General features: G+C 31.7%; 2 protein-coding genes, 1 long non-coding RNA gene and 1 pseudogene across 9 annotated transcripts in view; 1 reads left to right on the forward strand and 3 right to left on the reverse strand.

Moving 5' to 3' along the window:
* Positions 1-1235: 1235 nt before the first annotated feature.
* LOC131651027 (cellulose synthase-like protein H1) lies at positions 1236-10384 on the reverse strand (annotated as a pseudogene).
* Positions 10385-20171: 9787 nt separating this feature from the next.
* On the reverse strand, positions 20172-28615 carry LOC131653498 (cellulose synthase-like protein B4). 3 transcript variants are annotated; one of them, XM_058923657.1, is made up of 9 exons: positions 28245-28615; positions 27602-27935; positions 24220-24339; positions 22694-22810; positions 22233-22445; positions 21671-21797; positions 21257-21420; positions 20808-21158; positions 20172-20721 (listed from the first exon to the last, which is right to left on the reverse strand). In XM_058923657.1, the coding sequence occupies exons 1-9, from the start codon at positions 28505-28507 to the stop codon at positions 20200-20202; spliced, it is 2211 nt and encodes a 736-aa protein (XP_058779640.1). In that variant the 5' UTR covers positions 28508-28615; the 3' UTR covers positions 20172-20199. The 3 variants fall into 3 exon arrangements, with proteins under 3 accessions (XP_058779640.1, XP_058779638.1, XP_058779641.1); XM_058923655.1 differs by having other exon boundaries at positions 21656-21797; positions 28245-28613; XM_058923658.1 differs by lacking the exon at positions 22233-22445 and having other exon boundaries at positions 21656-21797; positions 28245-28614.
* A 28989-nt stretch (positions 28616-57604) lies between these two features.
* Positions 57605-60917, reverse strand: LOC131653499 (cellulose synthase-like protein B4). 2 transcript variants are annotated; one of them, XM_058923660.1, is made up of 8 exons: positions 60562-60917; positions 60139-60460; positions 59906-60031; positions 59678-59794; positions 59391-59603; positions 59188-59305; positions 58640-58827; positions 57605-58552 (listed from the first exon to the last, which is right to left on the reverse strand). In XM_058923660.1, exons 1-8 carry the CDS (start codon positions 60822-60824, stop codon positions 57653-57655), a joined length of 2247 nt encoding a protein of 748 aa, XP_058779643.1. In that variant the 5' UTR covers positions 60825-60917; the 3' UTR covers positions 57605-57652. The 2 variants fall into 2 exon arrangements, with proteins under 2 accessions (XP_058779643.1, XP_058779642.1); XM_058923659.1 differs by having other exon boundaries at positions 60139-60463.
* A 10649-nt stretch (positions 60918-71566) lies between these two features.
* Positions 71567-72089, forward strand: part of LOC131653501 (uncharacterized) — an 8849-nt gene continuing 8326 nt past the window's right edge. For 2 of the 4 annotated variants that reach the window (XR_009299093.1, XR_009299091.1), the window contains exon 1: positions 71567-72089. This exon is cut by the window's right edge and continues 187 nt beyond it. This is a non-coding gene — a long non-coding RNA (uncharacterized LOC131653501). The other 2 variants (XR_009299092.1, XR_009299094.1) reach the window with 2 other exon arrangements.

The following is a 72089-nucleotide window of genomic DNA, read 5'->3' on the forward strand; positions in this document are numbered from 1 at the left end:
GAGATCCTTAAGAAGGTATATGGGTGTATAAGAGATTATCAAACTATTTGCACTGTATGATTTGGTATCTCTCAGAGTTGGTTTTGGGCCTGTACAACTTGGCCTGTTGCACAGAGCCTAAAAACATAGGGCCTCAATGTTAACTAATAACCTACAACTTACAACCTTGTTGCATAGGGCCTAAAAAAATAGGGCCTCAATGTTGAGTAATAACCTACAACTTACAACCTTTCCTTCCTTCAACACTCGTCCGTGTTGAAGTACACACTCGTCTGTGTCACTCAACCAAAACAATTTACAAAGAACTACATAAGCTATGACTTTCCCATTGCACGAGGGAATACGCAGGTACAAGGTTCTAAATATTGTTGAGCCCATTAATAAAATACCAAAAACATTTCCTTTCTTTCTCTTTTTCTCATCACGCAACATTTAATCACAAGGCTAACTAAATGGGTACTGTTTAGTACAATAGATATGAGGGTGTTAATACATTCTCCTTGCATAATCGATTCCGAATCATAATTTGGTTGTGATACACCATCTCATCCTTTATTTCGCAGGGTTTATCGATATTTTCTCTTTCGTTTTGGAATAAATAAAGTTCGGTGGCGACTCTGTTGTATTTCGGACGTGCAATGCGCTCAGTTATTTTTTGTGTCGCGACAACATCCAGAGATTATACCTTGGTATTTTGATATGTGAGGTTAAATCGTTGTCATAAAAAACAATTTTTCTAGTAATGTTTATATAATTTGTTATTATCAAAATCAAAATTAGAGATTATTGTTATTGAAACCAACTTGATTATAATAAAGATAAGCTTCCATTCATAGGAAAGAAATTAAGATTTCTATGATGAAAAACATAATTGGAAAGTTATCTTGGGTGAAAGTTATAAACAAATCATGATGTGATCTTCATCATATTATAACATAATTTCTAGACCTTATAGGGCATGCTTTTAGGACATGATAATATCATGATTTGGGTGGATTTAATCATTAAGATCGATCCATTATTATGTTGTATTATGCTTGATTCAGTGTGAAACACAAACCTCAGAGTATTGTAATAATTGTGGGGGAATAATCAAACAGTCAAGGATAGAAAGTAATGTTTACCCCCCATATTGTACATATTATTTAAAGAAATATTTTATAATTCGTTTAAATGTTCTTTCATTTTCTAAAAATTTATTTCTAATACTTAAGCTTAATGCAAAGAAACACACCTACACGAGTTTGGTCACACTATAATAGCAAGTTTACATAAATACACAAAAGTTAAAGATAACATCATTGATTTGAATAATGTAGATAAGGGGATACCATGATTTCCAATTCCAAACAACCCTTTCAAAATGGCCAATAACATGCAATCAAATAAGCACTAGAAAACACTTCTCCATAGCCATATCCAAGCCCACTTCCAATATTTGAGCTCCATCCAAATACGATAGTAACTAATGTTGTAATTTGGACAAACAATATAGTTGTACTAGGTAGAAATATTGGAGACTCGTTGAAACTAAACCTACCATCACAAGGAGATGATTCATTTTTCTTTGTTATTTCAAAGACAGGTTCAGATATACGTAGTCGCTTAAGTATGATGGCCAAAAATCCAAAAAACCAAGAACTCGTGGTTGTAATTCTTATCATCCTCTGATTATTCCACATGTTCTAATTGTCAACCCCTGTTTTTAAGCTTTCTGATAAGGTAGATATGTTGTAAATCATAAACAAAGAAGCTGGGGTAGCCAAAGTTTCTACACGATATTAGTAAAAAGGTAAAATAAATTAGTTATTGAATTTAGAAAGAAAAAATAATAATAAAAATCTCATTAAAATATGTCCAGACTTCAATATATGTTAGGTCAAACTTGTAGATAACATGAATCATAAATGTATTGTTCTCACCTGAGGCAAGAAAGCAGAGTTAGTGAGGATGCAATAGGCAGGTAGAGAAGTGTAACAAATTTCAGGAACTGATCTTAAGGCCCAACTCCAAGATCCAAACATACCCCAAAGCCTGTCTAAATTGAAGCTTACCATAGAAAAAATCCCAAAATTGGGTTGTATTTACTGACTAGAATATCAAACATTCCTGAAGCCATCTTTTTTGTTGGATCATATTTGTTATGTTATCTTGAGGCGAACAACCCTTAAAGGAAATTGGGTCTGGTGAACATAATTCAGATCTCCAACCTTTTATATGAATGTTCAGTCCAGTAAGCACATCTTCTGATGTCGATCCATATAACCATCCCACCTAAATAATGTTTTCAAAACACTAGAATATTAATTGAATTCATGCTTTAAGTTGTACCTATTTTTAATTCACGTTGTCTATGTTGGTCACCTGTTTACCCCAGGTAGTGTTATGTTCAAATCTGCAACTAGCAACCTCTGTTGCATCCTCGAGTGAATTGCAAAGTTTATAATTGAGATTTGATACTTTTCCTTCCAAAGCATGAGTAGTTGATTCTAGAAATCTCTTTGAAGTTCCAAATGTCACCTTCCATTTCTAAAAAAGTAAATAAAAATATGCATCTCATGATTAACACACGTTTCTGTCTAAACACTTTCTTTTTTAAGAAAAATGACCTAAAAACTCAATAAAGAACTTCAAATGTTAATTTTGACTCATCTCAATTACATATCAAAACACTTTAGGTTTTATTAATTTATATAAAAAATATATATGATATAAAATTTTTATTTTATAGTAAATTTTCATAAAATATGAATCTGAATTAAAGTTATTGATTGGATAATATCACACAAGTTTGAATGTAGAATAATAAGTATACATACAATTTAATATGAATTACCTTTGATAACACCACCATATTCTTTCCATTTTGAATATCATGATTAGGAGAAAGGCCATAATTACTTTTCTTCTATGAAAGCAATTTGTTCCAGCGTATAGAGTCCCTTGAAGTCCTCCAAATCCTCCTCCCACATACTATATTGGACAAAATAATAAAATTAGCTTGACAATTGTATTTCCCTCACTAAAACTTATAAACATAATTAAATATCATTTTTTTAAATATTGAAATATATTAAATAAGTAAAATTTTAAAATATTTTTATTGCACAAAAAATTTGGAATACTTCGCATGTGAATTTTTTGCTAAAGAGATTTTTGCATGGATCAAAAGTGATTTTTTTTACTTAAATGAATGGATCGCATAAGAGATTTTCACATGAAATTCACCTCTTTAAAATGAGTCACCTCCATTTCTGCTCGGATTGCAGATCAACGGTAAGATGAATTTACAGATTTTTACTTTGCTTCATTTAAAAAGATAAATTTATAGATTTGTAAGAATATATGTGTGAGGATGAAAATTCATAGATTTTCCATTTAAAAAATATCACGCACCAGAAACAATGTCACAAGTTGATTTCCAAAAGGATCGTCTTTTAGCCCATCATAGAATTGTTGGGGAAATTGAACAAATGCAACTTCTTTTTCTTCTTTTGAATCTAACAAAATGCACATTGCATGTAGAGCAATATTTGGATTGTTCACATGCATGTCACAGTCTAAGTTTAAGATGAAAGGAGCATTTGTCATCAATCCAGAAACTCTTGTCTGTTCAAAATACAAATGATAAAAAAAATCCAGCTATATAAGAATGCATTCAACAAATTAATTAAGAGGAAAACATAAACTTACTAGCACATTCATAGCACCAGCCTTGTATTGGTGTGGATGTTGAGGCCTTTTCTCTCTAGATATGTAGATTAAGTGAGGCAAACCATCTTCAAGATTTTCTTTATTTTCCCATATCACCTACAAAAATGAGGGGAAAACATGTGTTTTGATTCATGCACACTTTAAAGAAAGATGATAATGCTTGATGGTTTGTGTATTAAGTTTTTCAAGCAAATATATCAATATTATGAATACTCTTACTCCAATAATAATTAGAAGTTCCAAAAAGAAAAATTTATCAACATGAAGTATATTTCAGTTAGTTGAATTTTTCTAGATTTATACTTATTAGGTTTAGGTTCAATGCTAAGTGGAGATCCTGCTTGCGTACTTTCTAAGAATATTGCGGTTTTGTTCAATTGTTGTCCGACCCAAAAATTAGTATCCAAAGGGGCTTGAAGCAATGTGACCCCTTAACTCCTCTCATTTTCCTTCTTGTGGCGGAAGGCCTTAATGGATTATTTTCTAGGGCAATGGGTATTGACCTTTTTTCTGGGTTCTAAGTGAGTTCCTTGGATCTGAGTGTCTCCCATCTTCAGCATGCAGATGACATGGTTATTCTTGAAGAGGATTCGTTTGAGAGCGTTAGTCGATTAAGGATATTCTTCCGAGTTTTGAGTTGACTTTGGATTTTAAGTGAACTTTGTGAAGAGCAGTCTCATAGAAATTAATGTGGATCCATCCTTTTATGGATATAATTGGTGAATTTATTTAATCCAAGCTAAAGGACCATTGCCTTAAAATACCTAGGGTTACCGATGAGGGCTAATCCTCGCTTTATGTCTACGTGACAACCTTTAGTGAGTGTAATTATATACGGTTACAATTGTGGAGACATGGGTATGTTAGCCTAAAGGGCTTAGATGATGGTACTTAACATAATCCTTCAACTATAATGCTTAACTATTTTTCCTCACCTGTATGTAGTAGGGTTGTTAGTTTTCATTTTTCTTCTTCATAATTAAAATGAGTTTCTTATTTAGGTTCTGGAGTGGTGGATTCGTTCGATTGATTTATGAATAACCATAGTAAGAAAGTAGGATAATGTATTCTTACCTCCTTCTAGAAGGATCTGTAGGCTTAGTGCACTCTTGTGTGTGTTACGTTACTTGAGCTTTTAGTATATGTGATCAACAAGAGTGGTATGTTGGTCATATGGTATTCTTTGAGATGGGAGTTTACTTTGGATTTGAAGTGGAAGAGAATACTATATGCCTATCGGTAGGAAATGGTCTCTAATCAGATGTTAGTTATCATGGATGTAACCCTCTCTTTGGATTCTAATAGGTATTATTAGTGCCTCTCTAAGGATAGTGTATTTTTTTTGTCTCAGCGTAATTAGGGTTCTTGAGTGTGACTTGTCTAGTGGTCTTTTGGAAAACCTAATGAATTCAATCTTCCTCTTATTTGAGACAACTGAGCACCCTCTAACGTGATTGTTTTCTCTTAGATTCTTCTCTAATAGAAGGTTCATACTATGAACAACCTATTTAAGTGTATGGGATTAATGTATCTTGAAGGTGTTTTGTGCCTATTATGTAGAGGGTCCTCTGCGTCGATTCTTCATCTATTTATGATTTGTTTTGTAAAAAAATTTAGATGGTTATGGGGTGGTGTTTTGTTCTTCCTAGGAATCTTACTACTATTTTTTGGTCGTTAGATCGTTGAGTGGGAAGTTTAGGGTGAGGGGTGGTATGTCAATTCGAGAATTTGATCGACATGGAGAATAAGGAAAACAAGAGCATATTCATAGTTTAGAAATATATATTGATAGACATTAACCTAAACCCTAAAGGGTGAAGTGGCATTAACCTTGTGGTAGATATTTCTTGAAGATGCTTTGGAGAATAACTTTATTTTGTTGATGATGGTTACTTTAGATTAAGATTTAGCCTTTTCCATATTAGGGTTGTATCTTGCTTTGGTTTTCTTCTTTTGGTCCAAATATTTTACTTTGTCAATGAATTTTGGCTTTTGTTGTAGTAATTTTTGTTCATTCTGTATGTACTTTTTGGAATCTTGTTTATATATATATATATATATTGTGTGTGTGTGTGTGTGTGTGTGTGTGTGTGAATTTTTCGTGTGAGTAAAATCATGTATTTTTTGGTTAAAGAAAGTGTTCAAGAAAACTATATTTCTATAACTATAGGTGAATAAATGGTATGTGGTATGTTACTTACTTGGTCCACAAAAGGTATGACACTGTTTAGTTGTAGAATTTTAAAATAAAATTTACAAAATTTTGCAATGATAAATGTATAAAGCATGAAGTCATTGCACCCTATACATCAGACATAATGGTATAGCTAAGAGGAAAAATATAAGTATACTAAGCATGACTAAGAGCATGTTGAAAGCTAAAGATATGCAAGACATTTTAGGGTGAAGTAGCTTCGAAAACAATATACATTTTAAACATATGTCCAATAAAAAAGATAGTCGAGAAGACATGTTATGAGGCTTGGACAAGACATAGGCCAAATGTCAGTCATCTTAGATTTTTTGGATCAATGTGTTCCAGGCATGTTATTGAACAATTGAGGACGAAGCTAGATGATCGAAGTCAGACCATGGAGCTTGTAGGATATCATTTGAATGGGGCATACAAGTTGTATTTGCCAAACGATGAAAAATTAGTGATCGGTAGAGATGTTCTAGTGGAAGAAAGCAAATGGTGGAACTTGAGTCATGGACTAGTTCGACATGAGTCAAATATAGTCACAACTGTGTTTGAAGAAAACCAACAAGCTGAAGCCACGACCACTCGGAACAAAGAACCACTGGTGCAAAATGTTATAAGATTTGTTAGAATTGAGTCGACAAGGATAACTAGATATGAAAGATTTCAAGATCAAGCAATTGATGCATATGGTGAGCTCATAGAAGAAGCAATGATGATGACTGAATCAGAACCAATTAAATTGGATCAAGACATAAATGATTTGAATTGTTAGCAACCATGTAAGAAGAACTCGGGATTGATGTGAACTAGGTCTACAAGTTTAAAGAAGGCCAAACGGTGAAATTTCCAAGCATAAGGCAAGACTAGTGGCGAGAGGTTCTTTTCAAAAACTTGGTATTGATGTCGGCGAATTCTATGCACCTATTATAAGGTTGGAGACAATCAGAATTATTGTGTTGACAACAACATATGGAGGGTGGAAAATACATTAGTTGGATGTCATATCAGCATTTCTGAATGGACCTTTGGAAGAAGACGTATATGTTAGTTAACCACCAGGATTTGAAATCAAAGGGCAAAATTCGAAGGTGTCCATATTAAGGAAAGCTCTATATTGCTTGAAACAAGCCTCGGGGTTTGGAATAAGAGAATGGATAACTTCCTGATCGAATCAGGTTTCACAAAGTGTGTCTCTGAACATGGAGAATATGTCAATGATGCAGATAATATTAGCCAAATCATTTTATGCTTGTATCTAGATGATTTGCTGATCACAAGTGCAGATGAAATAGAGATAAGAAAATCACGTCAAAGTTGATGGATGAGTTTAAAATGTGCGACCTAGGGAAATTGTCATATTTTCTTAGGGATGAAGTTTAAAGACACGAGTGAAGGAGTGTTCTCGCACAAAAATAAATATGCTTAATATATCTTCAAAAGGTTCAAGATGAGCAACTGTAATACAACTGCCATGCCATTAGAGTCTGGAGCAAAGTTGAGAAAGGATACAAATGATGAGTTTGTAAATGCAACATTATACAAATAAATCATTGGATCCTTGAGGTATCTTTGCAATACCATACCAGATATATCTCAATGCAGTTAATAGGGTGTTGAGATACATAAAGGGTATGATTGATCATAGTGTAATGATGCCAAGACAAAAGAAAACCAATAGAGATACATAGGTATATGGCTACACTGATTCAGATTTCAGTGGTGATCAATATGAGAAGAAGAGTATTGCAGCTACATATTCATGATAAGAGGAACTCCAATCTCTTGGAGCTCAACAAAGTAGAGCATGATGGCTTGCTCATCGTGTGAAGTTGAGTACGTGGAGGCATCATATGCAACTTGTCAAGAGGTATGTATAGAGATGCTGCTAGAAGAGATCAAGATCATGGAACCAAAAAAATGAAGTTGTTTGTCGATAATAAGTCAACTATCGATTTACGCAATCATCCTATGTGTCATGGTTGGAGTAAACACATAGAGATGAGGTATCATTTTCTGAATCAAGTAAATAACGAAAAATTTGAACTTGAGTATTGCAGGTCAGAATTACAGCTAGTTGATATACTCACCAAGCCCTTGAAGAAAGTCAAGTTTGATAAGCTAAAGAGAAGCATCAGGATGAGAAGTCTTGAAAACATGAATTAATAGTCGTGTTAGAAGATGTAATTCATGTTTTCTCTAAGTAGTTTGTGTTCAACAATATTATGTTCGACATAGTCGAAGCAATCAGAGTCGACATAGTTAAGATAGCTAAATAGAGTTATTAGTTGTATTTGAGAAGTTAAATACAACATATATATGTTAATTTGAAATGTAATTTGTATGTTTTGAATTTGGACTGTACGTTTTGAGTTTGGGCAGGATCTTCCCTGATAATTTGGAGGCATTGTGTCAATTTTAAAAATTGACCCCAATAAAAAAAAGATAGATAAATAATATATAGAAATTAATACAAATTAATACATTTATATACAATTTTAAAAATTTTAACATTTTTTTATAAAATAATACATTTAAATAATAAAAGTTTAGGCATCATGGATGAATTGAATCATTAACCTCTGAAAAAAAAAGTCTTCTTTATCATTATACTAATTAACTTACATTACATATTAAATTGAACAACTAATATTTATTTATTTATTTATTTTAAATATATAATTTATAAAATGTAATTTTGAAGCTTTTTTTAAAGGTCGTGGATGTGGTTGCCCGGACCCAAAATCAGTCCTGAGCACGAGCCTTAATTAATTAATGTTGTAATTCAATATAGTTATAAAGTTTTAACATAAGTTTTACTCTCTCCGTGCTAAAATATAAGAAGAAAAAAAGTATTTTTGTTGTCCCAAAATATAAGAGAAAAGATTATCTTTCATTTTTTTCAAGATAAAATTATATGCAAATTGCATTTAACTTACATTCTCTCTCATCATTTCTATAACTAACAACTAATTAGAATTTTTTTACATCTTCCAAAACATTTTATTTCAAGAAAAATATAAGTCAAATGATTGTATTTTTACTTTTTATCTTAATAATCGTGTGATTTTTTTTCTTAGAATTTGGTATGAAGGGAGTACTTAATAAAATTCTCTCTTTGTGAATGCAGTTTTATCTCGTCTCTCATTTCATTTTCTTCAATCTTGGTATTCCAACATGATTGATATATTTTTAGCATCATTTAAGTACTTTTCTTGGATTATATTTTTGTGGCTTATTTTGCTTCTGTTGTTTTCTTGGTTTGCATGCCTTGTTTGTTGTCTCCTCTATTTGTCTCAAAGTATATATTGTATTAGATTCGTGTACGTAAACACTTTTTTTCAATATATAGGTATGTTTTTCCATTTCGGTAAAGAACAGAAACTCACCTTTGTCTTATGTCGGTGATTTTTGTCGTCATATTGTGGCTTATTATGTTACGTATTAACTGTGCATATCCTTATTTTCTTGAATTAATATGTACCTTAATTATGGCTGAATGATTTCTCTGCTCTGTGTTTGAGAAAATAGCTAACTCTCCTACTAGAGGGATTGAATTTTGTGTTGCACTCTCTATTTTACCCTTCAGGTAACCATATTCTTCCTGCAAATAAAAACCAAAAAAAATAAAAACTAATTATATCTATTAATTATTTAAGTTGAAAAAAATTATTAAAGCGAAGTTGATGAGTTAGAAAAGCAGCATAATATGATAACCTTCATTTTTAACCAATCTTGATGAAATTCTGATGAGTCTTCTCTATCATCTTCATCTAAGAAATATCTAAAAGGTGCTCTAACTTGAATATCATATTTCTTACAAAATGGTACCCAAAGTTGAGCAAATTTAGTAGCTTCTTGAAGTGCATAAAAGGTAAGAGGTGAACAAGCATCATCAGAAACATAGCAAGCTAGTTTATTAGCTGGATAATCAAGTGCCAATAGTGACAAGACTGTGTTCACTGTGATTATTGGTGGTTCAAGAACCGGATCTGCTGTTGTCACAAACATATCCAATTCTGGAAGCTCAGATTCAGATACCCTTTGAAAAAATAAAAATAATAGATATTAATTATCGTAGTTGATTATTATTAAGGCTTATAACTATGAATTTAGAGTAGAAAAAGAAGAGAAGAAGCAATATACCGAAGCATGAGACGGTCTAGGTGAGTTATGGTACGTGCAGGAGACCATTTGGTGTTCATGGTGAGAATCCATGTGAAGGTGAACCATGATTCACAAAGTAGAGCAAGGACACAAGGGATGCTATAGTTTTTGTCATAGAAAATACGGTAACCAAGAAGCAAGAAGAGCAACAACAGAGTGAAGGAATCTATGACTCTTGAAAATGTGTACTTTATCCATATTTTATCATAGAGAGGGAGAGTGTTTTGATTCTCCATGTTTGTTCAACTCAAACAGGGGAGGGAGTGTTGGTTTATTTATTATTGTGACAAATTTGTCTTCTTTAATTATTGTTATCTGATTATGTGGTCCTTGTTGAAACTCTTACTCATATAATTATTAAGGCCTAACTTTTTACAATAGGAGAGAAATTATCCGGTACCTATGACTTCTTTTCACACCCCATCTTTAAAAAAAATAAATTTTATGTGAATTTTTATCTACCCAACTTAAAAAGTAGGGTAAAGTTATCTCCTTTATAAAATGCTTTAAAAAAAACAAATATTTATAATATTTTAATTAATAATTAAATGTGTTAAATGAGATGAAATTATGTGATTGATTGAAGGTACACTACCCAATTTTTTTAGATGTGGAGAGAAGTTGTCCCTAAATTTTAATCTTCTTATTATGTTTATCTTTCTAATTTTTTTTAACTTTTTGAAAAAGTGTAGGAGTACTCCATAAACCTCTAGAAATCTAAATAAGAGAAACATTATTTTTATGCGTTTTTGTGACACTTACACAGTAAAAAGCCACGGTTTTGCTTTTTCCATTATTATAATAATTATTCTTTTCATTTTTTTTGACATAAACAATACAAAATCATACCGTATTTTGGATGGTGTAACATATTATGTATGTTTTCTTGGGTGTCAAAAAATAACAATCGTCTGGAGGAAAATACCGATAGCAATAAAAGAGAAATTCATCATTATAATGAATAATAAATATATTTGGTCTTTTATGTATTGTTTAATGAATTAAAAAGAGAATTTTTATTTATAATAATGATCGGAAATAGTACCTCACATCCCCACACCTAGAGGTGTACAATCGGGTGGATAGAGTTGGATTCAGATTCAAAACTCAAATCCGTTCAAACCGACCGTTAGAGTAAAACAATCCGATTTCGTCCGACTCAGATTTCGGTTTTGGCAGTTGGCGGTTTTTGAGGTTAAAAATATTGATAAATAAAATTTCATTAAATCATGATTTTTTGCACATAAAAACTACAAAGTAATTGAAATAAAAATAGTCTCAGAATATCAGATTAACACCAAAATAAATAAAAAAACAAATTCAGAATAAAATACAAAATAATATATACTCAACAAAAAGCAAATCACTAATATTCTCATATAAAATCATCCGAATCAGGACACATGGTAATCTCAAAATGATGAACTAACCATTCTTGTATAGATCTATAGATATATCACTTGAAGATGAATCGAAAGAAAAATAAGGAATTATAATAATGAACAACTGTTTGAAGAGACCCTTAATTCAAGTAGAGAATAGAGTTCAAATATTGCAAAGAAGAAATACAAAGGTAGAAGATGAGAACATTGAATGAGAGATTGATATTTGAGAGGATGTTGCACAATAATAAGTTGGGTTTGTTTTTTTCAAGTGGGAGAGAAAATAGAGTATGTAAACAAAACTTTTATGTTAAAGTAAAATAAATATTTGAGAAAGTGGAAACGTAGAGAAATCACACTCTTTAAGAAAATATAAATATAATAAAAGAACGAGTTGTGATTTCAACTTTTCAAAGCAAATGAAAATAAGTAATTGCTCTGTAAAAAGTAAAGGCATTAAAAGTTATTGTAAGTTCACATTGAAAAGTTTGAATCTCAAAGTAACCACATCCATCATAATCAATTTGGTGGTATAAATGGAACCTATTTAATATATTATATTTCTTCACACTTAAAATATATTTTTCAAATATTTATAACACTCTTTTAAAATGGTGAATTCTTATCTACCCAACTTAAAAAATTGGGTAGAGTTATCTTCTTTGTAAAATATATTGGGAATAACAAAAAATTGTACTATTTTGATAAACATTAAATATGCTAAAATTAAGTGGCATTTTGTGATTGGATGAATGTACACTACCCAACTATTTATGATGAGTAGAAAAGTAGATCCTATTAATCTTACAATATCCTCCATATCACTTTATTATTGATTAAAAGAGAAGAAGAAAAAAATCAAAATCTGCCAAAGCACCGTGGCTGCAGAATGCAACGGTGCTATATTAAAAGCATTACAAATGCATTAAAGTATTAATATTTTCTAACATGCGTGGCTTTTTAAATTTAAACCACCACCGATAATGATGCTCTCAATCTTTTTTATTCATATCAATATAAAAATTGAATGGAAGAGTTGTCAAATATAAACACGCTCGATTTTCAATTTATGAAGGATTCAAGTTTGAGATTCGATTTCGACCGTAATAAACCATTAAAAATCAGAAAGTGTGAACCGCGGTTATATCGGTTTATTTTTGGTTATCCATTTCCTTTATTTATCGGTTATATCGGTTTGAGTTGGATTCGGTTTTTTGTCCACCTCTAGTATTAATACATATTCTTATATACATGGTTGGAAATATATAAATATTAGCTAGACCGCCAATGTTAGCATGGGTAGCCGTACTTTGTGGATATATAAATATCTAGACTTAATATTTGTTACTCGCATTTTTAGTAAAATTAAATAGATTAATTATAAATTATTATTATATCATTTTAAATTTTTAAGAACATTAAAAAAGTTTTCAAAAAATTTATGGTTGAATTATGAAATAAACAAATATCTATAATAATTATATAATGATTTAATATAGTTTTATTTTAAAATTGATAGTGTTCTGTACTAGACAAAGGTCTAAAGAGCGAATGCCTAAATTGATATCAATCCACTTCATATGATCCAAGCTATAACGAATATCTCTTGGGTTTCAACCAGCTAATCATATTATTGTTAATATTAAAAATATTGTTCTTGCAGGTTTGAGAGATAACCAGTTTGATGGAAGTGCTATTAGAGATCCTTGGGAGCATCTGACTCGGTTCTATGAAACATCTTCTTTGTGCAACCCATATGGAGTAACTGAGAGTCATATCAAGTTGAAGTTGTTTGAGTTTTCTTTAACAGGAAGGGCAAAAGACTGGCTACATTGTTTACCAAGTTGAACCATTCAAACATGGATTGAGTTAGAAGACAAGTTTTTGGAAAGATTTTTCACTACTTCGTAGTTTGTGGAAAGAAAGGTCGAAATCTCCGATTTTGAGCAGGATGATACAAAATTTATGCATGACTCATGGGAAGGATTTAAATTGTTAGTAAGGAGTTGCCCCAATCACAATATTGATAACACGGAGCAGATGCAAGTTTTACTAGAGGTTGAAAGTTCAGACAAGCCAAACTATGTTGGAAATCGTGTAACTGAGGGATTTACAGAAGGGGCATACTATGTTGGAAATTTTCAAAGAGGTAACATTTATTATAGTACTTATAATGTAGGTTTTAATGATAACTTGAACACCAAGTGGAGTAACAACCAAGGAGCTCCTCGAGTCCCCTCAAGCACCACAACAAATGAAACCATCACCACTTGAAGAGGCCTTAACCAACTTCATGAAAGTAACTCAAACAACTTTTGAACAAGTTAGCAAAACACAAGAAGACATGTTAAAGACTCAACAAAAGATGGCAACAAGAAGCAGGTGATTAATATTCAGATGCTAATGTAGGTGGAGGAACAAAAGCAAATGATGTACAACCTTAACTAGGACCATGGAGAAAGCTCGAACAACAACAATCAAAAGTAAAAGGGAAAGTCGAATCAAAATAAATATAACAATGAGTAGAAGGAGATTATGAGGATTGAATGAAAAAGAAGAGGAAAATACCTCTAAGGAGGGGAACAACCAAGGGTGTGAGAAGCTCAAAGACAATAATCAAAAGATTTAGAATTAAAAACACAAAAGAAACAATGATGAAAATCAATTCCTATAACCTGAAGAAGGATACAAACATGCTTAGAGCGTTTCGTATTCCACTTTATTTGTGGGATACGATTTCATTTCCGATTGCGACTTACTCGATTCTCGTTCTATGGGATGTACATATTATTGCTTGCGTATTTGTCTAGACTTGATTTTTCTTACAGGTGTATTGTTTTATTGTGTGGACGTGTCTGACACACACCACACTTCGAATGTGATTTATTTTCTCTGGGTTTCTTTGCTGCTTAGTTTGCTTTATTACAGATTGCTATTCGTTCAGTATACTTTCTTGAACCGATTTACTATTTCCGCGATTTTTCCTTTTGATGCCATGAGAAGTAGGAATGGAAGTCCTTGCCACTTGGCGGGCATACTGGAATTCCTCAAAGGAGGCTTTGTTTGTGTTTGTTTACTTTTGTGCTTGCAGGAATCATGATGCAATAAGACCTCATCGAAGGCCCCATCATTAAGTCCTCAGAGAAGGCAAGTGGGAAGGGTCTGTAATCGACCCCCACCAGTTCATCGAATCGGATTTCCACACTTTGTATAGCTCGCGTTGACTGACACTGATGCTTTGTGCATGCACGCACCAGTGTTTGAGTCCTTTTTTTGTCATTTCCCGGTGACATGATACCATGGTATAGACACCCCAATCCTCACAACTAGCTTATTTTCTTTGGTTGATATAACCCCTTGGCTAAAGTTCCCCTTTTACTATTTCAGCTTGTTTGCCTCGGTTGACATGAACCCTTGGCTAAAGCTTCCGTGTGTCACTACCTTGGCATGACCTTGGTTAGGTGTTTGCTTCTCGAGCGATGCTCGAATTGTTTGCTTTTATGTGATGTTTTCCCTGTAGGATTTCTAGGCTTAGCATAGAGTCCCCTTTTTGTATGCCAACTTAGGTAGAGATTTCCCTTTCGCTTTAAATTATCTTTTCATGCATATTAAAACACAAACCAACTCTTTATTTTTCTTTTTCCTCACGACGCATAAGAGCATGTTATTTCCTTCCTACCTCCCTTGCGTGAGTCTCTAAAGCTCGAGCTGCAGTAGGATGCGAATGTAATTATTCACCTAAAAAACCCAAAACAAACAAAACTAGTTAGCTGAACTATGGTAACTCTGATTCCTCAAAAAGGATACGTAGGCATTAGGGTAGGGCCCAGGAGAGCACAACTCTTTATTTTCCCTACATTTTGCATGCATTTTATTTCTTAACTTTAGATGTAGACCTTTACACCCATAGATTAGACAATAAGCATGGATCCCATCGAGTACGATGGACGTGAGGGGTGCTAACACCTTCCCCTTGCGTAACCGACTCCCTTGTCCGTTTCTATTGGTTCACGTTGATCATGCTTATCCTTCTTTCAGGTTTATTTTGTGTTTCATTTCGCTCTCTTGGAATAAATATACACGAACGGAGACTCTATTTCCACGCCACTTTCGTGTTTGTACTTGGACGGAAATCCCGGGAGCGACACCTACTCCTTCTTATACAACAATCAACGAAATATTGTCAGAACTCCAACATTGAAAAAGGTCTCATCTCTCATACAATATCATGTATCTCTTATAAAGGTACTGATTTAATCATTTCTTCTATATGGAATCTTGATTCAGGGGCGTCTGACCATGTATGCCCCTATATCAAATGCTTTTCTAACATCAAACTTATTGATCCCATCTAAATTCAATTTCCCAATGGGAGTCTGTCAACTTTTCAGTCACCATCACTCTTGATCCCTAGTTAATATTACACAATGTATTTTATATTTATGAAGTTAGGTTTAGCCTTATTTCTATTTCTAAATTATGTCAAAATTTTCATTATCATTTATCATTCTCACATAACTCATGTCACATTCAGGATGTGTCTACAAAGAGGATGATTGGCCAAGTGGTACAACATAAGAATCTCTACATTATGCCCAAAGTTCCTATACATCATTTTGTTCATAATGGCACACACTCTAGTCCCACTTTTACTTCTAATTATGATAACTCAAATAATACTATATTTCCTAGTATTCTATATATATGGCACCATAGGTTAGGCCATGCTTCTAATGAGGTCTTGCAACACATGTCTCAATCTTTTCCATATATCAAATAACATAAAATATTTCTTTTTTTTCCATTTAGCTAAATAATGTAGACAACCCTTTCCAATTAATAGTTCCATAACATCTACTTGTTTTGAATTAGTGCATATGAATATATGGGGACCTATATCTTTGTGGATTTTTCGACGACTTTTCAGTATTTTCTCACTATTGTGGATGACTTTACAAGATATACATGGACATTTTTAATGCATAATAAATCTGAAACTAGGACTCATATTCAGAACTTTGTTGCATATTGCCAAAATCAATTTCCTGTCACAAAAAAAAACCATTAGAAGTGACAATGGTAGCGAGTTCATCATGTCATCTTATTATGCATCCTTAGGCATTTTGCATCAAAGAACTTGCATAGAAACCCCTCAACAGAACTCTACAGTTGAAAGAAAACATAGGCACTTACTTAATGTTACTATATCCCTCATGTACCAAGCTAATTTACCTATTTTTTTGGGTATATTATTCTTTGTCATGCCACATATATCATTAATAGATTATGTAGTTCTACCAGTCAAAACAAAACAACCCTACCCTCAAGTAAAAATGAAATAGGATGCAAATGGGTTTACAAGAAAAAATTTCACGTTGATGGATCCATTGAAATACATAAGGCAAACTTAGTCGCCAAAGGCTTCACACATGTTGCAGGTATTTATTTCTTTGACACTTTCTCACATGATGCAAAGTTGACCACTGTAAGACTCCTTCTTGTCTTAACTTCATCATTAAATCTTCATCTGCATTAACTTAATGTTCATAATGCGTTTCTTCATGGAGACTTTGATGAGGAAATGTATACGTCCTTGCCCAAATACATCACACCTTCTTATCCAAGTAAATTTTGTCATCTCCTAAAATCAATTTATGATCTAAAACAATCTAGTAGCCAATGGTTTGGAAATTTTTCTATCGTTCTATTATCTGATGGATTCGAACAAGGCCCTATTGATCATTATATATTTATTCATCAATCTCCTAACACTTTTACCTCTCTACTGATTTATGTTGATGGCCTTGTTCTTGCAGGCAATAACTTGGAAATCATTAACAAGATCAAGACAACATTGCAATAACATTTCCTCATCAAAGATCTTGAAGAATTAAAATACTTACTATGCTTAGAAGTAGCAAGGAACAGCTCCGGAATCAACATTTGTCAGAGAAAGTAAACACTTGACATCCTCTCCAATGCTGGCCTCTTGGGATGGAAACCCGCTACCATTCCCATGTCAAGAGAAACAAGTCTGACATCCAATGCAGGAACACCTTTAGTATACCATACACCATGCAAAAGGCTTGTTGGAAAATTGATTTATCTTCTTAACACACCCCCTTATTTGGCTTGTTTTGTCCAGCAACTCAGTCAACATATGAGTAATCTAACAAACCAGCACCATAATGCTGCTATTAGAGCTGTCAAAATGGGCTATCCGGCCCTAAACGGGCCGGTCATGCGGGCCTCGGGATTTTCAGGGCGGGGCCCCAAAAGCCCATTTTTAAATGGGCTCCATTTTTACTACCCAGGCCCAGCCCTGTCTGGGCTGCGGGCTACCCGGCTCTAAATGGGCCTCGGCTCTAAACGGGCCTATTTTTAAAAAAATAAAATTTTCTCCTTATTTTTCTAATAACCATACAATTGCATGCAATAATACTTATATGTGTGTGTGTGTGTGTGTGTGTGTGTGTGTGTGTGTGTGTGTGTGTGTGTGTGTGTGTGTGTGTGTGTGTGTGTGTGTGTGTGTCAATTCTCATATTTAAATCACGATTTATAAATAATCTATATAAGTTACAATTATAATGTAAAACAACATATTAACTTAATTTCATCTATTCAAAATACATTAGAAATTATATTTAATTTTGCACACAAAATTAAATAACTTGTTCCAACAAATTTTAAGATATAAATATTCATGACAATTATAATTTTATAACAATCATAACAACAAACTGTTATAAAATTTTATAACAATTATAATTAGATTGATGAGATATTATTTTATAGCAAATTGTTATATATATGATTTGTACTAACTCTATCCTACCATAAAAAATTACATCATAACTTTTTAAATCTCATTTCAACCTTATTTTTAATTAGAATATATCATGGTGTCTTTTCTATACTATCTACATAATTATATTAGGATGAAACCTTTTAGTTTGAAATTAAGTCAAACCATCAACTTTTGTTTGATATTTATACCTTTATAATACTAAAAATAAATTAAAATACATAATATCCAAATTGTTTATAGCATACCTTTATGAATTAGGAAAGAATAATTTCTAGTTATATTAAAAATTTTAATTTTTTTCGAGCTGACGGGCTACCCATGGCCCATACGGGCCGGCCCATATTTTTTAGGGCTTTTTAGGGCCTGGCTTAAAAAGGCCCGGATGTAAATGGGCTCAAAAAATAAGGCCCAAACCCTAATTATTTTCTGGCCTAATGGACCGGCCCATGGGCTTCGGCCCATTTTGACAGCTCTAGCTGCTATTCGTGTATTCTGGTATCTGAAGCACTCTCTAGCTCAAGGAATGTTCTTTCCATCCACCTTTACTCTGCAACTCAAGGCCTTTTCAGATTCTGACTGGACCACGTGCCTAGAAACACGCAATTCGATCACGGGTTACTACATCTACTCAGGATACTTTTTGATTTCATGGAAATATAAAAAAAAAAACCAACGGTTTCACGTAACTCAATTGAAGTAGAGTACCGTTCCATGGCATCAATAGTTTGTGAACTTCAATGGCTCACCAACATCTTAAAAGATTTACATGTTGCCTTCATCCAACCTTTTCTCCTCTATTATAACAACGCCTCTACCGCCACATCACCAATATCTTTACATAGTCTTTGGACCTCAAACCATTCTCGATAAACCTCTTTAAGCTTGGTGTTCATTCCATTTACCCCCAAGCTTACGGGGGCTATTAGATGTATAACTAACTCCATTTGTATTTAGTTAGTTAGTTAGTTAATTTTAGGCTTGAGGTAGTTAGACTTTTAAGGCTTTAGTTATCTTTAGTTCTGGCCCAATTGCTTATATAAAGCAATTGGTCTCTTTCACTTTGTAACACATTATGCATAATATTTCATATTGAAACTTAGCCTAATGGGACTTTCGCTCATTTCTAATTCGATAATATATATATTTGTATAGTTCAAAAATTATACTATAGTGAAAATAATATATTGAGGAAACGACACAAAACAATATATTTGGACAATTTTAAATTTGAATTGCTAATATATAAAAGAATTAAATAAACAATTTGATCCAAACTAGATATGGAGATGATTGAGTATTTGAGGATGTTTACTTCTCAATAGATAAGATAGTGTACATGAAAATACTCATACGGTCAAAATAATCAATAGTTTAAGTGTGGGGTTTTAAAATCTAGAAAATTTGTATTTGAAACTTAGTCCTAAATTGACATTTATAATAAGAGGATAAGTTTGTAGGATGAAAACCATAATTAGAAAGTTGTCTAAGGAAAACCTGTAACCAATCATGTGATGTAATATTTATCATAGATTTTGATTGAATCCTTGAAATTTCTTGGACGTGCCTCTAAGGGATGTCCATGTCACAATCTTGAAGGATTTAATTCTTTGGAATGACTGTATATTATGTTGGGTTGGGTTTTACCCAATACATAACACAAATCTTAGATAACTGAAATAATGGGGTTTAAAGAGTAATCGCGTAGGAAATGAGTTTAAGTAACACACCCCCTAATACATTTCTTCACATAAGAAATGAGTTCAAGTAACTAAAATCCCCGTAATATATATCTTTCTCAAATAAACATTTTATAAGTTGTTTCATTATTCTTAATAAATTTAACAATGGTGTATAATAATTTAAAGAAAAATATTGCAAAGAAACAATCCTATATAATACATTCAAGACAACTAATTAAATGAATATTATCACACCATAATAGTAAGTTTACATAAGTGCACAAAAATAAAAGACAATATCGCCGATTTGAATATTGTAGATAAGGGAATTCCATGCTTTCCCGTTCTAAATAACCCTTTCAAAAATGGCAAATAACATACAACCAAGTAAGCACTACATAGTACTTCTCCATAACCATATTCAAGCTCACTTCTAATACGGGAGGCATATTCAAAAAAGCTAGTAACCAGTGATGTGAGTTGAACAAACAATATAGTTGTACTAAGTAGAAAAATTGAGGACTCGTTGAAACTAAACCTATCATCACCAGAAGATGATTCATTTTTCTTTGTTATTTCAAAGACAGGTTCAGATATTCGTAAGAGTTTTAGTAGGACGGTCAAAAATCCAAAAAACCAAGAACTCATGGTATTAATTCTCATCATCCTCTGATTGTTCCACCATGTTGTAATTGACAATCCTGTTTTTAAACTCTCTGATAGAGTAGATATGTTGTAAGTCACAAACAAAAAAGTATGAATCCAAAGTTTCTGCGTGAAATTAGCATAAAAGAAACCTCAGTATTTAATGGGGGAAAACTTATTGATAATATGCATTATAAATATTTTATTCTTACCTTTGGCAAGAAACTGGAGTTGGTAAGAATACAGTAGGCTGGTAGAGCAGCATAGCAAATTTCTGGGATTGATCTTACAGCCCAACTCAAGAACCAAAGATACGCCAAAGCTTGTCTAAATTGAAGCTTACCATAGAGAAAACCAAAAATTGGGTTGTGCTCGTTGAGTAGAATTTCAAACAATCCTGAGGCCCACCGTTTTTGTTGGATCATATTTATTATGTTATCTTGAGGTGAGCAACCCTTAAAAGAAATTGGATCCGATGAACAAATTTCAGATCTCCAACCTCTTGTATGAATGTTTAGTCCAGTAAGTACATCTTCTGACGTTGATCCATATAACCATCCCACCTAATTATTGTTTTCAAAACATTAGAAGATAAATTAAATCCATGCTTGTAAGTTGTACATAGCTAGTTTTAATGCTTATGATTATTTGTGTTCCTCACTTGTTTGCCCCAGGCAGTGTCGTGTTCATATTCGCAACTAGCAACTTTTGTTGCATCCTTAAGAGAGTTGCGAAGGTTATCATTGAGAGTTAATATTTTCCCTTCCAAAGCATGAGTAGCTGATTTAGCAAATATCTTTGAAGTTCCAAAGGTCACTTCCATTTCTAAAAACAAATAAGAGAAAAACATCTTGTAATTAAGATAATTAGTTTGTATATACCTTCTAATTTTCAAGGAAAAATGACATGACTACTCAACTAGTCAGAAGGTAAACAACATTTATTCACATATTTTTTCAACTAAAAATTAAACTTGAAATTATTCAAATGATTTGACCTTGGTAATTTAGATAATCATATAAATGTAAGAAAAAATTCTAGTATATATATAAAGAATTACCATTGTTGGTATCACCTCCATCTTTATTTCCATTTTGAATATAATGAGCAGGACAAAAGCCATAAAATACTTTTCTTCTATGGAAGCAATTTGTTCCTGCATAAAATATTCCTTGAAGTCCTCCATATCCACCACCTATGTACTAAATTGGACAAAAAATAATAAAATAAGTTTGTTTATAAATCAATAATTATTTTGACGTTAAAAAAAGGCTTAAATAAATTTTTTATCCCTCTAAGTTGGTTTATTTTTTGTTTTTCGTCCATGTATATCTTTTTTTGGATAAAGTCCTATAATGTTGAATTTTATTTGGTTTTAGTCCTTAAAGGTAAAATTTGTAAGAAAATTTGCAGATTTTCTGCAGATTTTAATTTTAAGGATTAAAACCAAAAGGATTTTAATATTCTGGGATCTTTTTTAAAGAAAAACAAGATATAGGGACGAAAAATCAAAAACACATCAACTTAGAGGGACCAAAAGACTATTTAAGTCTTAAAAAAGTTATGCATATGGATATTAGGGTGCTTTAGTTATTAGTCTTTCAAAATAATTAGTCTTTCAAAATAAATCCACCCACCACAAACAATGCCACAAGCTGATTTCCAAAAGGATCGTCTCTTATCCCATCATAGAATTGTTGGGGACATTGAACAAATGCAACTTCCTTATATCTTTTTGGATCTAACAAAATGCACATTGCGTGCAGAGCAATCTTTGGATTGTTGACGTGCATGTCACAATCTAAGTTTAAGATGAAAGGAGCATTTGTCATCAATCCAGAAACTCTTGTCTGTTCAAAAAACAAATTATGAGAAATTGCATATTTCAGAAAGAAAATCTTTAGTTTTTATCACTATAGACAAACTTGGATATTAATAAAGATTACTCGATATGAATTTGAATCATATATATTGGTGAGAATTATGAATTATTCATATATTATGAATAAATAATGAACTATTCATATATATTGTTGTGTAAATATTGTTTTTATTATGAATCAATAACAACCATAAAATTATTTTTTTTAAAACTTACTAGCACATTCATAGCACCAGCCTTATATTGGTGTGGATGTCCAAGCCTCTTCTCTCTAGATATGTAGATTACATGAGGCAGACCATCTACAATATTTTCCTTATTCTCCCATATCACCTAAAACCATGAGGAAAGAATTTGTTATGATATATGCACCATTTTAAGAAAACAATATTATATCAATTATACATTATAGTTAGAATTTTAATATGGTTAGTTGTCCATGGATGATCGGTTTGTCTTAGAAACATTTCTTATCATCTCTTCTGTTATATTCTCTCTCTCTGTTTAAGGTTACAACAATAATTATTTCTAAATATGAATCCTTTTTTAAATTTTTTATTTGAGGGGGTAGTAAGGAAACTAGGAAGGTTCGTTAAGTACATTGGAACAAAGTTTGCCTAGTTGTGATGAAGAAGGTTTAGGAGTGAGGAGAGTTCGATAGTTCAATTTTTATTTGTAAGATCATCAACTAGAATTCTTTAAGGTGCTTAGGAGGCCGTGGAAAAAATATAAATTCAAGTCATCTTTCTTTCGAGTATACTTGTTTTTCAAGAGGTGTTGTACAAAATTATGAAGTGGTTGGGCATTTGTAGTGCTTTTCCCTATTGACTCAATGAGTCAAACTTCTTAATTTTGTGGTCTTATCTTGATATAAAGGAGATTTGCAAAAGTCTTCAATTCATTTGGTTGACTTGTATTTGGATCTTAAGGAATGAACAAAATAAGATGATATTTGGTCATAATGAATTATCAGCTTCAGAGATTTTGGATTAAGTCAAAATTATAGCTTAGGTCTAAAAAGAAAAACTTGCAGCATGTATTAAATAATCGGTGGTCCATTTATCGTCGATTTATGTTATTCTCGAGTTTTTCCACTGAACCGTTTAATTTAGTTCGAGGTCAATTCTAATAGCAAGTAATTTTAACCTCCTCTCAATCGCAGTTGTGAAAGATCGAACTATGGTCCTCCCTTTTAAATTAGTGTATATTTTAGCCTCCTCTTTTAAATTAGTGTATATTTTTTAATGAATAGTGGTTGCGTGTTGCTCTTGTTCTTTTGGTTATAAGTCAATATTTAGTAAAGTTCAGTTTTATTCTATTGTTAAAACGTTATTTGACTTATGAGTTAAAAAATGAATTGATCAAAGTATAAAATTTGCATTAAAAATTATCTAATAATTATTAAAAAATATAAATGTTTTGCTAACTTAATGTCTTAAGAACACAAGTTGAAGAATTTAAGAGTAGAATTTAATCATTACAAAAACTTAAATGCTTAAATATTCTAAAAGGAAAAGAATAAAATAATAGAAAAAGTTTTTATATATGTCTTGTTTAGGACAAACCATTTGACAAGTGATTAAAAATATATGTTTTAAAATCTTTAAAGCAACACAACAAATAAACAATTAAAAAATATTGTATTAAAAAATAAAAATTATTTTTATACTTTAAGTATTAATAGAAAAGATAACCGGACTAATTTATTTACTAATTAGTTAAAAATTATATTTGATATGTACCTTGATTATAGTTGAATGATTTTTCTGGTTTTTGTTTGAGAAAATAGCCAACTCTCCCACAAGAGGAACTGAATTTTGTGCTGCATTCTCGATTTTACCCTTTAGGAACTCATATTCCTCCTGCAAATAATGAAAAAAAATAAAAAATTTATCAATTAAATATTTGAGTTGAAAAACTAGCTTTCTAAGGATAAAATGGCAGAAGTTGAAATTTACTTTTCCAAATTTTTAATTGAAATAATTTTTTTAATTTTTAAATTTAATTATAAATATTCTGTAAGTTGAGTACGACTTCGTATCTTTTCAATTTTATATTTAACAAATTTTTCCTTAAAAATGAATGAATTAATTTTAAATACTTAACTTTAAATATTGATTTAGACCTTTAAAAAGATTAACCTGTCTTTTCTTAAAAGCCTCATCCCTTTGAACTTTTTCCTAGCCATACAGTGTCAACTAGACTTATCTGATCTCATCTATAATATAAGAAAAGTAATGGTTCTGGAAAACACAATTTTAACCTTTCTTCGTTATCCTCCACCTCATTGATTTGGGGGCAAATTGTGTCTAAAAATTACTTTTTCTAACCAAATTGTACTATTGGTTACAACTTAAATGTAGTTACATAAAATTGTTACAAATTGCATGCATATGATTTTAATAGTTAAAATATAAAAAATGATAATTATGAAAGTACACAAGTGGTTACAAAAGCATATGTAAAAATAACACTTATGTTTGTCACTCTTCCCCAACATATGTCATTATGTATGCTTACTCTGCTAAAGCCTGCTATGCTTCTCACATGTACTCCTGCTACATTTCAATTAATGTATTTTCTTTTCAATTTTTGCTTTTATCTCTCTCTTCTCATTCTTCTCATTCTTCTCATTCTGCTTTCATCCTTCTGCTTTGATCTCTCTTTTCTCATTCTTCAACTCTCCATCCTCTGCTTTCATCTCTACATTTTTTTATGAAAAATAATTTTGTGGCTCCAATTCAATTCTAAATTGAACCAAAATAAATGTCAAATTTATTACCATCAATTCAGTAAAAACATGTATTAAAATTTTGTCTGCTTCCCGTTTTTCTCTCTTTCTCCTTTTTACTCTTTCTCAATTTTCTTCTCTTTCTCATTTATCTATTTTTCTTTATTCTTCTCTTATAATTTATTTCCATCATCCTTCTTCTCTCCATATTGGTTTTGTTCTACTTAATCACTATATAGTTATCTTTTATGTTTATCTTAATGGTGAAATTTTTATTTGGCAATTGGATTCGTTGTGTTCTCTTTTTTTGATGGTTTAGTGTTTTACATAGATTTGGAAATTCAAATCTTAGAAAAAAGTTCTGCAGATCTGATGAAATTATATTTGAAGAAAAGCGATGTAGATCTGAAGAAAATCAGATCTGGAGAAGATATTTTTGTTTGATCTCTATCATTTTTTTAAATACTCCTTTTATTTATTTATTTCATAATTTTTTTTTTTACTTTACTAATTTGATAATTTTCGGTAGAGTAGAGATAAGAATAAAAAATTATTTTTACATTTATTTTATATATACTTTTAAATTTTTAGACTTGTATTTACTATTGTTTTATTGATAAGTCAAAGGTTGTCTCATGAATTTGTTATTAAAAGTATATTGGATGGAAAAGTAGTACTAATTTCTTTTTTGTTTCTTCCAATATATTTAATGCAAATGAGCAAGATTAAGGAAGCAACACAAATGATCCAAGAGATGGAATCAACATCATTAGTCTGGTCAAAGTTAATGGTGATAAATTAACAAAGTGAAATACAATAACAATTTTGATTCTGGTATAATACATCATTAATTTTTTTTTTATTACAGGATAATCATGCTTAGCACTCAATGAAGATATTCTTTCATTCATTTTCTTGTGATTTATTTGTAAAGTCTGTATAAATCCATGTTGTAAAATGGTTTCAACAATTGTATTAGAACTGAGATAGTTGAGTTTTGTGATAAACATTTGTGATATGATTATGGAAAATACAAATATACAATAGTTCTTTTGACATACCCTTTTTTAATAAAATATTTTTGTTAATATACTGTAATGATAAATAGTAATTAATAAAAACAATAGTAAATATTAATAACTCTAGAGCTTCAATTTGAATAATTTCATTATCAATAAATTAGGAATAAATGAATGTTTTAAAAAAAAATTATTATATATTTAAAAATAATATTTTATATAATTGAGTTATAATTAATATTCTATATTACTACATAGAAAATATAATTGAGTTATAATTAATATATATTAGAAAATAAAATATATAGAAAAAATTAGTAATAATTAATATTATTATTTTAACAATGTTTTTATACGGGAAAAATATTTGTCATTCTTATAAAAAATATTTGTCATTTAGTAACTTTATACAGGAACTTTAGTATAATTAGACTACTATCAATTTCTTAATAATTCATTCATTATTAAATAATTTTTTATTTTTAAAAATTATAATTAATTTGAATATGTTTGATTTTTTTTTTTAAAATAGATTTGACTAGATCTAAAAAAAAATTTATTTATGGGAAAAAATTTACTACTGATTCATAAATTTTTATAAATAAAGTCAAAAAAAAATTATATGGAGGGAAAATATTTTATCGATTAAAATATTTGTATTTGTATATACATAAAAATAATAAACACTTTTGATTAAATAATTTTTTTCTTTTTATTCTATATTTTATAAACAAATGCGCGTAACACACAAGTAATTATTATAAAATAGACGCGGTACGCGGTACTGAATATATTTTTGTAAATAATGCAAAACAAAAATTATGTTTATATCCAAAAAATAAATGGTTGGTTTTAAAATTCTATATATATACAAAAAATATAGCCACCAATTTATTATCTTTTTTAGAAACAATAATATTTTTTGATTAAATAAAGTTGACTTTCTTTATTATATTTTAAAAACAAATGCGCGTATCGTACCAGTACCCGTGCGAACGCACGGGTATCCCGCTATTTGGTTTTAAATAAAATACATTCTGTGTAAAATGATTTTGTTTAACTTTTTTCTTAATTTTAACAAAATATCTTAATTTAAACAACATTTATTTATATGTCTAAATTAAAAATAAATAAAAAGCACCAATTTTAATTAAATTATATTTAAAATATAAATAAAAGATAATATCTCAATCCATCCGTAATACTATTAAACATCTGGCGAGATTTCATTTTCTTCTATTTTCGGAGATGTATCTTCGAAAACATTTATTTTTATTTAATATTAAATTGTTCCGTATCATTTCGTAGTTAGAAATTTACGCGCATGAGAAACCCCGTGAGTGGGATGAGAGATTTCCAAAAAAAAAAAATTACCTTCATTCTTAAACGGTCTTGATAAAATTCTGGTGAATCTTCTGTGTTGCTAACATTATCTTCATCTGAGAAATATCTAAAAGGTGCTCTAACTTGAACATTGTATTTCTTACAAAAAGGTACCCAATGCTTTGCAAATTTAGTAGCTTCTTGAAGGGCATAGAATGTAAGAGGTGAACAACCATCATCAGAAACATAACAAGCTAGTTTGTTAGCTGGATAATCAAGTGCTAATAGTGACAAGACTGTGTTCACTGTGATGATTGGTGGTTCAAGAACTGGATCTGCTGTTGTCACAAACAAATCCAATGCTGGAAGCTCAGATTCAGATACCCTTTGGAAGAAGAAAAAATGATGCATTAGTTATCCTAGAAGATTATTAAGGCATATAATATAATCAGGACCGATTTAAGGGCGTGTAAGATGGGTTACCGCACACGACTTCAAAATTTTTAGAATTAAGCTATTATTAAAAAGGGCCACATAAATTATTTGTCACGTTAAATCGTGATTAAATAGGATTTCTATTTATTTTTTCATAATTAAATTATAGTTAACCTACACAAGATCTCAAAAAACTTGACACGGCTCTGAATATACCTAAAAAGTTTAGAGTAAAAAAATAAAAGAAGAAGCAGTATACCGAAGCATGAGACGGTCTAGGTGAGTTATGGTACGAGCAGGAGACCATTTGGTGCTCATGGTGAGAATCCATGTGAAGGTGAACCATGACTCACAAAGTAGAGCAAGGACACAAGGGATGCTATGGTTTTTGTCATAGAAAATACGGTAACCAAGAATCAAGAGGAGGAACAGCAGAGTGAAGGAATCCATGACTCTTGAAAATGTGTATTTGAGCCATATTTTATCATAGAGAGGGAGAGTGTTTTCATTCGCCATGTTCATTCAACTCAAACTGAGCATACGGGGGATGAAGTGTTGGTTTATTTATGTGTTCTGTTGTTAGAATGGAAACTCACAGCCAGCCATACATTTATAATAGGAGAATCTAAAGCTTCTATTTCATAATAGTTTAACATAAACAAACTACAACCAAAAATAATTGTCCTAAATTTTATTTTGAAGATAGCTTTAGTCTTGTTTTTTTTCATTAATATCTTCTAATTAATACTTTACATTTTTTCTAAGTTATTACACTTTATATATATATATATATATATATATATATATATATATATATATATATATATATATATATATATATATATATATATATATATATATATATATATATATATATTAACAGTCTCTCTATTTTAGTGGAAGTCATCACTCATCATGAGGGAAACGTTACCAATCTTTCTCCATGATGACCAACCTAAGGACATAATTACAAGTCATCTATAAATAAATGATTTAACAAGAACTTAAGATAATTTCATTCTTGACTTATCTCATCATATAATTCATATCCCTCATATGTAATACACGTTAGATCCTTATATCTAGCACACTACTAATACTCAACCAATTAAATATCAATAATAATATTTGAACATGTCATATTCTTGAACACTCATTCGATAACTCATTTAATATCTCTCGCTATCTATCTATCTCTCTCTATCTCTCTACATCTCATTCCATCTCTTTGTGCAAGTCCTCACTCATCATGAGGAAAACATTACCAATCATTCTCCATGATCACCATCCCAAGAACATAATTAAAAGTAATCTATAAATAAAGGATTTAACATGAATTTAAGTTCATCTCATTATTGATCGATCTTTATCATATAATTCATATTCCTCATATGTCATACACTCTAGATCCTTATCCCTAGCACATTGTTAATACTATGTTGATTAAATATCAACAATGATATTTGAACATGTCATATTCTTGAACACTCATTTAATATTTCTCTCTTTCTCTCCCTATCTATCTCTCTCTCACGCACACAAGCTGACTTACACCCAAACGCATGTGCGTGCATACACACACAATAGATCTTACTATTTTCATTATAACAACATCATATAGAAAAATAACAAAGAAAAACATTAATTTTCTCATCTTTATTTTAGTTGTGTAATATTATTATTACGATACTTTGGTACTTAGCTGTGGTATAAGAGAAATTGGTTCGTTATCACTATTTTGTTGCGATTATTATTCCTGGTTACTACTCTCAGGTGTGGTTTTATACTTTTGCAATGATTGTTAACATGTATTAGATTTGTTCAAGTAAACTATAAAACGTATAATATTGCCTACATATATTGTACTATTCGTAATTCAATTCAAAATCATGGCAACAAAATTTAATATTGAGAAGTTTAATAGGTTTGATTTCTCACTGCGGAAATTAATGATAAGAGCAGTTCTTAGAAAATACAATTGCCTAGACGCCGCAATTTATGGTAGACCTGCATATATCATTGATTAAAAGTGGAAAGAGTTTGATGACAATGTCATCACCAATGTTCACTTTGTAGCAGATTACTTGGTATTGTCAAGTATTATAGAGAAAAAGACTGCAAAGGAGATTTGAGATGTTTTCATTATAAATTGAACGAGGTCAAGCCACTTTTACACAAGATTTTTCTTTAAAAAAAGGCCCTATACTCTTTGAATGAATGAATTCATATCAACCACAAATCAATTCAACACCAAGCATACATTATTTTCTCCACTCACATTGTTAGATTTCACGATAGCTAAAAATGTCGTACAAAACTTATACTTCATAGTTTACCTGATTAATTTGATCAACTCATCATCAACATTACAAACACCAATATTTTTTACTCTCCTCATTTTAATGATGTTGTTGGTGCAATTATTGAATAAGAATCTAGACACATGAATAAGGAAGAAAGGATAGAAAAGCAAGCAAGGTTTTAGAGATGACGAGAGGAAGATCAACAGAGCGGGGATCTAGATCCTACTAGATAAAATCTCTAAGACGAAGAGTTTCAAATGCTTTAATTGTGGTGTGAGAGGGAACTTAAAGATGGAGGTTTGGCCTAATAAGAGGAATGAAGATAAAACATTGCAAGAATTAATCTCTCAAGGTTGTGTTGTAAGTACCTCAGATGATGGAGAAATAATGTATAAAGGATCATCTATCAATTCTAAATGTTGGACATATGACTTCACACACAAGAGAGGGGGGTGAACTGTGTGTCTCAAAAAAAGGGTAGTTTAAAAATGCCCTCAATGGTGTTTGGATAATGGACTCAGGCACCATATGGCATATGACTCCACACAAGGACTAGTTTTTCACCTATGAACATATCTCATAAGGATATGTATTCATGGGTAATGATCGTACTATAGATGTTGTTAGGATTAGTATTGTCGAAATAAAGGACATGATGGTACTACTCACAAAATACAATTGTTACATCGTGTAAAGGACTTGAAGAAGAATTTATTTTTTATTGGAAAATTCGATGACCTCAAGTACATGATCTAAACTAAAGGTGGAAGCTCAAAAGTAGTAAAGGGAAACCTTATGGTGATGAAAATATAAAAAGTCACAAATAATGTATACACGCTTGTGGGGATACGTTGCAAGATGCTAATGTATCTGTTGTTAGCAAGCCAAGAAGAAACAACAATGGTGTGGCATCGCAAACTAAGCCATATGTTAGAACGTGGTTTGAAATATCTTGTAAAAAAATATTTTACATGAAATCAAGATTGTGGATTTATCTTTCTGTGGGCATTGTGTGACATGCAAACAAAATAGATTAAAGTTTTCTAAAGTAACTACTAGAAGTAAACAGATACTTGACTTAGAACATTCTGATATGTGGGAATCGCCAGAAATATCTATGGTAAAAGCAAAATATTTTACGTCAGTTTTTGATAACCACTCTCAAAGATTATGGATCTACCAAATTAAGAAGAAGTCAAATGTGTTTCAAGTGTTCAAAGAATTCAAAGCACATGCAGAACTTGAAACTAGTAAAAGAATAAAATGCTTAAGAATAGACAATGGAGGAGAATATGTAGATGGTGAATTTATGGCATTCTAGAAACATGAGGGTATTGTAAGACAATTTACAGTTACACATATGCCTTGGTACAAAGGTGTAACATAATTGATGAATATAACTCTCCTAGAAAGAATAAGAGTCATGCTAAGAACAACATGATTGGTTAAGTATTTTTGGGAAGAAGATATGAAAAACTTTTATGTTATCAACTGATCTCCATCAACTACAATTGGTTTGAAAAGACTAATGGAGATATGGAATAGAAATCCATCTAATTATTCTTTTTTACATGTGTTCGAGTGTTATATACGCGATGTATAACTCCCAAGAAAGAAAAAATCTAGATCTAAAATCTAGAAAGTGTATATTTTTTTGTTATACTGACAACATGAATGGGTATCATTTATGGGATTTCACTACACGCAAACTTGTTGTTAGCAGAGATGTAATCTTTTAAAAAAAATGAACTACAAAGTGAGGAGAAACATATTGACACTTCCAAAGAAACTACTACAGTTGAGATATAAAGAAAGTCTAAAGATGATGATTCTTCTAAAGTATAACCAGTGCATGAGGATCAAGTTCCAAATGAGTCTAATAATAAATCACTTAAAGATTATCAATGTATGAAGAAATTGAAGTCTTGTGTAGAAATAAAAAATGGGAAATTGTTGAACATCCAAAGGGTCAATAAGCCATCAGAAACAAAATGGGCATACAATATCAAGTGAGATGGTAATAATCCAGTAGAAAGATGTCGTGAAAGACTGATGCTTAAAAGGTATGTTGAGAAAGAAGGTATTAATTTTAATAAAATATTCTCCCCGGTTGTTAGGTTCACTAGTATTCTAACAGTTCTAGCTATGAGTGTTGAATTTATTGAACAATTATATATGCTCGAACCAAAAGGTTTTAAAGAAGAAGGAAACGTAAACTTGGTTTCCAGGTTGACAAAATGCTTGTACGTTTTAAAATAGGTGCCTAGATGTTAGTACAAGAGATTTGATTCTTTCATAATTATTCTTGGATACAGTAGACTTGATTAAGACCAATGTACATACTATAAGAGTTTTGATAGTAATGATTTTATCATCTTGTTGTTGTATGTGGATGACATGTTGGTGGTGGGCCCCAACAAAGATCAAGTCCAAGCATTTAAGGCAAAATTTGCTAGGGAGTTTGATATGAAGGACTTAGGCCCAACAAAAAATATTTTCGAGATGCAAATTCATCGACATAGAAAATATTGGAAGAGTTGGCTTTCTCAAAGAAGCTACCTATGAAATGTTTTATGGTGCCTCAACATGTAAGATGTAAGTCAATATCTACCCTACTTCCTATTGATCATAAATTATTCTCAAGTATGAATTCTAACAATAAAACAGAGAAGATGGAAATGTCTCAGGTACCTTATACATTAGTTGTAGAATGTTTTATATATGCCATGATATGTACAAGACTCGATATTACACAAAATACCTAAAATATTATTGTATGAAAAACTATTCAAATTAATTTATCGTTTGAATATTTTTTTCAGTTAATTTTTTAAACTTTTTAAACAAAAATATATTATACTAAAAAAATTATTTTTTTAAAAACTAGAAAAATCTAACTCATTATAGATTTCATTTTTAAATATAAGAAAAAGTTGAATTAATAAAAATGCATGTATATTATTTGTATTTAAAAGCGTATGATATTAGAATAGTGAAAAAAATCTATTTCATAAATACTTCATATGCAGTTCAAGTTCTATAAATTCTTTTCTTTTGGATCTCAATTGTGACCTTTTACTTTTCAAGATAATGCAGATGCTCTCATTTTTTTGGTTAACTTTTTCAACCTCTATTTTTGTTTCATCATAAAGTGTCCATTTTCATCTTCCACTTCATCGTAGAACAAATCAAAAAATCAGCACTTAGTTTAAGTACGTAGAGCCATGACGCATGAGTACATTGAAAAATTAAACTATAATGTTATTATTGAAGAGTAATTCAATATTTAGAAGTTGTTGTTAATCAGAAGAAGATGCTTCTGATGTTCTGGTGTTGCTCAGAAGCAGTAGAGCTTCTGAGGTTGATTAGCTAGAAGTTGTTGTTAGTCAGAAGCAGATGCTTCTGATGTTATGGAGTTGAGTTTGTTAGCGTAGCTGTTAAGTTTAGTTTAAAGGGTACTTTAGTATTTCCTAGTATTGTACAGTTTGTACCCTAAACTTGTTCACTAAGTTTAGTCTTTTAGGGCTGAGGTGGCAATTTGCTTTTTGTATAAATAGTCTTGTAGTAGCTATCATTTATTAACAACGCAAGTAAAATATACAATATTATTCTCTCTCATTAATCTTTGCACCGTTATTCTCTTTGTCATCATCTTTATTCTTTGTGCACCAACAATTGGTATCTAGAGCTCTGGTTCCAAATACAGGAAAATACGAGTGAACGTGAGTTTGTGTGACTGTGTGATTGATTTTGTTTCTGGGAAACAAAGTTGTGTTGAATCACATTTTTTCTTGGTTGTTTGTGGGTTTTGAAACACTGTGTGAGTGTGAGTGAAATCTTTGTCTGCACAAGTTTAAAGATGTGTGGAAGCAACTTGAATACCAAACTTCTAGTTCTTGATGGTAAAAACTGGAATAGATGGATGATTCAAATGCGTGTATTATTTGGTGCTCAAGATGTTCTAGATCTTGTCACTGGAGGATATGTTCCGGTTGCAGCGGATGCAACAGAAGAACAAAGAGAAGCGCAGAGAGATACGAAGAAGAGAGATCAAAAGGCGTTGTTCTTCATCCATCAGTGTGTGGATGTGAATGTGTTTGAGAAGATTGCCGATTCTATGACGTCAAAGGAGGCGTGGGATATACTGGTCAGGTTTTACGGTGGTGACGTATCAGTGAAGAAGGTGAAGCTTCTATCCCTGAGAAAGCAATATGAGAATCTCAACATGAAGAACAATGAGAAAGTCTCTGAGTACATCTCTAGAGTGATTTTGATCACTAATGAGATGAAGGCTTGTGGAGAAACCCTTTCTGAACAAGTAATCATAGAGAAGGTATTGAGGTCACTTACTCCTCAATTTGATTATATTGTTGTATCTATTGAACATTCTAAAGATCTGGAAACCATGAGGATAGAAGAGTTGCAAAGCAGTTTAGAAGCACAGGAGTTGCGTCTGACTGAAAGAACTTCTGAGAGGGAAGTTGAGCAAGCTCTGAAGGCTTCTTTTGTCAAGAAGGACCAGAAGCTGAAAAAACATGGTAGGTCGCAGAAGTCAGAAGTCTTCTATTCTGATGAGGAGAAACATCAGAAGGGAAAGGAGAAGTATGACAAGAGAATGGTTCAGTGTTACTGTTGTAATAGGTTTGGCCACTTTGCTAAAGATTGTTGGTCAAACAAAGAAGAAGCAAAAATAGCCAGAGGAGATTCTGATGATGAACCTGTGCTATTAATGGCTTATGAATCTGATGAGGAACCCGTGAGTTTGTCGTTTTTCTGATTTTGAAGGGAAAGAAGATAACTCTGAATATTCTGAAGGAGTATTTTTATATGATTCAGAATCAGAAGATGACTTTGAAGATTCTGGAAAAGAGTCAGAATCTGAGGTTTCTAAAGATAAGTCAGAACTTGAAAGTTCTGAAGGTGAGTCAGACTCTGAAGGTGATTCTGAGTCTGAAGGAGAATCAGAAGATTAGTCAGAATCTGAATAAGATTCTGCTTCTGAAGATGAGTCAGAACTTGAAAGTTCTGAAGAAGAGTTAGAGTCAAAAGATGAAGAATCTTCCGGAGACTCTGAAGATGAGTCAGATGGTGAATCTGATTCTGATCCAGATTTTGATGATGATCAAGAATCTGGTGGTGGTCATGCTTTTGGAAGGGAAAACTCTAAAGACATAGGTTCTAGAGGACAAGCTTCTAAAGATGATCATGTTTCTGGTGTTAATCATGACGTTGAAGGTGGGACTTCTGAAGGTAGTCCAGCTTCTGACGGTGGTCATGATTCTGAAAGAAAAGATTATGAAGTTGGAACTTCTGAAGGCAGAGCTTCTGAAGGCGATCCAACTTCTAAAGGTGGTGGTTTTGAACAAGACCCAGAAGTTAACAAAGGTGGAACTTCTGGTGGTAGTCAAACTTCCGAAGAAAATCCAGAAGGAGATATGGTTCCAGAATCAGAAGGAGATTCTGAACTATTGGGTATTGAAAAAGCACTCGAGAAGAAAGGTTGGCTGAATGCCATAAAAGAAGAACTTGAGGCTTTAGAAGGAAACAAGACTTGGAAGTTAACTAAGCTTCCAAAGGAGAAGAAAACCATCAGCGTCATATGGGTTTTCAAGGAGAAATCTGCATTTCTAAATGGATTATCAGAAGTTGCACACTGTAGCAACCAGAAGAAACTTGTAGATGTTCTGATGAAGGATGTCAAGACTGAACACCTTATCCGTTTGAGAGATGGAGTTGGTGTTGTAGATTTTGGCTAGCTGAATATGAATTAAAGGATGGTATTGAAGAGTAATTCAATATTCAGAAGTTGTTGTTAATTAGAAGAAGATGCTTCTGATGTTCTGGTGTTGCTCAGAAGCAGTAGAGCTTCTGAGGTTGATTAGCTAGAAGTTGTTGTTAGTCAGAAGCAGATGCTTCTGATGTTCTGGAGTTGAGTTTGTTAGCGTAGCTGTTAAGTTTAGTTTAAAGGGTACTTTAGTATTTCCTAGTACTGTACGGTTTGTACCCTAAACTTGTTCACTAAGTTTAGTCTTTTAGGGCTGAGGTGGCAATTTGCTTTTTGTATAAATAGTCTTGTAGTAGCTATCATTTATTAACAACGCAAGTAGAATATACAATATTATTCTCTCTCATTAATCTTTGCGCCGTTATTCTCTTTGTCATCATCTTTATTCTTTGTGCACCAACAGTTATAAACCAACATATTTTCCCCAAAATTTTTGAGAACAATGAATAGTTAGTAATGCTTACCCTAAAGTGTGGACATCGCCATAGTTACTTTCTATAGTTGTTAACTATTGTTGTCCTACGAAGAACGACAATATCTCCACAACGGCAACCGAATCTCCATCATGGATTGGAACTTGAATACACCTTTGAATCAAAACTCTCAAAACACTTCCCTTTTGCTATAGAAGAACAACGCCCATAACTCATTCTTACATTCGATTCAATACTAACTTTTAGGGTTTTAACCTATGGCGATGATAGATATGGTGGTTTATGCCCAAATATGAAGGGTTCATGTTTGAGAAAAAATCTAGTGAAAATTGTTGAGAATAATAATTCAAGTGTGAATTGGAGTCCCACATTAATTATAAATATGGAGACTTGAGCATTTATAAGTGAGAAAATAGAAGGACGTACATGTTTTCAAAGCACTAAATTGATATTTTCAAAATTAAAGAACTAAATTAAATAATAGACAAAAATAATATTTTACCTTCAATGGTTAAAAGTTAAACTTCACCCATAATGGTCACATCACATTATCATTATCTAAAGGATCTTTGATAAATGTCATCGATAGCTATTGATGTTAAGTTCACGTGCCATTATTTGCAACATTTGACATCTAGTAGACTAGTACTTTCTCACATTTACCTATCAAAAGGTTAAACATTACTGAAAAATGAAATTTTTGTTGCAGCATAAAGCTTTTTATGGGTTGAAGATCATGTGAGGATAGCTGTCAATATATATCTCTTCAGTTTATATATATATATATATATATATATATATATATATATAATCTCTTTTCAACACTCTCCAACACTCACTTATCACTTTATGTGAGATCTATTTTTAAAATGAGGGATCCACACATGTTTCAACCAATAAAAAAGTGAATGTTAAAAAGAGTGTTACTAGCACTTTTATATATATATATATATATATATATATATATATATATATATATATATATATATATCATCCCACATTTTTGATGGACCAAATAATTTTAAAAAGGAAGAACTCCAAAATTACACACGACACTATACATTAGCACGTACGAACAAAACGAATATGACGTATCAATCATTAATATTTTCGGGTATCAATTGGGTAAATGTACCTCTCACCATGGACCAGCTCAATGAAAATTAATATAGCAATTAGCAACTATGATTTTTGTAGGAAATTTCTTAAAGAATAACAACATCAACCATTCGATGTTGTTATACCACAAAAATATTTTGAAATTAAGATTAAAGAAATTAATCCAAAGAAAAATGAAAAGTGGAAGAAGTCGTAATCTATTTAGTATGGTTATATTCGAAAGAAATCATAAGTGAAAGACGAAAATTAAACAAAAATAGTAGTCTAATTAGTATGGTTATATGTGGACGAAATCATATGTATTATTGTTATAGAAATTTGGTTATCCAAATGATTGTAAAAGTCGTATATTTTAATAGAAACGTAAGTAATACCATTCTAGAACTGTGAAGAAGGAGGAAGGAAATTAAATTAAAAAATTAAAAATCAATACAAAAAATAAAAAACATCTTAACATATGCATATATATTATTGTTTCTGGAATTTAGATTCTCTAGATGATTGTAAGGGACGTATATTTCAATATTGATTCTAAGATTATTGTTTGTAGGAGCTTGTGTCGATTAGGCTCTCATTCAAATTGTAAAACCTGCAAAATTATAATTAGAAATTATATTAACATAAGCATATATATTATTGTTTCTAGGATTTAAATAAAAAAAGACGAAGGAAATTAAATTAAAAAAAATTAAAAAATCAATAAAAAATAAAAACATCTTAACATAAGCATATATATATATATATATATATATATATATATATATATATATATATATATATATATATATATTATTGTTTCTAGAATTTATATTCTCTAGATGATTGCAAGAGACGTATATTTCAAAATTGATGCTAAGATTGTTGTTTGTAGGAGCTTGTGTCGATTAGACTCTCATTCAAATTGCGATACCTGCAAAATTATAATTAAAAATTATATTACAAAATATGAATATGAGTATAAATTAATTTGAATATGATCAAAATAATATATATGAAATAAATTTAAATATGATCAAAATGATAAAATAAAATTTATTCCGAAAAACATGGATATGAAATTGATTTGAATAGATGTAAAAAAAGATGAAACCATCCAAGAGATTTTGGATTAGAATATTAGATAAAGATACAAAAATCAATTCTTTTTTTGAATCGGCGTAGAATAGTAGATGATTTTTTTTTAAATAAGGTTATAAATATATATATATAAAAAAAAAAGATACAGCAAAAGAGGGCTGGGGGGACTAAGCCAAAAACCCACTCAGTGCGACGAAAATCTAAAGAAAGGCAAACCTAGCCTATTCTTAACAAAATTTGCTCTTAAGCACGAGGGCGGAGTATCAAAGTAAACTAAATCAGTGGAAGTAATGCCTATGCTAGCAAGGGAGTCTGCACATGTATTCCCTTCTCTGAAAATGTGAGAAACGACGAAAGACATTCTAGAAGTAATATTGACACAGTTAATCCATCTATTGCGAATCATCCAAGGAACTTTGAATGGTGGCTTGAAGGCTCTAACCACCGCAATCGAATCTGATTCTAACCAAAAAGAAAACCAACCCTTATCATTGGCGAACTCAATAGCCATCATAGCTCCCGAGAGTTCGGCGATGAGAGAGTTAGAAACACCTAAATGCTGAGAAAAAGCTCCAAGAAAACACCCGTTGTGGTCTCTAAAAATCCCACCGCAAGCCGAAGTGTCAGGGTTGTTTAACGAAGCTCCATCACAATTAGCTTTAATCCATCCCCATGGTGGCGGTTTCCAAATGACTTCAACAATTTTGGGAGCATTAGGGGGCTGAATAGAGATTTTGAGACTTTTCAAAATTCTAAAATCGTGAATGCCAATACGAGAAGCCAACTTGTTGTTATTACTAGCAGTAGAGGCAGCCGCTAGAATTCCATTGATGGAGGCAGAATAAGAGATGACCTTATCCTTGAATCTGGCACTATTTCTTGCCTGCCAAACAGAATTGAGAATGAGAATTAGGACAACATGAACCACCGAAGCGCATTGGACCGATCTAGACGTAAGAAAGCAATCCCAAACATCCGACCAGCACCGGATTCGACTGCGACTATGAAGGATATTGGAGAGCCAACTCCAAATATTTGAGACAAAAGGACAGTCGAAGAAAAGATGCTGGGAAGTTTCTTCCTCCAAGTAGCAAAGAGTGCAGACAGAGGGGAAGGAGAGACCCCTCCTCTTCAAACACTCATCAGTAGGAACCTTGTTCAAAATAAGCCGCCAAACTAAAAAAGATTTCGAAGGTTCCAAATAAGACGCCCAAACAAAGTGACTCCATCGAAAAGCTGAACTCTTCACACGTTTGAAATCATAAGCTTGTTTTAAAGAGAGATCGCCGGAGGAAGAGGGGATCCACCTAAGCTCATCCGGACGCAAGTCGAAAGGAACATGAATGTTGCAGATACGCTGGCTGACAGTATCAGGCAGAGGGGAGATTCCAACAAGATTCCAATTTCTACCAAGAAGAATATTGCTAACAGTAAGTTTCCTGTCAAAAGAAAAGCTTCCCATAGCATTCTCCAAAGGAGGCCCACACCAAGAGTCTGACCAAAGATTAATAGATCTGCCGTTCCCGAGCAACCAAGAGGAATTGCTTGTGATAACCGAAATTTCAGCCTTGACACTAGTCCAGATAGACGAAAAAATGTGGTGGTTGATAGGCTTGTGAGACCGAAAGGCACGACTTCTGAGCAGGACTGCCCAAGATTCGTTAGAGTTAAAAAGATTCCAGCAGAGCAACATATTCGAGGCCTCATTGAGGCTAACTAAGGAGCGGAGACCGAAACCACCTTCCTCCACAGGCTTGCAGCAATTTTTCCAAGCAACGGTGAGACGTATATTAATTCCATGTTTTGTCAGGTTATGCATGAATTCTAAATTATACGTGTGAGGAAGAAAGTGACATAAGTTTATCTATTTAAGGTAGAAAGTGAGACAAATTTATCAGTTTCAGAATAATAAAATGATATTATTATTGGCCGTTTCATAAAACTATTCATTTTATAAATATTAACTTTTGAAATAATTATAAAAACTATAACTGATTTTTGTTCCAAAAATAAATTGTAATTAAAATACAATGATAACATTAAAAATTTAAAAGAAAAAAAATTATATAAGTTACTAATTATTATTGAAATACATTTTCCAATAAAATAAATCGAGTAAAAAATAATAATTTGTTAATTTATATAAATTTTGAATTACTACATTTTTCTAAAAATATGTCTACAATGGTTATTAAAAACTTTATTGATATTAACCAAAAAAAATGTAGGGTCAAATTAGTAAAAATACAATTAGGGTTTGTGTTTAGAGTTGCTATCAAGGTGACATGTGGCTAGAATTTGTGTTTAGAGTTGCTATCAAGGTGACATGTGGCTAGGGTTGCCATCATGACAACCTTGGATTTATATATATATATATATATATATATATATATATATATATATATATATATATATATATATATATATATATATATATATATATATTAAGATTAGGTTAGTCTTCATGTGAATTATCATTTGTGTAAATCTAATTAGGTTAGTTATCAAATTCGGTATTTATAGTATATTTACTATAGATAAAATATAATATATTTTATATATTATTTTGTAATGTATCCTACAATAATTAATATGATTTACCTTTAAATAATGTTTTATTTTATAATATCTTCTTCCACAATTAATTTATCCTTCAATATATTTTGTTTACTTAAAAAAATACATTTTCATTAATAAATTTATTCTTTAATAATATATTATTTTTTAATTTCTTCTTCAATAATCAATTTACTTTTGTTTACTAATAAAAACAAAACGATATTTATAAGAAAGGAAAATCTTAACTGAACGGCTTATCATTCAATTCTTATGACAAATACCTATATTATTTTCTAGAAAAGACAATAATTGAATATGAAAATATTAGTTGAATGACAATAAGAAATGGGAAGACGATCATTGAAAGACAATAATAAATGATATCAAAAGTTTAATTTATAAAAAAAAACGTTAGTAATATTTTTATGATAAAATGTTATCCGTTATACTAAAAAATATTACAAATATTTGTTTTTGGTAAAAAAAACGGACAATAATAATAGGTATATTTATTCTAAAAATTGATACAGATATTTGCTTTTATAAAAAAACATGAGACAATTATAATTGATGAATTAACAATTTTTTTTATGAAAAAAATAAATTAATTATTTTTTATATTTAAAACAAAAAGGTCAAGATATCTACTATTATATATTTATTTACTATTTATAACGAGGATTTTCTCATGTAAAAATTTCACCAAAAATAAAGTGTCATCCTCATGTTAGTACGGGAGACCATCTGACATTCCAATAAATTAAATATGATTCACTATAAATGAATTTCACGTGGAATTTAAAAAGTGATTACGATTTTATTTTTTGCATTAATTAAATACGATCCTTCAATTCATATATTTCTATACTAAATAAAAATACTAACTACACACAAATAATTATAAAATTCATTAAATTTATTAATAATAAGTGATTTTTTTATCTTATATATTGAGATGGAAAGAATATAAATTAACAACATAAGAAATACACGTCACCCTATAAATCTATTACTCGAGGATTTATGCAAAAAAAAAAAACATATATTCAATAAATTTATAGTTATATGATTTACATCTACTAAAAAATAAAAACAAATTTCACAAACTTCTATATTATATTAATTATATGAATATATTTAAATATATAATTAATTTTACTTATTTATTATTATAAGAATTGCTATTAATTCTACACAATTTATATATATATTTTAAAATACATTCATATATTATATTTATTCATGATTTTTTAAACACACGGATCTCAATATTAAATACATAATATCAATTATAATCTATTATTATTATTATTTAGAGTTAAATAAGTTTTTTTGCAGTTTTCATTTTTAGTCCCTCTCTGCCTTTAGACAACGATTTTTACAAAAAAAACCGTTGTCAAAACCAGCTAAAACCGTTGCCAAAATCCAGGAGGGACTAAAAATGAAACTGCAATATTTATAGGGACCAAAAACTTATTTAACCCTATTATTTATAATAAAGTAGAATACATTCATATATTTGATTCATGATTTTTTAACTAAACAGCGAGATCCGTGCGAATGCACGGGTCCTAGTTTTATTTTTGAAAATGTTACTTATTCTTTAGTTAAGCTGACAACAAAGGGACACACGTTCGATTCTCATCAACTACAGTTTTTAATTTCACTTGGCGCCTTTCATTTTTATTTTATTAAATTAAAACATGTACGCTTATTACATTGGTTGGGATGACAACCGATAGGTAAAGTGGACATATATTCTCTCGGTTGAGCCACTCAATAGATAGGAAATCCCTTTAATTTTATGTTATTTTTTAAATTAAAATCATGGAGCTCTATTCCCTCGGTTAGGGTGGCACAATAAATAAAGTATTTCCTACCGCCTCGATTAGACCACCCAATCGAGAGGGAAAGTCAAGCACAATAATATTTCTAGAAAAGAGAGAGTTTTCAAAACAGAACATTATTTTCATTTCTATTTCATAATCGAACGAACCCTAAACCAAACCTTCATCTTCTCCATCAAAAATTCATCTTCTCCATTAAACAACTTTAAACTTCATTTATCCTTAAAAAGAAACTCGAAAAAACACTACTTTTCCATTTTGAGTTTAAAAACTTCATCTCTTCCAGAAACATGTTTGATCTTCTCCTCTTAAACGTCATTAACACCATTGAGAACAAAAATTAAAATGAAGGAAAGGAAACGGAACAAAACTCGAAACAAAGCTTCTTCCACCATTGCATTTGTCTTCATTATCATATTTATGGTTCGTAAATGTTTTCTCCATGCATGTAACTTAAAATGTTAGTTGTTGTAAAATATTTAATGTTGTTGTTGTTATTGTTGAGATTGATGTTTTAACTATGTTATTAATATATGTTGCTGTTGTTATTGTTGTTAGAGAAATAAAGGATGGAGGGTGAAGTGGAAAAGTTAGAATAAGAGTGAAACAAAGATTCAACATCATTATCCATAAGATGAAAACCATTTAACCTTAACTCTATTTAATTTGGACTAAACTTCTAGAATGTTTCCAGCAAGTAATGAGAATATACAAACTTAGGAGATTATTTTTGCAAGGAAAGATTTGTTAAAGAAGAAAGTGTAGATAACCAGATTATATTATTATTATTATTATTATTATTATTATTATTATTATTATTATTATTATTATTATTATTATTATTATTATTATACAGGAGATTAAAAGGGTATCAAGTTTAATAGTGTGCAAAAAGGGAAGATTCACAATTTGAAAAGGAATTACTCTACTAAGATAACTTCCTTCAAGATCAAGATATTGCATAGAAGAAGACTTATATGACATTTTTTTATATTGGGCAATTTATTTTCTTGAGTTTTATGAGTCTCCACGTTGGTTTATGGTCCGTTGGTTGTTACATTGATGTTGAATCATTTTATATGTTTCTGTGTTATTGTAAAAAGTGAATATGTATAGTTTCATAGTGTCTTTGGATATGTTTAAGTAGCCTGTCCGATATAAATATGTATAGTTTTTGTAAATATGTATAGTTTTTGTTTTGGTACATAATACGTGTCATTTTGATTTTGATGTAAATATGTATAGTTTTTATTTTGGCCTTGTAGCCATTAAATATATGGTACAAAATGTGTCATTTAGGTTTTGTTTTACTAAAGTACATGTTATAACAAAAATATGTAAAAAATTTTAAAAATAATTTTTTTAAAAATAAGAGATTTCTCTTTGGTTGCCATCACAATTGATGTTAAAAATGGCCCCCACCCCCATATTTCCTCGACTAACAATCCCAACTGAGAGGAGAAGTGAACCCTATGGGAGAAGTGAGGGATTTTCTCTCGGTTCATGTAACACTCCATATTTTCTTAATTTAATTTAATTAATTTTTAAATTGAATTATAAGAATTATTTGGCATTTTATTGAATTTATTAGAGAATTGTCAATAAATAAGGTTATTGGGCCAAGTTGTGGTTAGTAATGGAAAGGGTGTGATTGGTAGGCCCTATTACTAAAGTTATTTTGCTTTATTTTCATAAAATAAGATAATTGGGAAAAGGAGAGAATAGAAGCAAAGGAGAAGAAAAGTTCAGAACGTGAGAAGAGCAGGGAACGTGAAGAAGCGCGAAGAGAGGAAGACTCAAGATCAACCTTAAGATAAGGGGGGACTCTTCCATTTAGCATCTATTATGAGATTATAGATGGTGGGGTTGAATGAGTATGTTGTTTATGTCGATTGTGATATGTGTTAGGTTTTGGAATAATTGGGGTTTTGAGAGATTTGATGAATTGACTGAATAATGTTATGTATGATGTTAGATTACCATTAAAACGTGCTAAAGTTGTATTAAAAGGTGTATTCTTGTACTGTTTCGTGATTTAACATGTCATGGTACGCATTGGATGGAATGTGGAATGGTACGAGTGCTATAAAATGGCAATTTTGGGGTTACAGGTACGAAGTAACCGATTACTGGGGTTTGGGTAATCGGTTACCACTGAAGTCTGCGAGGCATTAACCGGTTATTGAAATGGGAGTAACCGATTACCCCTATTAAAAATAGAACTATGGGTTACGTGAGATGCAGTAACCGGTTACTGGGGTTTGGGTAACCGGTTACCACTGTTTGTTTTTGAAAAATAAAATATTTTATAAAAGCCATAACTTTCAAACAGTATGTCCGTTTTTAGTGTCGTTTCGAACATGATGAACCTTATGAAATAACTTATGTGCTTAGATGATGAAATGAGGTGTAACTTTGATTATTTTAGATCATGATTTATTTTCTTGTTGAATGATGTATTGTGTATATATAAGATGAGATATGACAATACATGCTATGTTTAAAGCATGAGTTGTGTGACGATTTGTTTGATTGTATGATGAAGCTTATGAGACATTCTATGCAAGGATATGAGTATGATGTGAATATTTTGTTAGTTTGATGGATGATGTATTGTTGGCATATATGATGAAATATGACAATATAAGATGTGTTTGAAAACATGATTATGTGATGATTGTTGAGAATTGTATAATGATGACTGATTTGTTTTGGATATGGGAATACATGTATATTCTTTATGGATGATGATGATGAGGATTGATGTGGTTACATGTATGTTCTTAATGATGAGAATGATGATTGATTTGTAGTGAATGATGTTAATATATATAAACATGCTTTGATGATGATAATGATGATGGCTTGAGTATTGGATGATGTTACTCATAGACTTGACGATGGTATAAGTATGTTTCATATATGTTTGCATGCATTCATAATCATTTGTTGAGACTGTATCCATGATGATGTGTTGGATCAGTGAAGGGCATGATTCCCATTGTGTGGAATATGTGCTGGCAGGGCCGTATCTTGATGATGTTGGATCAGTCGGTGGGTTAATCCCATTGATGATGTTGGTACCACATGCATGTAGTTGCATTGCATTAGGATATTTGCATTATTATAACATGAATGGAAGATTGTTCAATGTTATAATATGTTGTGATTGATTGACTGTTGCGATTGATGAATGTTGTTGTGAATCTGATCATAATTGCAATTGGGTGAATAATACGCGAATGATGTCTTATTATTTATAACTTATAACATTTTCTAATTGAGAATGAGACTCACCCTTACATGTTTTCATTTTCAGATTGAAGATAGCGGCTTTCGACTCGGTAAGGATTGGCTCATGAGTCAGTGTGTTAGTTTAGCGTCAAGTGTCATGCTCTGATAATTGTAACACTGGGGAACGTTAGCTTATGATTTTGGTTTTATTTTGGGATGTAGTATTAAAGATGTTATACTCATCTGAATGTTGGATTTCCGCTGTGTTGACATGAGATTATTTAATGAGTTATGATGAATTATGTTGAATTTTCTTAGTGAATGCATGACAATGACGTATGATGTTTGTTTTTAAATTGACTTGTGGCACCCTTGTTTCATGTACTCTGAAATATTTATTTAATTGCCGCGGGGTTTAGAAGGGTGTTACAGTTCACACCTTAACGGATAGTAAAAGTGAGTGATCACCCCCGATTAACATCCCAAACGAGGGGGAAATGACGTATTTTCTAGTTTTTTGCCTCGGCAAGTGTCCTGATATGAAAAGTGGCGCATTTCAATAACACCCTACGTTACCTCAGACACCCAATCGTGGTAAAAGTCTTTTTCTCAACTGAGGTAAAAACATTTTTCTGTAGTAGTGAAAGATCTTCATCAGAAACACACCAAATGCAAGTAATATTTGTTCAAATTCCAAAATTTGAACACATTCTTCGATAAAAGAATTTAGGACATGCCCTTTAGAATTCAAGCACTCATAATTTCTCCATAATCATGCAGTAAAACCTTACACTCATGATCACAACACTTATTTCCTTAAACCCTTCCAAAAATTTCTTTCATTCTTATTCAAGATTTTCACTTGCAAACACAATTTTATTGTATTTCGATATCAAAAGGCGCACAATTGTTTGAAATTTCAAGTAATGTACATGTTTATTATTGATGATCATTGAAATAGTCTGTTTTTCTGTTGGAAGAGAACTTGTCTTATTTTATTATTGATGATCATTGAATTTTATTCTTTAAAAGTTTATTGAAATTGTCTTATTTTTATTGGTTATATGTATAATGCACACTAATATTGTCAACAAAGTTAATGTATAGAGGGATGGTGAACTAGAACATCCTCAATAAGTACACATTAATGTTGGAAAATAATTTAAATGAGCATATACTTCAATGGGTCCCTACGAAAGTTGCAAAATTAGGTTTTGACATTGTTGTCGGCATGTTGGATTTTAGTTCTTATAGAAGACACGTATTTTTCTCAATGAGATACAAAGAAGTGGCCTATATAAAGAACCTATCCAGAAGTTGAAACATGGTAACATTGGAACAAGAAAATATGGATGTCTTTTTAAGTTGTGCAGGTACCACAAATCGAATAATACATGAAAATTTATTATGATTTATAGTATACATAATCACGGATTATGTCACAAGTTAGTTGATCATCCGATTATCTCTCATCTGAATTTTGAAGAGAGAAAAATTGTTTCTGACATGACATTGAACATTGAGAGCCTAAAAACACACTCACAACTTTGAAAAGCTAAGTAAAAGGCCCAAAAGTTTCTCAAATATTAAGCAAGTATAAAATGTTTGTCACTGAAACAACAAGGCATTAAGAGGTTCAAGATTTGAAATGGAACAATTATTAAAACTATTTGAATGGAATTATTATGTATCTAGGTACATAGTGTGTGATGATGGAAAAAATGTTGAAGATATATTCTGGACTCATTTTGATTCCATCAAGTTTTTCAACATATTTCTCACGATACTGATAAGAAGTACATGCTTACTTTTTTTTGGAAATTTTTGGTGTTAATTCTACAAAGATGACTTATTGAGTTGGCTTTGCATTTTTAAATGTGAAAAAAGAGGATAATATTACACGGGCTTTGGAAATGTGTCAGAATATGCTGAATGACGAAAAAACATGCCATGGGTGACTGTCACTGATTATGATACTACAATGATGAATTCGATAGCAAAGGTATTTCCTACTCATATGCTTTAAAGTATAGGTACCATATAAGAAAAAATATGAGAGGTAGACTTAGGCCTGTGGTATGGAGGAAACAAATCAACAGTGAAGCAGGAAAATGATCAAACCTATTCAAATATTGGAAAGCATAATGGATGCTTGGAATGTCATAATCAGTTCTTATGCAGAGGAGTTCTATGTCGAATTCGTCATACAGTTCAAAATGATGTGCGCGAAATATTCATATTTCTTAAAATATGTCAAAAGTACAATGTTGAACCAGGTAAAGGAGAAAATTATATGTGCATGGAATGATTAGATTAGGCACTTTAGAAATACCACAACTAATAGAGTTAAATTTTCTTATGCTACATTGAAGAACTAGTTGAGTAATAGTAAGTGATATTTTATAAGGGTTGAGAATCATTGAACCAAATGATATAAAATCAACATAATGAGATACACACATCACAATATTAGAACATTGTTTCAAAGAAAACATTGTATTCACAGTTGGTTGGAAATATATGTTGAGCAAGATTGAAATATCAATACACACCACAATGACAATTTTGCATGTGTATTACTCAATCATTTGTAACAAAGGGGTGGATTCGGATTGCAATTTCCGTACACACCAGTGAGAAAATATCACTTGTGTATTACTCAGTCATTCATAACATATGTGTGAATTCATATTTCAATATTCGTACACACTGTAGGATAATATGAATTGTGTATAACTTAGTCATTCATAACAAAGGGTGAATCCAAATTTCAATATTTATACACAACCTAGGACAATATGAATTGTGTATTCATCATTCATTCATAACAGAGGAGTGAATATGGATTCCAATATCCATACAGACCCCTAGGACACTATTATAATGCTACAGTGGGACCTTTAGATAACATAATACTCAGTCCTTCATAAACAGCATAAGTTATATTTAAAACAAAATGACTTTGCATAAGTCATTCATAATTCATAACTCAATCTTTCATAATTCACACATAATTCATTCATAATCCATACTTAATTTATAGCTCAAATTAAAAACTACCAAGACTATATCAAAATACAAATTAAAATACAACCATTGGGTATAACGCACACCCTATTCTTCCTTTTCCTCCTCTATTATAGTGAAAATCGTGACACTTATAATAATGCTTGTAAAGTGACCCCCATGAGGAATTCCTTTCTGAAACTATCCTCTAATCATAATATCTCTTCCAATAGCGACAAAATGTTGGCATATAGGCAATACACCAACCACATGGTCCTCCCTTGCCTATTCCTCTTTTAGTGTTTCCTAATGAGCTGTCATATGGGATCTCTTTCTGGTACTAGTGTCATATAAGGATGTGAAACTCTATAAAACCATTAGATGTAATTGTATATTGTATTACATGGACGAGAATCTGGAACATTACATACATCCTCTGGCCCCATATGTTAACGGTAAACCACAAATATCCCATTAATATATCTACGGAGGAGAGTGGCAAGAGCACCAAATATGGGTCCCCCTGAATGGGATAATCGAGCATGCACATGGTAACTCTTTAGTGTAGTCAGAAACATACTCGCACCCGTCGATACCTAGAAAATGCTAGAGGATCCTTGCCTAAAAATGATTCACATGAAAATCAATAAAGGTGTACTACATGTATTATGAAATTAATAAACGACATGCAAATAAATTACATGAAATATAGACTTGCTTCTAGTTATCTGTATTGTCTTCCATTGACTACAATCATCAGACTTAGAGTAAAGGTAAACCAAACAAGATATCCCCCGGTTATACTCGTGAATCCTCTCCAAGTCCATGAAGTATTTAAGGTAGACAACATCAACATGTGTCACACTTTTGTTCGCGAAAATGGTTGTGCTAACCAAAAATAGAAAGTATGTCTTCAATGCATATTGTCTATGATAGATATCCTGCGCATCATCAACAACATTATTTTGAGCAACATCCAAGTAGTCAAGATCATTTTTCTTTTAAAATAAAAATCTTGCATGAAATCGTCTACTATTTAGAAATTCCTTTTCAAAATTATCTGAATCAACTCCTAATTATTTCATTATTAGCCCAATGACTCAGATCTCAGAATTGAAGAGTGGTCCAATAATTTTTCTTTGATTGAAAGATGGAAGATGCATGATACATCATCAAGAATAAACTCATATCACCAATGGGATGATGAAATGATGAGGTTTCTACATGTCATCTCTCAAAAAATGCCGATAGAAGATCATGGTCAACATAACCATATCTTACCATACAAAAGTCCTTCAGTCTAGATAGTTCCAATACTTATTAGAACCATGGTTCATCTAGCTGTGGAAGCCCTGTTATCTTCCTAGCATGGTTCATACACTTTAGTATGTCACGGTACTGCGCAAATAAATTATCAATGTCAGACAATTCAATTAATATAACTTGAATATTTAAAAGAGTCAATGTAGAAATTTATGCTACCTCTCCTTCCCACATGAGCTTGGAAATATGGCTTGTGTATCGAGGAAGTAGTGACATGTCATCAGAGTCTCCAGGAAAACTATCAGATGCGTAAGGAACATGTTTGACATGTACAACATCACCAAGAGCATGTACTGAAGAAGCATCATCATGAGTCGGATATACATGACCACAGAAAGACAATACATCAATATCACAAGAAGATTCTCCAACTAATTGTGAGGAGATACATGACCATGTTTGTACCTTTGTTATCCGCCAACCATTTTTCTATAATCATACAAGACAATGCATATCATAATTACATTAGGGTGCACTTAAAAAATTAACAAACAAAATGACATAATTAAAGAAGTTGAAACCATGTAATAGCAATCTAGATTTTGTTATCCAAATTATGGGTTCAAACTATGGTATTCAGATTTTTGTGTATCAAGGAAAAACTCAACATAAACCCCAACTCCCAAATGTCTCAAATTCAAACCAAATCTAAGTAGAAAAAAAACAATATTACCTTTCTATTGAATGTATATAATGTAGCTTAACTATAACCTATTAAAGAATTGCATACATCAAAATCAGAAAAAGAAAGGATGAGAAACTTACCAAATGTGAGAGAAGGTGTTTAGTTTGAATGAAAATGAGTAGAAGTTTATGAAGGTATTTAGTTTGAATGAACAATAATAGATATTGACAGAATGGTTGAAAGAATGTTGAATCCAAATTTTTGAGAGATTCGTTCGTGTTTTTGGACTTAATTCAAATGTAAGAGAATGGGGGAGGGAATGCATGGTCGCATATTTAAAAGGGTGTGTTCGGATTTCAATGTCTGCAGGGTATGCGCGGATATTGAAATCTTGTTGAATGCAGTATAGGGCAAGCAACAAAAAAAGATTTGGAAATATTGATCCGGGAATTATCGTCCTCAGAGATGGAGAGATGCCATTCAACAGTTTCTACGGTTTCGAGCTCGGGATTGAATGAGCAAAAAGTAAACAAAGATATAGACAGGTAAGAATAAACACATTCTTAGAAGAGAAATAACTTATCAGGAATGTAAATATATTCACTCTTCACAAATATACACTTACCAACCCATTATACTCAACCTACGATACTCATCTATGTCATCACGTATCTCTCACATAAGCGTCCATCTCTGGAGCACAAACGAGATCATCTCACAACTAAGGTTATCTCTAACGCGAAGTCACGAGAACATCCGTATTCTCGCGTCGGCGATCTCTCGCGCGCCGCTCAAACACGAAAGCATTAAGTACAGATACCCACAGTGAATGCTAGCTCTAAATCTATCTCTAGAGTTCAGAAACTAACAGATAATCATCCTAGATAAGGATTCAAGAAGTTTATCTCTAAAGCACCCCAAATCCCCAACATAGAGCAAAAATCCAGGATAACATCAACACAGATTTGTAAAGCAAGTTAAACATAACATTATAATCGGTAAATATACATAAGATTCGAGTAAATATACAAACAAACCCAACACAAAAGAAATACACAGAGAATAGAAGAGATAAACCAAACATCTCGCGGGTTGTCAGCTCCGGTTGATGAGAAATCCACCTCCGATCATCCAAGTGCATGACCCGGTGTTGTTTTCTAAGCTAATCTACCCTAAGAATGAAGGTTTGATGATTTGGGAACAATTACCCCAAAACATAACCTAAAATTGTGATTTTTACCCCTATTTAATGAGCTGATATCTGTCATGGTCGCTCAGCGGAGGTACTCCCGCTTAGCGGCTGACAGCAAAAATGAAATTTTGTTTTCGCCGTAACTTGAGAACCGTAACTCCGAATAGCGCCCGGTTCGAAGCGTTGGAAAGCTTATTCAATGCTCTATCTAATAATGAATGAATGGAAACCAAATTGATGATTTTTATCATCCTCATTTTGAGCCTAATCCGCCGATGTATTGGTTCTGTTCCTCAAAATCGCGCGTTTGAAGCCGTGTCTTCGACACTTTATTCCTCAAGGCTCCAATAAGCATGAATACCTATAAAAACAAAGGAAAAACTATCAAATGGTATAAAAGTATATGAAAATATAACTATTCACAAAGTATACATATTTATACATAAAACGGGGAATTATTCAAACGGTATTAACAAAAGTATCGATAAGTGCCACTATTTACATACACAAAATAAGTACATTTTGGCACTTATCAAACTCTCCCCAACTTGAAACTTTGTTTGTCCTCAAACAATGTCAAATAAATCAAAGAATCTAAAGCAATAAACCAAAGAATTGTGAATCAACAAGTTTTGAAAACCAAAAACAAATGTATGGCTCAATACAAAAACGTATAAACAAAGTAAATACTTACCACTATACTACAACGACAACATGTAAACGAAACAAATCCTAAGCACAAAATCATACAAAACATTCTAAAACAATACATGCTCACATCATGAATCACACCTAGCAAAAATTCATCAATAGATGAAGAACACACAATGGTGAAGGACTTTTAACACTCATCCAACAATCTTGCAAACAAAAGATTAAATTATGCATTCATCCAAAAATCACATTGAAGATACAAAAGCAAGATCACAAGGGCTTTTCAAGGTTGTAATGTGGCTTGGTTAACAAACAAAGGATAAGTCCTAAGGCTAATCGAAACAAAAACTTGCCTAAACCTAAGGGAGTGATCAATCCACCAAAGTCCTAAGCAACAAAATCTTGATTAAACTTCTTCCTTATCCACATGTTTCTCAAACCAATCACAATACTTATTAGCACAATTATTTGCTTCTCTTTTCTTTTTCTTTTTCAAAACTTTTTCTCTTTTTTTTTTTCTTTTCTTTTCACATTTTTTTCTTTTCTTTTCAACCTCATAGCAACAACCAAATAAGTGCACAATCATTTTCTCCCCAACTTGAATTCAACCACATCATCATGTGAATACTCCCTACTTTCTAAGGCAAGGTAAAAATTCATAACAAAAATCATGGTTGAGGGTTCAAGAAAACAAAGAATCAATCATCCATGCAAAAATGAGAACTAAACACTCAAAGATAAGCATTTAGCAAAAACAACATGGACATTGACAAAAAGGCTCAGAAGGGTTAACAAATGATCACACACTCACAAGGTGAATTGACTATTTGGTTTTGGTGGTTGTGCTCAAAATGAAACAAAATGCCTTGATCCTTTTCATGCTTTCATAAAATCAACATAAACAAAAGATTAAGCATAATAAAATCTAGTTAAAACAAAGATTGTGGCCTCCAGCATATGTAAACAATGGAAAGCTTCCTCGCATTTATGGTTTGGGAACTAAAGTGATTCAATCAATAAGCAAGTAATGCAAAAGAATGAATGGTATGGTAATTGTACAAATGAAAAGTTTCCTAAACATGTTATGTTATAGAAAGCGATAAATGAATACCTTGAATGATACGACTTCAAAAATAATATCCTACCATACATCCTCAAGTTGAAACACTCAAGCTTTGGAAAATCACCTCAAAAATCTTCGAATCACCGAACAAAATTTGAGTACAAACAACCACAAAAGAATTAGAAAAACAAAACTAATATATACTACTAATTAGCCTTGGTGAGAGTGGGAAAAAGAAATGAACCAAGTGGAATAGGAACCCCACTGGTACAAAGCAGGAAAACAAAATTTTACTGTCATCGCTCAGCGGAGCTAGGCTCGCTTAGCGGATGACAGAAAAACCAGAAAAATCAGAACAGAAACAACTGTTCCAATTTTCCTCCACTTCACCTAAATACTTCTTAATCCTAAATATAAACAACATTTACAACCGTTGGGGTGCCTCCCAACAAGCGCTTGTTTTACGTCGTTAGCTCGACGCCTTTATTGTTTCGGTGTTTGGAAAGTAGCTTCCTTCCGTCATGCCATGGTGACGTCTCACCGCACAAGCCTAAAGAAAGTGTCCTAACCAACCACTCAACAAACGTTACGGGTACAAATATATACAATGATTAAACGAACATAAAAACGAAAGTATACAGCTATATACACAAACAAACACATATGCACAAGTATGGAACACAAATAACTACTATCATACAAAAAAAGAAAATTGGTGAATGTTGGATTCACAAGTTGAAAAGTGAAGATTTTGAATAACGAACTGGTCCGATCTCAACGTGTTTCACCAACATTCACTAACAAAGTATACTTGTATGCAAACATATACAAGTAACTATATGGTGAACATAAACAAGTAAACATGTACAAGTAAATATATATACAAGTGAAACTATACAATATATACGTTATATACAAAGTTCAAAACCACGGAAACTATTGCGATGCAATCCACAACCATCCCCGGCAACGGCGCCATTTTGTTGAATGCAGTATAGGGCAAGCAACAAAAAAAGATTTGGAAATATTGATCCGGGAATTATCGTCCTCAGAGATGGAGAGATGCCATTCAACAGTTTCTACGGTTTCGAGCTCGGGATTGAATGAGCAAAAAGTAAACAAAGATATAGACAGGTAAGAATAAACACATTCTTAGAAGAGAAATAACTTATCAGGAATGTAAATATATTCACTCTTCACAAATATACACTTACCAACCCATTATACTCAACCTACGATACTCATCTATGTCATCACGTATCTCTCACATAAGCGTCCATCTCTGGAGCACAAACGAGATCATCTCACAACTAAGGTTATCTCTAACGCGAAGTCACGAGAACATCCGTATTCTCGCGTCGGCGATCTCTCGCGCGCCGCTCAAACACGAAAGCATTAAGTACAGATACCCACAGTGAATGCTAGCTCTAAATCTATCTCTAGAGTTCAGAAACTAACAGATAATCATCCTAGATAAGGATTCAAGAAGTTTATCTCTAAAGCACCCCAAATCCCCAACATAGAGCAAAAATCCAGGATAACATCAACACAGATTTGTAAAGCAAGTTAAACATAACATTATAATCGGTAAATATACATAAGATTCGAGTAAATATACAAACAAACCCAACACAAAAGAAATACACAGAGAATAGAAGAGATAAACCAAACATCTCGCGGGTTGTCAGCTCCGGTTGATGAGAAATCCACCTCCGATCATCCAAGTGCATGACCCGGTGTTGTTTTCTAAGCTAATCTACCCTAAGAATGAAGGTTTGATGATTTGGGAACAATTACCCCAAAACATAACCTAAAATTGTGATTTTTACCCCTATTTAATGAGCTGATATCTGTCATGGTCGCTCAGCGGAGGTACTCCCGCTTAGCGGCTGACAGCAAAAATGAAATTTTGTTTTCGCCGTAACTTGAGAACCGTAACTCCGAATAGCGCCCGGTTCGAAGCGTTGGAAAGCTTATTCAATGCTCTATCTAATAATGAATGAATGGAAACCAAATTGATGATTTTTATCATCCTCATTTTGAGCCTAATCCGCCGATGTATTGGTTCTGTTCCTCAAAATCGCGCGTTTGAAGCCGTGTCTTCGACACTTTATTCCTCAAGGCTCCAATAAGCATGAATACCTATAAAAACAAAGGAAAAACTATCAAATGGTATAAAAGTATATGAAAATATAACTATTCACAAAGTATACATATTTATACATAAAACGGGGAATTATTCAAACGGTATTAACAAAAGTATCGATAAGTGCCACTATTTACATACACAAAATAAGTACATTTTGGCACTTATCAAATCTAGATGTATTTTTTACTTGCATTGGGTGCGATTCTAATGAACAAATTTGTTGTGTTACGGTGCATCAGGATTTCAAACTCGAGACACTGTGAAAGAGGTGTTTTTTTGGGATTTCATCAGGGTGCGAGAGAATTAATAAGGGTGCAATGAGCAATTCCCATCATATTATTTCTTTGATAAACCCACTCTAATTTTTTTCAAGAGATTGCTCATTACACCTTTGGCGTTTCTCCTAAACCCTATGAATTTTTAATATTATCTTTTTTGCCTCGTCAAAATAGGAAAATTGCAGTGATATCCATATGGATTTAGTCAGAAATCAAGAAATGACCAAAAGAGTATGTCTAGATATTAAAATTCGGTTACACCATTCATACAGTAATATAGAGGCCTTGTTAGTATATGATCCACTACAACATCTATATTCCACATTAATTCAATTATGTGTTTTCATAATCGATGTGAGACTTAGACTTTATTTAAGAGTTTGGAAAGGAGAGTAAGAGAGAGTTTCAAAAAATAATTTTTTAAAGAAATATAGAAACATTTTAAACATTTAAAAAAAAAATTTGTTTAGAATGATAAAATAATCTCACGCTGAAAGAAGGCCAAGGGCAGGCTCGGCCCAAGGGCAAGGCAAAGCCGCCTTTGGTCTCACTTTCTTGGGCTATATAAAAGATCAACTGCATTATATTGCACTTTTCTAAGTACTAATATTGTGGCTTGAAAGAGTAAAAATAAAGTGAGGTATCAAGATATAGTGTAGAAGCAGACAGGCAGTATTTAGGACAATGACACAGGGGATATGGAAACTACTATAACTGAAAATCATCTCAGAAAGTTTGAGGATAAAGAATGATGAAACAAAAAAACTCTATTATGATAATTTGTTACTAGCATACTATATATCAAATGCAGTATGATTAAACCAAACATATTGAAATTTAGCGTTACTTCATCAAAGAAAATTTAGATTGTGGTTTTGTCTTCATTCCATGTTTTTGTCCAAAGCAATCTTGTATATATTCTAATTAAAGGACTCTACATCAATAACTTAGTACCGAAGGCTAATGAGAAAAATGAGAACAAACTGTACACAAAACTTGATTAGATATCAAGAATAACATCAACTCATAACACCAATTCTACAGAAGTGCACAAAAATAAGTGAAAGCAGTACTGACTTGAAAATGGTAGACAATGGAATCCCATATTTACCTCTGGCAAACAAGCCTTTCAGAAATGGCCAGTAACATACTACTAGATACACACTACCCATCATCTCACCTAGTCCACACTCATTTCCACTATTAGCTTCTAACTGTAACCCCAAAATTTTAACAACAAGAGCTGTCAATTGCACCAGCAAAACGGTTGTGCCAACCACGAAAGCCGGGGACTCGTCAAATGTGAACCTACCCGCATCTGCATTGTCTCCGGTAGCAATAGAACCCGGTGTTTCCTTCTGTGTTATCTCAAAGACTGTATCAGATATCCCCAAGAGCTTAATCATGGCACATAAAAATCCTATAAACCATACACTTGTGGTTCTCATTGTAACCATTCTCTGGTTGTTCCACCAATGTCGTAATGACAGCCCTTTTGATCGATACTCTTGTAATGTATGTATAGTGTAGATCACAAAAAGAGTCAAAGGAATCCATAGGCCGAACCCTTTAGGAAAGATACCGGTGTTGGTGATTACGCAATGAGCGACTAAGGCTGCGTAACAAACTTCAAAGACCGAACGCAGACCCCAATTCGTAAGCCAGCAATAAGACAAGCCTGCCCTGATTTGGATTTTACCGAAGAGGATGCCCATTACAGGAGAATGCTTGCCAAAGAAGACAACAGTGAGGCCTGAAGCCCATCTCTTTTGTTGGACCATTGTTGTGAGTAAACCTCCGGGAGCGCAGCCTGTAAACGCGGTTTGATCTGGCGTACAACATTCCGATCTCCAACCTTTTCTATGCATATTAAGCCCGGTCGGTACATCTTCTGATATTGATCCATATAACCAACCCATCTGAAGTTTTCAAAATCATCAGAGCTTAATTAACAAATCTTGAATTGTGCAAATACTTTATGTGAAAAATATGTGAATGTGGCTCACCTGGTTACCCCAAGAAGTTCCATCTTCATATCCATAATCAGATACTTGGATTGCAGAATCAATCAAATTGGAAGGACTTATACCATTACTGCTAGAATAACCACTTCCTTCAAAAGCATGTGTTGCTGATTTGACAAACTCATTTGAACTTCCAAATTGCTTTATTAATGCCTTTTCTGATAATTTTCCTATTACAAATACAAATCAGTAAGTTTTTTAGTACCATATAGGAATTTACTATTACTAACTAGTGACATTAATACATTATCCTTATGTAAAATAACTCAACTAGAGCCGCCTCATATTTTTTCAGGCCCTGTGTAGGTTAACTGCAGTTTAACAACGACAAAACAAATACAGACCCTATTTAACCAAAATTTATCCGCGACAAGGTTTTGTGAGGCTTTATTTAGACGTGGTTTAACCGTGACAAATTCTGGACAATGTGCGGTAACCTGCCTTGCACGCCATCAAAGACGGCCCTGAACCATATTGTAATTTAACTATCAATTTAAGAGACTAAATGAAGATATACGATAAGTATGAACCTTTTTTTCCATAATGATTTTCATGAGGATCAAGACCATAAATAGCATTTCTTCTATGGAAGGTGTTTGTTCCTCCATAGTAAGGTCCTTGAAGTCCTCCCATGCCCCTTATTATGTACTTCATGAAACAAAACAGAATTAGTCTATAAACACAAATTTATAAAGACCTAAAATGAGAGATGCATTTGAGTTTGAGAAGAAACCTCAACTGCAGCCACCCATTGATTTCCAAAAGGGTCATCTTTTATTCCATCATAAAATTGTTGGAAACATTGAACAAAAGCAACATCTTTTCCATTCTTAGAGTCCATCAAAATGCACACAGCATGTTGAATAATCTTCGGATAGCTAACTACCATGTCACAGTCTACGTTCAACATAAAAGGCGCGTTGGTCATCAACCCAGAGACTCTTGTCTGCAAATTTAAATCAAGAAAGATGATAATGGATACCAAAAACACAATAGTTAGTATTTGGTCAGCAAAATTACCAACACATTCATAGCTCCGGCTTTGTAATTGTGTTCATACTTTGGATTCTTCTCTCTCGATACATAGATTAAGTGAGGCAATCCATCAGAACGATCATCCTTGTTCTCCGATATAACCTATAAACACGTAACATAAGTCTTTTTCAATTTTGATATAATTCAAGTGTGAGTAGTTAGACGCGCCAATATTATAAATGCATTAGTATTTTTTACAGCTCTATTTATTACCTTAACTATACTTGGATGATTTCTTTTTTCTGTATTCAAGAACACTGCAAACTCCCCTTCAAATTTGAATGACAACGAATTTCGGGTCACATCTTCAACTTTTCGGCTAAGATTGTCATACATATCCTGCAACAAAACACAACAGACAAACCAAATTTTCGGCTCATGGTACTAATCCAATAACATGTATCATTCATGACATTGACAGGGTAACATTGTTTTACATGACTTACTTTCATTTGTAACCATTCTTGTTTGAATTCTGATGAACCTTCTTCACTTTTGGTAACTTGAGAAAAATATCTAAAAGGTGCTCTAACTTGAATATTATACTTTTTACAGAAAGGTACCCAAAACTTGGCAAATTTAGAAGCTTCGACAAGACCATAGAAGGTAAAAACTGAACAAGCATCATCAGAAACATAACAAGCTAGTTTATTAGCTGGATAATCAAGTGCCAAAAGAGACAAGACAGTGTTCAATGTTATTATAGGTGGTTCCAGAACAGGATCCGCTGTTGTCACAAACAAGTCCACACGTGGAAGCTCTTGTACTCTACTAGGATTAAAAAAACAACAAAAAAAACAAAAACAACAAATTAGACAATACATGTTGAGGTGCAAAGATGTATATAGATTTTGTTTTTGATTGCGTACTGTTGAAGGAGACGGTTGGGGTGTGTTATGGTGACAGCAGGACTCCATTTGGCGTTGAGAATAACAATCCAAGTGAAAGTGAACCAAGATTCGCATGAGAAAGCAAGGAACCATGGAATTGTGAAGGTGTTGTTGATGATGGAGAAGAGACGAAAAGAAAGAAGAGAGGTTAAGAGGAGAAGAATCAAGATGTCTATTGTTCTTTGAAATTTTCGTTTGATCCATATTTTATCGTAAAGTGGGAGGCTTTCTTGGCTTGCCATAACGCAAATGATTGAAATGAAAACTGATCGCCATAACGTTAGAGAAGTGCTACCTCAGGGATACATCAATTCAGTACGCCTAGAAAAATTATTTGGTCCATAAAAAATGTGGGATGATATATATATATATATATATATATATATATATATATATATATATATATATATATATATATATATATATATATATATATATATATATATATATATATATTATAAGCATAGGTACGGGCAGAGCCGTCTTTGAGAGCGTGTAAGGCGGGCTACCGCAGAGTCTCAAAATTTTCAGGGTAAAATTATAGGTAAATAGAGCCCTCATAAATTATTTGTCAAGTTAAATCTTGATTAAATAGGGTCTCTATTTATTTTATCATATGTAAACTTTAAATAACCTACATAGGGCCTCCAAAAACTTGAGACGGCTCTAGGGTACGGGTACGGTATCCGATGCGGGTACCGCTACTAGTACGGGATACGGCATTTAAAAAAAATATCAAGGTACGAGTACGTTAATAAAACATAAGAGTTATCTATAAAATGCACAAGTAAAAAACAGAATTGTTAGGTTCACAACAAAATATCACCATAAAAGTTTGAAAAAATTAAAAATAATGTTAAGATACAAAAACAAGAAATTAAAATACATAAATATACTATATTGATATTTGATAAAATTACAAATTTCACTCGAAATTGAATCATGAGAAAAAATGAAGTACCAGAAGTACGGTACGCGTACCCGATACGGGTGCGTACCCGGTACCGGTACTTCACCATTTTAGAAATACCCGTGCTTCAGAGATCATATGAGAATGTCATTTTTATATGAGAACATAAAAATGAATCTGAACCATTAGATTTTAAAATAAATGGTGGAAATTATCTGTCTTTATTTGTTTAGAGCTTAATCTTGAATAGGTTGATCATGTGTGTGTCTCATATACCACCCAACTAGATATCACAAATGAACTTAATCAAAAAATCAATGAAGAAAAACTAGCAAGAAAGAGCGAAGTTGATGGTACAAAAGAAGAAGAGTTTTCATATAGGTTGCAAATGGCAAAAAGGGGGAATGTAATATCTCAGAAACCCTTTATGTGCTCCTCGGCCACAGGGGACCGTATGATCCAATATGTTGAGAAGTGCAAGACGACACCAATAATTAAGATTTCATCAAAGATTGTTCAAAGTACTTGAGTAATGACTAGCATAGGGACACACATCAGAGACTCCTTGTGAAATGTTACTTATTGTAAGAAATATATTTAATGCGCTTGTTCTTAATGGTAGTGACATCCCATCAAGACTCTTCGTCTATTCTTGCCAACCCAGTCATGTTAGGGGCATACACGACGAACCTCCGCTTGCAAACCAGAGACAATGATTTGGAGGACAACTATTTTAGGTCGTTCACAAGGCCCAGAGCAAAAGGCCAAAGAGTGCCAACAAGTAGTAAAGCACGTGGAGCAAATCATTCAGGAACATACAATTCTACCCTCAAGACATGACTACCAATGTTTTATTAGATTCAACGGCTATCTGTGGAGCGCGTCTCACCTCACGCTGGCGGTTTTAACCGCTCTCACTACATAAAGAGATAAATGTGACATGACATGACATTCCATGTATTCAAATTCATTTTCACTCTCGTATTATTTTTACATTCTTTCACTGACTTAAGCCTTGAATTATTAACCTTTTAGATTAATCATCTTTATTGTATTAAAAACTTATTTTATTATACCAAAACTTCATTAACAAAATTGAATATTCAATTAATAGTGTTTGTCCGATTGGACAATTATCACGTAGATTATGAAAGATTCGATCCATTAACAAAGACTATATATGAGGCGGAACAAGTTTGTCCAATTGCTCTAGTAGTGATCGATACCTTTTGCTTAGAGTTTGAGACGGAACAAATGTTTCTATCCATTATTATTTTAAGGGTTAGTTAGCTATAGCTTTTCTTTTTCTTTCTAATTTCTTTTAATTTATAACAAAGAAGTAATATTATATAAAATTTTTTTATCAATATTTAATTTTCTCTACACTTGTGAGTTGTGACGTTTGGTTAGGCAAATACAAATTTGGTTCCGTTTCCAAAACTCTAAACAAGTATGAGACACTTAGGTATCCATCACTCTTAGAGCAAAGATATCTTATGTAGAAGTATATAGAAGTAGGGGTGTTTGCGGTGCGGTTTTGACGCTAAAAATCATTTAAACTGCAGGAGAAAAAAACATGCAGTTTGGTTTGGTTTGGTTCGGTTGACTTTTAGAAAAAAAACCAAACCAAACCAAATCAAACAAATGCGGTTTGGTTCTGTTCGATTTTTTACAAATATTTTATTGAGTCATATATATATATATATATATATATATATATATATATATATATATATATATATATATATATATATGACAACATAACTTTATATTTAGTCATTCATACACTAACAAATAACAACAAAATTTATTATATTTGGACAACAACTTCCTATTTAATATGTATAAATTAGATTAGACAAAAGTGAAATAATAAACATGAAATAATAGCATAAAATAGTATCAAAAATATTATAATGAAACAAAAAAATAGAAGAGATGAGAGATTAGTGAAGAATGAAGATGAAAAAGAAAGAACAGAAGAGATGAGAGCTTATAGAAGAAGATGTGCGATAAAAATGAAATTGAAAAAGGGAACATTTGCATAAAAATGAGAAGGTGAAAAGGAAAGGATATAAGATAGTAAAGAATAGATAAGAAGCGGTAAGATGTATGTGGGGAAGATGACGCGATAATTCTAGGAGAGATTTGAGAAGAATGAAATTGAAACCATAAGCGTAAGAATGAGAAAGTTGTTTGCAATCATAAGGCTAATCTATAATAGATTTAGGTTTGGTTTGAATGTGAGTTAAGTAAAATTTAGGTTGTAACATAATGTAGTTTGATTCGGTTTGCAAAATATAAACTGCACCCGAACCAAACCATGCAGTTTTGTTAAAAGATGATCCAAACAAATCCGAACCAAATGCGGTTTTTTGCGGTTTCGGTTTGGTTTGGTTTACGGTTTCCTATTGGGTTGATTTGATTTTGAACACCCTTATGTAGAAGAGTCTTGTTTTTTAATATAGAACATGTATAGTACTCACTCCATTCCTTTTTAAATGCCACTTTTGTAATAATTTTTTGTTTCTTTTAAATTGTCACTTGCAAAATTCTAGGTAGTATTAATTGCACTTTCTCAAAATTAATCCTAGTTATTTATTGTAGAGAGAGAAAAAGTTAAATGGATGTAACAAATAGTTAAGGGTATTATAGATAAAATGAATGTTATTGTCTAAAAAGTAACAACAATTGTGACATTTTTTGGTATGTGTAAAAAATTAAAATGTGACAATTATAAAGGAAGAGAGGGAGAGAGCATTTGTTAAGTGTACAAATTATTAATAAAGGATGAGATGTAAGCTATTGAAACAAGCACTGCCTCACATTTTGTATTGTGGAATATTCTCTATGCTTCCCTTGTTGTCGTAGTTCATTTCATTTCTTTGAGATTGGGTGATCTTAGTTGAGGTAAAGTCCTTACACGTGCTATTTTGCTATTTTCAATTGAAGAAAATATTTTTTAGATTGGGTGAAGTCTTTGAGATTGGGTGATCTTAGTGAAGAATGAAGATGAAAAAGAAAGAACAAGCACTGCCTCACATTTTTCAATTTTATTATAATATTTTATATTTTATGTTTTTTATTCCACTTTTGTCTAATATGATATTTGTATATTAAATAGGAAACTATTGTCTAAATATGATGGATTTTGATCTTATTTAGTAATTTATGAATGACAAAACACAAAGTTATGTTGTTCTCTATATGTATATGTATGAACAATAAAAATCTTGTAAAAAATTGAACCAACCGAATCAATTTAAATCGTATTTGTTTGGTTTGGTTCAATTTTATTTATAAAAGCCAACTAAAACAAATCGAACCACATGTTTTTTCTCTTCTAATTTAGATGACTTTTAACATCAAAATCACTTCAACCACACGACGAATACTTCTATATAGACATAAACCTTTGTAAAAAGAAATAGAAATTAAAATTAATAATTGAAAATTTAATAGGAACAAATCGAATGAAAGTGTTTAGAGGGACTATATCTTGATATATTTAGAGAGATTAAATAAAATTCAAGTCTATTATGCGACGACCGAAAAAAAAAATCTACATTGACTATAATATTTGCATTGAAATAGTCTCATTCTTATGTATTGGCTTCATATTTATTTTTATTGATCATGTTGCATTAAAGTATCTACAAACAAAATGTGACTAAAAAAATAGAATTAAGGAACTTAAAAATGATAACAATTAGTTATGGAACCAAAAATGAAATTAATAAATGTGTTAAGGAACAAAAACTCAATTTATCCAAAGAGATAATGTAGGGGTTTATAGATGAACACTTGTTTGCAGAGGGCGGAGAGGCCATGTTATGCTGATATGATCAACTTTAAGATGATCAACCTTGTCCCAACAGAACTCACATGGCAGCAGAGAAATTATTTTAGAAAAATAAATTTCTTCTTGTGGGATAACACATATTTGTTTAAATTGAGCCCTTGCGAGCTTGTAAGAAGATGTGTAATTGAAGAGGAAGTAATAAGTACCATTTGACACCATCATAACTCTCCTTACAAGGAATTTCATAGCGGAGAAAGAACATCAAAAAGCATAACACATAGTGGGTTTCTATGGTGTAATATCTTTAAAGATTGCACATGGTTTGTGAAATGGTGTAGCAGGTTCAAAGGACAGGTAACATTTCAAGAAGATACAAAATGCCCTTAAAATGGATACTAGAAGATAAATCCTCTGATTATTGGTGTATTGATTTTATGAGATTATTCCCACCATCATACTTGAGTACTTATATCTTGATGCGTGGAATATGCCACTAAGTAAATTTCTTAAGAAAGAACATCTTTTCTCAGTTTAGAATCCCAAGAGTTTTGATCAATAATAAGAGAATACATTTTTGTAATAACTAAGTAGATAACCTACTGCCCAAATGTAAAGTTAAACACAAGGCAACAATCTATTATAACCCTTAAACAAATTTACAAGTTCGGGTTTCAAACACACAACTAAAGCTAATATTTAAGAAGATTGTGATTGTCTTAAGAAAGAAGTGATCTTACAAACTCGGGCATTATAGGCATTGTTAGTTATGTGATTTTATGATTGACAACAATTTTGGTAAAACATGTATCACAACGAGATGTTGTACAAGATGTCTTGACATACTGGTCAGACATCACTGCAGACAAATGTTACACACGATGTCGTGACATGTTGTACCAGACATTAGTGCAGGTTTAGCTTTTACTTCTTGGATGATTTGATTTTTTTAATGAGAGATTCTCTACTATTTTATCTCTCATATTTTCGCAGTACAAGAAAGATTTATTTTGGAACAACCGTTTCTTTCCAGCTGTACACTTCTTTCATAAAATAGGATGTTGAGACATTTTAGGAAACATGCGATGTTTGTTCCTTATTTTAAGGAGAATATTTTGCATAAGATTTACAGCTTCTGTTTTGAATATTTGAATGAACAGCATGAAGCCCGCGTTTATGGGATATCTATTTAAAAGAACATTCTAAACCTAATTAAATAAGTCGGTCGTGCGATTGAAGAGTCTTTAGGGTTTTAGTAGGTTCATTGTTCATTGTTTATTGTGAGCCACTCTATTACCACCCAAATATTAGTGTTGATCTGAGTTTGAGTTGTAATATATCAATCACTCATAAGCTTTTAAGCAAGAGTGAATTGTGTTTCTTGGAAGTGTATCTTTTATCCTTGATTGTCTTTGTTATTTATCATATATATGTTGTGTGATTGAAGGGAGGTGAGAGGGGTCTCATATCTAGGAGTGTCTTAGATAGAAATAGCACGAGTAGTGATTAGGTGAAAAGATTGTAAACCAAAGGTTGTTTACTTGGGCGTCAAACTAATACTATTGTAGTGAATTTCCTCTCTGGCTTGGATGTCCCCAGAGTAGGTGATGTTGCACCAAATTGGGTTAACAATTACCTGTGTTATTTACTTTCAGCAATCTATTCTACTTGCATAATTGTTAATGATGTTGTGACTGATCTGATATCAGTGTCATGACATCTGGTATTTCTTTACCAGAATTTAAGACATATTGGATAACATTCAAGACTTATTTAGTGATATCTCCTTACCAACTAATTTATGAAAAAACATATCACTGGACTAGAACATAAGACAACAAAACTCCTAAATTTTGTTGTCAAAGATAAAAGGGAGACATTGGTGAAGAAATGTCCACTAAAAAGGGGGTCAATATTGTTCAAATACCTTTGAATATACGGTCAAGTTAGTGACCGTAAAGACGAGCTACATAGAAGGCGAGCAATGCGAGGTATATTTTATTATGTTTATTAGTATTGTTATTAGATTTAGTTAAATTTGTTGAGAAGGAGAAAGAAGAAAGTAGAGGAAAATGAATGATTAGGAGAGTCGTATCAAATAGGATAAATGTACCTTGAAAAACACTATAGCATTGCGCATTCAAAAAATTCATGTATTATTAGCATCATGCGTTGTAGGCAGGTTTAGGTCATAAAGTTATAATTATGAACTTTTGGATCCGTTTTTCCTCAAATTCTTCTTATCATTCTTATATATTTGAGTGATCTGAGTGACATTGTTCTTCTCTCATACTTGAACTAACAAAAGTAGGTGTCTCATTACAACATGGCATTTTGTGTTTCATTACAACATAATGTTTTATCATGTAAATGTAACATGTTTGAGCTGAATGATATTACACTAAAAACTTGTCTCACGTTCATTCGTGTTAAATTCAACACCAAAAAACTTTGACTTAAGTTTACCAGTTTAAAATTGCGTTCTATTAAATATGGCTTAAGTTTATGTTTTATATATTGGAAAACTTGATAGAAAAATAGCGCAGATTTTGGAAATGGTAAAAAATGAAATTATAAAATATCCATCTAGATGGTTTATAGATAAGGTGGAAATAGATTAAATCGAGTTAGGTTTCTTCAATATAATAATAATAAAATTATTGATGTTTATTTAAATTGGCATGTGGTCTATGTAACGCCCCAAATTTAATTAAATTGGTTAATTAAATTATTGAAGGATTTAAATATTGGATTTAGTCGAATTTGGATTGTCGGTGTTATTTTAAGAAGCATATTTGGAATTATTAAGTTAAAGTCGGATAGTCGGAAAATAATATTTAGAATAATATTATTTATAAGTCGGAATTTATTATATTGATGGAATATTAATAAAAGTGATATTTTGGTTAATTGAAGTTATTTATCTTATTAGGCCTAATTGGTTGTGAAGAATATTAAAGATGAGTTATTAAACACTAAGCCCAATTGGAACTTTATAATAGGTTTTAGAGATTGAAGAGTAGTGTTGTCATTTGAGAGAAAAGAAGAATAGAAGAGAAGGAGGCTATGGCTTGAAGAGGAGACTCAAAGCTTGGAGATTCCATCCATGGTGTCAAATTCAAGATGCAATTGGAGACCTATTGAGTTGCTTCCATTGATAAGGTAAGGGTGGGGTTCTCTTCCTATAACGGGGCTTATGAAACCTTGTATGTTGGGGATTAGGGATTTAAATTGTTGCTATTGCTTGTGTTAATCGATTGCTTAAAGTAATTTTACGGTGAAATTATTTGAATGTTGTGTTCCTAAATCTCTGTGGGTATATGAAATTTTATATTGAAATTGTGTTGAAAAATCTGGAAAACAAAATTGAAACATATAGGAGATGCCCGCCCATTGTGGTATAATGCTCCCTCTCATTTAAATACGCCGTGAATTAGTTGAGGACAATCATGTTATGATTGCGATAATTCAGAAGCATGGTATTGGGTATCTTGATTCTTGATATTGTATGCTATTTATGCTTTTTGGATATGATTGTGACAATTCAGAAGCATTGTATTGTGTATCTCGATTTTCAATTTTATTAGTTATTGTAATTTAGATAAACAACCACATCAAAGCTTTGAATTAATTTCTACGTTTATTATCATAGTTTATTGTGGGATGGTTATTCACTCTTGTAAACTATATTAGGCTGAAAGATTGTATGCTAAATACACACAGTGACAAGTTACATTATTGTGACGATGTTGTTGCCCAAATTGCTAGAAAGAAAAATGCATTTTTTTAATATCCTTCTATTGATTGAAGGAAACCCTTTAGTACCTACTGCAATGAGCATATAATTGCCGGGTAGAAATGGGGTGTTACAGTATAACCTTTTTAGCTAAATAAATTTATAGAAAAATCTATGTGTTTTCTATTTAAAAAATATGATCTCGTCTGAATTTATGTAAACTAGACCATAGACTCCTGTTATTTAGTGCAATGATTCTCACTCTTATTATGAAAATAGAGCTGTAAGTGTGTAAGTGTGGGGTATGAGCAATTTTTTATAATATTTTTCTATTTATAAAAATAGAATGGTAAGTGTGAGGTATGAGCAATTTTTTAAAATTAAAAATTGAATATGAAAGACAAAAAAAAAAGGAATTTCTTTTTATATTTTGTAGGCGTGAAAAGAATTTTTGAAAACTTCAAAATGTTTTTCGGAAATGTATCTTCAAACACACTTCATATCAAATTTTAAGGCGTTTCGGAAATACATACAAAAATATCTTTTTAGCAGAGGTTTTTAAGTTTGTTCACCTTCAACCTAACTTAAGAAGTGACGTGGTGGCAATTCCGTACATCTACTTAATATAAATGTAAAGAAGTCATGATGACAATCCTGGCCACATGTCATCTTTACAACAATCTAAACCACATGTCATCATGAGAATAAAACATTAATTATTCAAACCTAATAATAATAATAATAATAATAATAATAATAATAATAATAACAATAATAATAATAATAATCTATCTACTTAATATAAATGTAAAGAAGTCATGATGGCAACCCTAGCCAGTTTACAACAATCTAAACCACATGTCATCATGAGAATAAAACCTTAATTATTCAAACCTAATAATAATAATAGTAATAAAATACTAATACTTACTATGAATGTAAAGAAGTCATGATTAGGGGTGATCGCGGTGCGGTTTGGGCGGTTTTGACGAAAAAAATCATCCGAATCGCAAGAGAAAAAATCGTGCGGTTTGGTTTGGTTCGGTTGGCTTTTAAAAAAAATCCGAACCAAACCAAACCAAACTAATGTGGTTTGGTTCGGTTCGGTTGGTTCGGTTTTGTACAAATATTTTATTGAACAATACATACATATAGATGACAACATAAATTTGTATTTAGATATTCATACACTATCAAATAACAATAAAACTCGTCATATTTTGACAACAACTTTCTATTTAATATGTAAAAATTAAATTAGACAAAAGTTAAATAATAAACATAAAATAATAGTATAAAACAATATAAAAAGTATTAGAAATGAAACAAAAAATAGAAGAGAGGAGAAATTAGTGAAGGTGAAAAACAAAAAACAAAAGAGTTGAGAGATTAGAGAAGAAGATGTGCGATAAAAATGAAACTGAAATAGGGAACATTTGCATAAAAATAAGAAGGTAAAAAAGAAAGAATATAAGAGAGTAGAGATTATAGAAAAAGAGGGAAGATGTATGTGGCAAAGAAGACGCGATAATACTATTAGAGATTTGAAAAGATCAGAACTAAAATCATATGTGTAAGGACGAGAAAATTGTTCTTAATCATAAGGCTAAGGTATAATACATTTAAGTTTGGGTTGGATGTGAGTTAAATAAAAGTTAGGTTGTAACATAATGCGGTTTGATTCGGTTTGGTTCGGTTTACAAAATACAAACCGCAAACCGAACCGAACCGTGCGGTTTTATTAAAAGATGACCCAAACTAATCCGAACTAAATGCGGTTTTTTGCGGTTTCGATTTGGTTTGGTTTGGTTTGCGGTTTTCTATTGGGTTGGTTTGGTTTTGAGCACCCCTAGTCATGATGGCAACCAGGGACGGATGTACGTACAATAAAATGGGGGCAATTGACCCCACATTCCTAAATTCATTTTAAACATTAACTAAATAATTTAATCTTTGACTCCACTAAAAATATATTCATGCCCCCACATTTTACATGGCATCACCCGTGAGACATTGAAGTCTATCTATCCTTTATTTTTACACACAATGAAAACAATGTTATTTTGGTGAATATAGTACAAATTATTATATATGATTATATTGTTTGTAAATTGAGTATTATTAAAAAATAGTAAAGTGAAATATAGTAATTTTATACTAAATTAAGTTAAAGATAAATGTGTCAAAAAAAGTCCTAGATTAAAAAAAATTCCAACTCTTATTTTGACATTCCCTTATTTTCTTAACATTTCCCCTAACTTTTTTTCTTTCTAAAATACATTCTTTAATTAAAACTTTGAGCAAGTTTCTTCAAAAACTTGCATGAATACGACATAAATGACTAGTATTACAAATATTCAATAAGAAAAAAGAAAATTTTAAATTTATTTAAAATTTAATTTATTTAATTGGATTTATGGAATGGTTGTGATTGAGTAGGAGATAAATTTTTTTATTTATTTTTTAATTAATAAAAATGTGTAATTAGTTGTTTGTAAAGCCTGATGTTATATTATTTTTCGTGACATACCGCCGCGACCCACCCTACCCTTTGTTGATTCACCATGACACCCATTCTCTCACAAATCACAATGATCTACTGTCCGTTAATGATTTTACTTGGCTCACAATGATCTACGGTCCGTTCACGATTTTACGACGACGAGCTTGTTTCTACATCAACGTGTTCCCCGTTGTTTGTTCTCCTTTCGTTCGTTGCTCTATTCTCTTCTAGATTGAACAAGTAAGTTTCTGCTTCTCTCTAAACCCTATTATTAATTTAATATTGTTATATGGTAAAATCTATAAAAAACGATGGCCTTGAATTTTTTTATATTTTTTATTATATTATACACATGAATGTAGTATCAGATCATCTAAGGATTTAGGATCCCACTTAAACCTGTTACTTGAAATTCTAATATAGGTTTTCATCTAAGTGTCGTTGCTCTAAATATGCAGACTTGTTTTTTTAGTAATATTGAATGTACATAGTGGTAATGAGTTTTATTATTATATTTATTTGGCCTTAAAAACTAGACAGATATAGTGTATTTCAAGCA

The sequence above is a fragment of the Vicia villosa genome, linkage group LG2 (genome assembly GCF_029867415.1).
Source record: "Vicia villosa cultivar HV-30 ecotype Madison, WI linkage group LG2, Vvil1.0, whole genome shotgun sequence".
Lineage (NCBI taxonomy): Eukaryota > Viridiplantae > Streptophyta > Magnoliopsida > Fabales > Fabaceae > Vicia > Vicia villosa.

Coding starts and splice junctions, on each gene's coding strand:
- LOC131653498 (XM_058923655.1), bottom strand. CDS start 28,507: ATGAACATGGCGAATGAAAACACTCTCCCTCTCTATGATAAAATATGG. Junction 22,446..22,693: donor CTGGTGCTATGAATGTGCTA/GTAAGTTTTAAA, acceptor TTTTTTGAACAG/ACAAGAGTTTCTGGATTGAT. Junction 21,421..21,655: donor TGGAGGTGATACCAACAATG/GTAATTCTTTAT, acceptor ATTTGTTTTTAG/AAATGGAAGTGACCTTTGGA.
- LOC131653499 (XM_058923659.1), bottom strand. CDS start 60,824: ATGGCAAGCCAAGAAAGCCTCCCACTTTACGATAAAATATGGATCAAA. Junction 59,795..59,905: donor ATCATCCAAGTATAGTTAAG/GTAATAAATAGA, acceptor ACGTGTTTATAG/GTTATATCGGAGAACAAGGA. Junction 59,306..59,390: donor AATGGGTGGCTGCAGTTGAG/GTTTCTTCTCAA, acceptor TGTTTCATGAAG/TACATAATAAGGGGCATGGG.